General features: G+C 33.9%; 5 protein-coding genes and 1 non-coding gene across 9 annotated transcripts in view; 5 read left to right on the forward strand and 1 right to left on the reverse strand.

Annotated features, from left to right (window-relative positions):
* Positions 1-3092: 3092 nt before the first annotated feature.
* On the forward strand, positions 3093-3660 carry LOC119639289. Its single transcript, XM_038036586.1, has 2 exons — positions 3093-3328; positions 3408-3660. Exons 1-2 carry the CDS (start codon positions 3093-3095, stop codon positions 3589-3591), a joined length of 420 nt encoding a protein of 139 aa, XP_037892514.1. The 3' UTR covers positions 3592-3660.
* A 481-nt stretch (positions 3661-4141) lies between these two features.
* LOC119639290 lies at positions 4142-5617 on the forward strand. Its single transcript, XM_038036587.1, has 7 exons — positions 4142-4234; positions 4298-4387; positions 4453-4723; positions 4808-4930; positions 5009-5110; positions 5170-5358; positions 5422-5617. The coding sequence occupies exons 3-7, from the start codon at positions 4623-4625 to the stop codon at positions 5615-5617; spliced, it is 711 nt and encodes a 236-aa protein (XP_037892515.1). The 5' UTR covers positions 4142-4234; positions 4298-4387; positions 4453-4622.
* Positions 5618-8328: 2711 nt separating this feature from the next.
* Trnam-cau lies at positions 8329-8400 on the forward strand. The gene has a single exon. It is a non-coding gene; the product is annotated as a tRNA-Met (tRNA).
* Positions 8401-18434: 10034 nt separating this feature from the next.
* LOC119639160 (45 kDa calcium-binding protein) lies at positions 18435-47238 on the forward strand. 2 transcript variants are annotated; one of them, XM_038036407.1, is made up of 5 exons: positions 18435-19027; positions 34212-36212; positions 36583-36923; positions 46027-46711; positions 46806-47238. In XM_038036407.1, the coding sequence occupies exons 2-5, from the start codon at positions 36195-36197 to the stop codon at positions 46878-46880; spliced, it is 1119 nt and encodes a 372-aa protein (XP_037892335.1). In that variant the 5' UTR covers positions 18435-19027; positions 34212-36194; the 3' UTR covers positions 46881-47238. The 2 variants fall into 2 exon arrangements, with proteins under 2 accessions (XP_037892335.1, XP_037892334.1); XM_038036406.1 differs by lacking the exons at positions 18435-19027; positions 34212-36212 and having other exon boundaries at positions 36380-36923.
* Positions 47239-63926: 16688 nt separating this feature from the next.
* Positions 63927-66660, forward strand: LOC119639496 (cryptochrome-1). Its single transcript, XM_038036905.1, has 5 exons — positions 63927-64196; positions 64922-65256; positions 65319-65435; positions 65496-66298; positions 66373-66660. Exons 1-5 carry the CDS (start codon positions 64064-64066, stop codon positions 66593-66595), a joined length of 1611 nt encoding a protein of 536 aa, XP_037892833.1. The 5' UTR covers positions 63927-64063; the 3' UTR covers positions 66596-66660.
* Positions 66661-69958: 3298 nt separating this feature from the next.
* Positions 69959-72089, reverse strand: part of LOC119639107 (phosphatidylinositol transfer protein beta isoform) — a 33387-nt gene continuing 31256 nt past the window's right edge. For all 3 annotated transcript variants that reach the window (XM_038036317.1, XM_038036316.1, XM_038036315.1), the window contains exons 7-8: positions 71941-72089; positions 69959-70795 (exon numbers count right to left, since the gene is read on the reverse strand). The exon at positions 71941-72089 is cut by the window's right edge and continues 31 nt beyond it. In XM_038036317.1, coding sequence (XP_037892245.1) covers positions 70657-70795; positions 71941-72089 — 288 coding nt within the window. In that variant the 3' untranslated portion in view covers positions 69959-70656. The remainder of the gene's footprint in view (positions 70796-71940) is intronic.

Genomic DNA, 72089 nt, shown 5'->3' on the forward strand with positions numbered 1-72089 from the left:
TTGCTTTGTTTTATACAAAAGGAAGGTTTCCGCTTATTCTGCAAAAGTCGACAATTGCGATTGCGAAATATTAAGCGAGGAATCATGGGAAAAGTATTGTTTTCTTTTAAATTAATTTTAATTTTCTTTTGTTTTTTTGTTTTTTTTTTTTTTGTTTTCATTTATTATGCAAAGGAAGGAGTGCGCCTCTCCTTCGGCTGATGAAATATGCGATTACGAAGAATTGAATTATCTGTCGCAGCGAACAAACAGTGACGAGTATGAAATTTTTCGACGAAAACGAAAATTTTCTCTTTAATCATTTCTTCTCATTATAAAGAAAACCGGAATTGGAAAAATGTTTAGCAAAGAGAGTTGGTTCAAGAATGGAATGGGAATCTCGTCAAAACGATAACGATAATGATAACGATAGCGAGTAGGACATTGACATTGTAAAATGAGAAATTGTTCATGCATTGTTTTCTCACTTAACGTATAAAGGGAAGCTTGCGAGTATGCCCGAAAAGACGAGACGTACGATTGCGAAGTAGCGAAAGCTTGTGTGTCTCCCCCAAACGATGAAATATATGATTGCGAAATAGTGAATCGCAAATCGCAACATATTTATAACGAGTACGAAGTTGGTTAAGAGTTGAAGAAAATTTTTTTCCTAAATAATTTTTCCTTTTATTTTTCATTTTTCGTTTCTCGTGCAAAGGAATCTCTGCGTGGAACATTTAAAAGATGACGAATGTGATGGGGAAATATTGAATCGGGACTTGCAACAAGAATATAATGAGTAGGAATTTATTTAGTTAAATAAAAAAAAAGAGATATTTTCTTTACTAAAATCGATCCTTTTGTTGTTCATTCAATGTACGAAGAAGTCCCTGCGTATCTTCTATGGAATCTGCCGTACTTGATTGCGAAATATCGCATCGGGAATTACAACAAACACAATTACAAGATGACGAGTGATAATGACATTTTTTTTTTAAATATTATTTTCTCATTTTACTTTCCATTGATTAGGAAGCAAACCGCATATCCTGTGAAAATTCAAATATGTTCGAACGAAACAAAAATAGATGAGCGAGGAGTGGAATGGGAATTGCGGCAAGCATGTAAAGAGTAAGTATATATTAATAAATTGAAAAAGAGAAATTTTGTTTTTCTTTTCATTTCATCTACAAAGAGAGACTAGCGTTTGCTCTGTAACTACTAAGCCGTGCGAATATGAAGCAAAAGCTGATAAACGAGGATCACAATGGGAGTTGCGACAAGCGGATAATAACAACGAGTAGGGATACCGATGAAACACAGAAAAGACGTTTATTTATTTATCATATTTGTGTTTTATTACTTTAATTTATAAAGAGAGATTTGCGCTTGTCCGAAGAAAGAGCAACGCACGTTGAAATGGTGCGTTCCACTAACTGATAGCGAGTAAGACATCGATCGTACGTATAGAGAAATAATTTTATAATAATGTTACTTCTCTTTGCTAATCAAAGCGATATTTGTGCTTCCAATGAAGCATTTAATTTGTGCGAGCGACCTCAAGAGGAAGAAGATCAACGAGCATTGGAGTGGAAAACTTCACAATTTAATAGCGAGTAGAAAATTGTTTAAATGATAAGAAAAATTTTCTTTCAATAATTTTCTAATTCTTTCATTTTCCAATAAAGAGACGCTTGTACTTCTACCATAACATGCAATCTGAGTGATCGTGAAGGGAAGAAGAATCAACGAGCCTTTGATTGTGCGTCTTCCATAATACGTTATCCATATGACTATAAAGGAGAGAATGGAAAACGAGCTTTCGATAGCAAGTAGGGCTCGGCTTAACTGAAAACAAAAATCGTATTTTAATAGATTGTTTTTTCTATTATTGAGTCTGCAAAGAAAACCCTGTTGTATGAAATTTAAAACATGCGAATGCGAAACAAAGAAAGACCAACGTGCATTGAAATGGTGTGTTGCACTAACTAATAATGAGTAGGTCATCAAATTAATGAATGGAAAAATTTATTTTTATAATAATTTTTTTTGCATAGTGAAGAGGATCTCTGTGATCCATGTGAACGTGAAGAGGAAAACAGTAGCGTTTCGCAATCTATTGACGAGTAAGGCATCGTTTACATATATATAAAATAATATTCTTCCAATGAATTTCTTCTATACATCTTCACTGCAATCTATTAAGGATGACTTGTGGTTACCTTCAGAAAAGTAAGCCGCTTCAAAGCGAGGAAGAGAGAGATCAACGATCATTGAAATGGACTATACCTCAAATTGATAGCGAGTAGAATATCGATTAAATAATTGAGAAACTTTGACTTTAAATAATTTTCCATTATATCTTCGTTCAATCAAAGTGAACTTTGCGTACTTCCTGCAAAAACTGCTAATCCATGCGAATGTAAAGTGAAAGACGATCAACGAGAGCCGCAATGGAAACTTTCACAATCTGATAGCGAGTAACATATCATTTCAATAGGAAGTAAGAAAATTTTCTTTTAATTTTATTTTTTCCTTTATTCAGTCTCCAAAAGATGAGTTGTGCTGCTAACGCTTTCAAAGAAGCAAAGAAGGATCAACGATCATTAAAATGGTGCAACCCTTTAACAGATAACGAGTGCGACATCAATTAAATGATCACGAAAATTGCCTTTTAATAATTCTTCTTTTGCAAAGGAAGCCATCTTGCGTCTATTCCGTGAAAACTGAACCATGTGAAAACCGAGCAAAGAAAGATCAGCAAGGATCTGAATGGGAATTGCGGCCAAAGGATGATGATAACAAGTACGATTGTACATTGACTAAATGACTAGGAAAATTGGCTTTAAATTATTTCATTTTTTCCTCATTCAATGTACAAAGAAAGATTTGTTTTTTTTTTCTACCCTACCCCTCTTGTGATACAAGATTTTATGAAATATTGTAGGTAAAGACTTTAGATATATTTAACTTTTATGATAGCGATCGAGTCGGAATCGCTTTCTGAATTTCTCCGATTTGATCTGATCTGTTCGTCCGTCCGTCTGTCTTGTTTTCTCATGCTCAATCTATGAACCACAAATTTTTGAAAGATTTTGATGAAATTTCGCCTAATGACGTGCTTTGGCGTAAGATCGGACGCTTTCGAAAAAGGTCATTCGTCTGCGTATTTGAAACGAGCAAGAAAAGTAAGAACGCAAAAGACTTGTCCTAATCATTATTTTCCTTTCTTCTCATTCAATCTACAAAGGAGCGCTTCGGCGTTTTCCAAAAAACGTTATCCCTGTGAATATGTAACAAAGGAAGACGAAGGCAAATTGGAATGGGAACTTCCCTTGGCATGTTGCGAGTAGGGTGATATCGTTAAAAAAAGCCGAGTTTTTGTTTTTTTTAATCTCTTTATTTCTCTTCATTTATTCCATACAAAGAAAGTTCGTTAGTTATTGTACAAAGCGTGAAATCGAAGCAAGGAAAAATCAACGAACGTTGAAATCGGTCGGCTCACGAAATGAAACTGCTGCTTATTCTGCAAAACGTTACATGTGTGAGTACGAAACAAAAGAGAATCAACGATCAACGTTTGAGCGAGACAGCGGTCAAACTGATAAGTAGTAAGCGAGTTATTGAAAAAACTACTTTTAATATAATTATTCTTTTTATACCCTACACCACTTGTGGTATAAGATTATATAAAGTTCTTGTGAATGCATGCAACAGATATAAGGACTTGAGATATACCGACTGATTCAGAATCACTTTGTGAAACTTAACGATTTAAGTAGATCTGTCCTTCTGTCCGTCCGTCCGTTATTGTGCATATTTTTTTAAGAAAATTTTCCACTCTAACATGCCAAAAATGGTTGGGCGCCAATAAATTTTTCGAATACCTATTTCGAAAGGTCGGTAGAAAAATAGCTGGTATGAAAGTGGTGTTGGGACGTGGCCGACTATAGTGCTTTTGCTTATTTTTTCTTCCTTCAGTCTCTCAAAAACGCTTGCTTGCACGGTAAAGAGCAAACCAGGCGAATACGAATGGAAGAATGATCGATTGCCATGGGAACGGCGCGCTCCGTGTATTTTAAAACAGTAAGAAAAGTAAGAACGCAAGAGGCTTTCCTTCTCATCATTTTGATTTCTTCTCATTCGATCTATGAAGAAGCACTTCGGCTTTCTCTAAAAATTATTGTCCCTGTGATTACGTAACAAAGGAAGACGAAGCAACATTGGAATGGAAACTTCCCTCGGCATGTAGCGAGTAAGATGATGTCTTTTTAAAGAAAGGCGGATTTTTATTTTTTTTCATTTATTCCACACAAAGAAATTCCATTATTCATTCTACAAAGATTGAATTCGAAGCAAAGAAAAATCAACGAAAATTAGAATCGGACCGTCTGCGAGCTGATAATAAGTAGGTTTAGAAAAAAAAAAGGACATTTTTTTTACATTTTTTCTCTTGCTTTGTATTCTTTAAAGGAAAACTTGTCCTTATGTTACTTGTGCGTACGGAGAAGACAAGGATCAGCGAGCACTCGAGAGGGATATTCCACAAGCTGATGACGAGTAGGGAAATCGATTTGAGAACAAAAAGATTATTATTTTTCTTCTTCTTCTTCTTGGTCTAGATAACTTTAATTGTTTTCTTTATGCTTTCTAGAAAGAAAATTTGTCTTTATCCTTTAAAAGGTGACGCTTGTGAACACGAAAAAAAGAAAGATTTACCCAGCGCATTGGAATGGGAATTACGGTAAACAGATAAGGATAATGAATGGAATGGTCGAGTGGATTAGACATGAATATATTTTTTTTAAATTTTTTTCATCCTATAAAGAAAATCTAATAATGTCTGTTCTTCGAAAGCTAGGACGTCAAGAGAATGCGGAACAAAGCCTGATCATTTGGCAACAGAATGGGAATTACGAGAACAGCAGCAACTAGCAGTTAATGATAATGAGTAGGATTTATGGATTAAATGCAAGAAAGTAATTTTGTCTTCTAAGAATCTCATTCTCCTTTCATTCATTTTGCAAAGGCAATCTTGCGCAAATACTTTAGGAGCTAAATCGAGTGAATGCGAAGCAAAAGAAGAAGATCATTCGACTTCTCAATCCAATTTGCTAGATAAAGATAATAAGTATCGAAGTGTGAAATGTAACATTAATAACATTGCTAACTTATCCCTCTTATGTTTAGTCGTGATTTGTTCAATACATTGAAAAAAGAATATGAAGAACGTTTCACTTATTTAGAAGAGGAGTTACGAAATTATCGTGCCTCAGTCCTAACCGGTAATGATAAAATTAGCACAATGGATCAAAGAATGCAGACCATGATAAGCGAGAAACAAATATTGGAAGAAAAATTAAAGCAATCACATAACGGGTATGATTTTATTTAATAAAAACGAAAATGAAAAATTATTTCTCATCATTTCAATGAAATCAGTCATGAACAGCTGGATGTACTTAGGAAACATTATGAAGATCGAATCACACGTTTAGAGCAGGATTTACATAACTATCAACTATCAGCGAAAACTCATAATAGCCAAATCTCGGAATTGGAAAAACGTATGCAGTCTTTAGTGAAAGAGAAGCAACTTTTAGAAGAGGAAGTGAAACAAAAAGCATTTCAGCAGTAAAGCATCGATAAAAAGTGCAAAGGAAAGTTTTCATTTTAATAATTTTTGGAATTTTTGATTCATATTCAATTAGCATGGAGAAGACGATACTCGATGATAATAAACTCGCTCTGAGACCTGCCGATGATAGAGATCGAATTTTTGAATTGGAGAAAAGCATGCAGGCTTTATTGAAGGAAAAAGAGTTTTTAGAAGAAGAATTAAAACAGAAGGGATGCAAGTATGCTTTAAATTGTTTAAAATTGAAAGGATGACTAAGTTGACTAAGTTGACCTTCATTTAGTACGGCCGACAATGATCGGCTTAAAGATGAACTACACGATTGTAAACTTACAGTAAGAAGCGCCGATGACGAAATTACTAAATTGGAAGAAAGAATGCAGAATTTAAAGGAGGAAAAAGAACTTTTGGAACTGGCCTTTAAAAAAAAAGAAGACCAGTAAAAAACGAATGACATTGAAAATTGAGAAAAAGAAAAAAAAAAAAAAACTTTTAACTAACTACACTTTCAGATTGCGTGCCTTGCAAGAAAAAGAAAAAAGCAACGGTAACGAACATACGCAAAAGGACTTTGACGATTGCAATCGTAAAGCTGAAGCCGCCATTGCAAAAGCCGCCGCATTGGATGAACGGATAAAGACTTTGGGACATGAGAAGGAATTTCTGGAATCGAAATTGCGTGTAAACTTTCTAGAGTACGATTATTCTATATAATATCAAACACTATTTGCTTTAATCATTTTCACATAGTTTATGCGATTTCCTTAAGGAGATTGAATTAGTGGAGGGGGTGAGGTGTAAAGAATGCGGGCGAGTAAAGAATTTATATATTTGTTTGAGTTGCGGTCATTTTGGTTGCTGCCGCGACACCGGCGCCCACGCCTTAGCCCACTATCGAGCCACAAAACATAATCTGGCGAAAAAGATGGGCTCTGCCCTTGTTTACAATTATGAATGTCAAAAGTTCGTCAAGTTCCTTTGCAGTTGTACGAGAATGGAACATATACGTCCGTTGCATAACTGCTGAGTTTTCTAAAAACATGAGCCAGCATGCATGCACACACTTACAACTCTTATTTCGGATTAAATTTTTAGAAAACTCCATTTTGGGATAAGGAAGACAAATTCTTTAAAATTTCCGTTTCTTTTTTTTCATCAAACACGGACTTGGAATTAATTTTACTTAACAAGATGTGCTTACATGAATCATACGCAAATATGAAAAAAAAAGAATTGTTGAAAATATAAATAAATAAAATTAAAAAAAAAAAGTATACAAACAACAAATTCATTATGGTTAACGGGAATTTAACTATATTTTGGTTCATCTTTTCAAAACGAAGAAGAAAAAAAAGGAGTTCAAAACGAAATATTTCACAAATGGAATCTTGTTTTGACTGCGAGGTACTCTTGACACTGGAGCTGCTCATCGGTTTACCTCGCTGTGGCGTATCCTGTGAGCAGCCTACGTCGTTTAGGTGATTGATTGAAAATGAGGTAGCGGTATACTATATACCACCTTCCCCATCGATGCCATACGGCTCGAATTCGTCCTCCTCCTGGACTGTGACCGCGTGCGTTGATGAGGAGGAGGAGGGAGTCGTCGTCGGGCGTCATGCAGAGATAAAGTCCCTCAATTTTTCTAATATCTCTGCTATCTTTCATCTTCACTGACGACCTGGTTGGTTCTTTTCCTCTCTCCGATTATTAAAGCTTTCTCCAATGGATCTTGGCTTACCCTGGATGGGTTAAAAGTTTCGAATCGCGATTTGCCCTTGTGCGTGCGTTTTCATCATTGTCGACTCTGGGATATTCGTTGTGGATTCTTTTCTGAAGATGTCGGGGGCGAATTTGTTGTATGCTGCCATTAAGTCTTCTTCTACTATTAAAAATCGGCTGGAGAATTTTTTTATCACAGTGTTATTGATCGACTTCGAGGCCAAATATCGTCCGCGACTGCTAAAGAGTCCTCCATCAGTTAGCTTCCGAGCAATAGGAAGGAGAGGCAGCGAGGGTGTCAACTTATTGAATCCTGTTAGTAGAGGCTCGTCGCTGCAAACACAAGCACAACGTCATGCTCCTCGGTCTTCGTGCACTTAGTGAACCGGATAAATAAATTCTAAGTCTTAAAACACTAGCATCTTTTATTATTTAAATAAACTATAGCTCACTTGAGATTTGAACCCACGACCATTGAGAGTTGCTAGTCAACACTGTTGCCTACTCGGCCACTCAGGCGGATGTTGTTTAACACAAAACCTATGCTAATGAATAAATGCTCATGCGATTAAAATTCTTTATGTATAGAACTCTTCAATTAAAGAGAGAGAGAGAGAGAGAGAGAGAGAGAGAGAGATTTGAAAAACAGGAATGAAAGGATTAAAGGAATTCAAATTTTTTTTGCTCATTTGGGATTTATAAAGGTATTGGAGAAACTATTTCTTCCATTTTCTTCCTTAACATATATACTTTATGGCGTCTTTGATGCTTGCTTCTGGGCTTCGACAATAAGACATATACCTCTCATCCTTGGATGGTGGGTATAAAAAAAGCAAAAGCTGACAATAAACATCAAAATATGGTCGATTAAAATACAATCTTATGTTTTTATGGATTTTTTTTATTTCTTTTATTCTTCTTTAAATGTTAAGAGAATGTTATAGAAATTAACGACCACTTTAAGTATACTTTTAGGAAAGTAGGAATACAACAGCAGAGTGGCGCAGTGGAAGCGTGCTGGGCCCATAACCCAGAGGTCCGAGGATCGAAACCTTGTTCTGCTACACGCTCGGCGTCTTTTTTTTTATTATTTTTTATTTTTTTTATTTTATATAATGCTGTCAGCAAAGTTACGGGGTCTTAATTGTATTTCTTCGCTCGCCCATCAGACCGCCAGTCTTATGTACAGTTAGCACTGCCGAAATGCTAGAAGTACAGAGCGAAAGTTACCGTTTTGTCGTAAGCTTTTGCTTCACTTATTCAATTTAGTTAAATCAAACAAGTAGGAACATTATAGTCGGGCAAGGTCGACCATTAAATACTTATTATAGAACACAAAAATTATATCTTGTTTCTATATAAAGGCATATTCTTCATTTGCGTATTTATGGAAAAGCGGGCCCAAAACGCAAGCTAATGTAGTACAACTTTAATCCTTTAATCACACGTTCAGACCGACAGAGCGATGTATGGGCTTAGATCAGTTCAGCTTATGGTTCTGAATGGGTCGGGGTAATAAGAGATAGGTTTATCTTTATCTGTTCTGCGGGATACATGCGTCCCCACTAATTTAATATACAACAAATAGTTTAAAAATGGTCGTTGTCTGCCTCTAATAATTGACATATGAAAAAATGAAACTGAAATTAATTTGGATCTAAGCTTACCTTATGAATATTATTGAATTATACGCAATGTACTAATTCGTTTCTTGTATTAGCCGTACTTCTATCGGACGCTATATAAATATCATAGTACACATGCAATTTTATTCCGAGTTAAGATTGCTTCAAATGTATTCTGCTGAAGCATACGCTCCAAAGCAATTCTGTCTTTAATTCTGTCTCTCTCGTTGAATTGAAGTTATTCTGTATAGCCATGTATGTGATGCCAATACGCAGAAGGGCTTAAGAGATAGATCCATCTTTTATCATTCACCATTTTCTGAATCGATCTAAACCTGTCTGTCCAAATTTCTTTTCAAGCTATATGCCGCAATTTTTGAGATAATATGATGAAATATGGTACAGTAACATGTTTTGATCTGAGGGCGGACGCTATTAAAAACGGGTCAGATCGGTCCACCTTTTCGAAATGTCATTATATGGAAAAAAAATTGCAATCTTCAAAATTTCTCGGCAAAAGTGGCTAAGTAATAGTATTTCGGCATTATAAATTAGTATGAAAATTTTGGCCTGGTTGTGGCAATTTTGGAACCCTCTCTCATATAACTAAAACTGAAGTTCGTACGACAAAAAAGTATTATATAAAAATTTTTGGGATTTTTGCTTGTTGCTCGGAAATTATTAAAGTTAGAAACCTGAAATTTTTCACATTTACTTTACGAAGTACCCTACTCTTTACTTGTAAAAATGAAAAACATCCGTCGTCATGCCCCACAGAAAAAATAAAAAATTATTACCCCACACACACACCACTGTATTTTCACTTTTCACTCCTTAAGTGAAGATAGATTATCTGCTTAAAAATGGATTAATCTTAAAACAATATAGTAGGATACCGCGATTAATGTCTTCTTCTTCTTATTATTATTATTATTACAAATTTAGACAGAGAATAAAATTCCAAGACTAAAGTCTAAGGCTTTCGGCTTTTTAAAAAAACTCTATCCATACTTGAGATTTGAACCCACGACCATTGAGTTGCTAGTCGAGACTCTTCCCTACTCGGCCACTCAGGCGGATAATTTTTTTTTCTTAATAACACCAGCTATCCACCAGGATATCAAATAAGAGAATGCGAAAAAATTGTGGAGGGTATGCGAGATTCGGTCCCCGCCGAATATAACTCTCTTATTTGTCTCACCTTATTTTGAAATAATACGGTTTGTCAATATGAACGAATACAGTTTTTTATACGAATTTTTTGTACGAGCACGGATACCAAATAAATTGTACTTTATATAAGAGATGAAATTTTTTTTGCACGGTTTTCTAAAAAACGTAACTACCATGATACAAATATATATATTTAGATTTAAATGCCAACCTTATAATTGCTTAAGTAGGAACAAACAAATTAATTGACGGCTTGCTTAAGTTTTATTAATTTACGCAACACAGTCGGATTCGATTTGAGGCAAATTTTTGAGAAAATTTAGAAAATTCAGAAATTCTTTTATCACTTGTGGGAATATAATTGAATTACGTAATATTTGAGAATATGTTGGATGCTTACAGCTATCAGATCTGCATATCCTGAACATGTAGTCTAGCGGTCTGGTTTCATATTTATGCAATTAGTAGGGGCTTGACATTTTTCAAATCTTTGAAATTATTTTCACTTTGTTTTCATCTTTGTTTTTTTTTTTTTTTGTAAATAACCTAAGATATATTCCAAGCTGTTTATGCGTGCATGGCTGTGTGTTGAGTAAAATATATACACACATGCATATCCATATATATAAGCCTGGCGATAATAGGTTGTTAAGTGGAAACATGCAAACACTTATGTCTACATATAAATAAAATGGTGCTACTCCTTCGCGCGACGTGCGCGGGAAACTTTCTTTTAACATATTCTTAAGCTTATAAGTTTGTTAGTTTCGTTTTTCTCTTTTCAAAAGCACGTCAATGCTTATGTTCTCCGTGTACATACACACACTGATATATGCACATATAAATGCATGCATTAGTGCCTTGGGGTGTTTTTTTTTTTTTTTTTTTTTTTTTTTTTTTTTTTTTGCAGCAGATGTTAACCTATATTATGTGACAATATTTTAATCAATCATAGTTGAGTAGAAAAAACTTTAATATGACAGTTTTTACTACTGCTCTGTTCGTACATCTATCTATCTATCTATCACGTAAAGTGTATCTTTGGGCAAGGTGATGATGAGGTTGTCATAATGTACGAGAACTTTTCAAAAGCAACTTTACCTTAGACAAGAAAAGGAAAATGTAATACTCAACCTTCGAAACATATGTACACGCACTTATAGTCCTTGCCATATAAATGTATATGAAAGAAAGTGAACAAGTTTTAATCGATGTCTTGAAACCGGTTTAAATTATAAATCATTTTCCAGTTAAATTGCTAGAAAATTGTATTTGCTTTTTTTTTGTTTTTGTTTTTCTGGACTGAAAGACAAATACTTTAATTTCTTTATGAATGCAGGCCAGAATGAATAATTGCACTTGATGTCGTGCATATGAATGCATACAAAATGTACACAATGTGTTAAAAAATGCCTAAAGGTTTATCCAAAGCGTTCATGTATATATATGCACGTATGTATTTCCACATAAACAAGATAAAAATTGTTAAACATAAAAATAAAATCACACACAACATTCATACAATCACGTACGTACATTACGACCAATTGAAATTGAAAATTTTCCCTTTTTTTATTTTTTTTATTATTGTATTTACATATAAATAAATATTCAGGCCATAAGACGTGAAGGGAGAAAAGAGAAAATGGAGATAGAAAGAGATTAAGAGGGAGAAAGAGAGAGGGAGAGAGAGAGAGAAAGAGTAGAACAGTATTTATTACTATATAGTCGAGTTTATAAAAAGCCATTATACATATGTTTATTTGATTGTTGCTGCGACACGACACAATAACAAAACGTTGCAAAGTTAATTCATTCAAAAGAATACAAAACAGAAAACACAAAAAAAACAAACCAGCACGAGCTGTAAAGTACGCAACGCTGAAAAGTATGCATGCACTTGAATAGTGGTAAAATTCATAAAGAATAAGAATAAAAAAAAAAATAAGAGAGAGAGATAGAAAGAGAAAGAGAAACCGAATAAGTAAGAGAACGTTTGCAAATATATACACACAAGACACAAACGGGCCTTAATTCATATCAAGAGAAACAACAATAACAGTAACAACAGCAACAACAAGAAGAACTTTTTCAACACATCAACAAAAGCCAACACAAATAATGCATGATGCAGTTGAATGCGTAATTTTGTGTGAATATATAAGTGTGCGTTTGTGTTTGTTTGTGTGTGCACTCATCATTTGCACTTGAAGTACTTTTACATATACTTTGAATTGTTCTACCGACTGTTGAATTATTATATGCCTTCGTCTAGTTGTTGCTATGAAAATTGTTGCCGCACCACTGCCGCAGTTGCTCTTTTATACAATTTACGCAACATGGATGTCTTCTTTATATGCATGTAAATATATACATATATATTTGTATATGAACATGTATATTTGTATATTCATTTTTTTTTTCGCTTTTTTTTTTTTTTTTTTTATTTATTAAAGAGGGTATATGAATAAAGCAACAACGCAAACAATCACATCAATGACATAATAATAACTGAGGCGAAGAGAGAGAGAGAGAGAGAATGAGAGAGAGACCACGATAGCGAGAGGAAAAGAAAAAAGAAAAGAAAATGAAGTCCATATAGAATTAAAACAGAAAACAAAGATTTTGTACGATTACAAGCCTGCATGCCATAGGATGTATGTTCATATATTATATTTAGCTGCGAATGTTGATAAAATTGTTTGTTAGCATGTAGGTTTTAAAACGAATAAACATACACATACATACATACATACACACACACACATCCTGATACAAAAGACAAGCAAATGCAACACAAGAAATTTCAATGACTTTCAATGACACATGCATGCATACTCATAGACGCATACATAAGGCACACATACCTATGTTCTCACTAACTTTAGTTTTGTTTATTTGCGGTTGACTTTTGTTGTGTTTATTTAGGGCACTCATACTAAGCGTATGAGTATTATGTGAATTTCTTAGCAGATATAAAATCTAAAGGAATTGCAGATAAGGTTTTTGCATTTTTATAAAGGATTTTCTTTCATAAAAATTGAAAAAAAACAAAAGTGAAAATTGAATAAATAAATAAAAATTATTCCAAAAAAAAGAAAAAAAGAAAACCATTTTGGAATGCTTTCGTTTGTAAGCTTAATGATTTAAATGGCAATTTAGTTCCAAAATAACCTAAAATTGAAACTTAGCGTTTTGATCAGTGAAAGAAACTCCGAAAAAAATAATAAATATTTTATCCTATGGTCATAGACATAAATTTAGTTTCAAATTTGAAATTCGGAAATAAGTATTGTTTAAAAACACCATTCCAAACGTAAGGCAGCTTTTCTCGTTTCTGCTTCTGACAATTTTCAAGCTTTACTTTCCCAAAAGTCACAAACATTTCTTAGACCTCATCACGCAAACACTCAGATTGGACGTTGAAAAAAGGGAAGTAAGAACATTATATTCCTTTGGGATCGAAACTTTTCATATTTCCGTTATTCTAAAAAAGCCGAAAAATATTTTAATAGAGTAAATTTAATAGAGTAAAAGCGAATATTTATGTAGGGTGGATGTGCTCACAGCTTTTGTTGCACAGCGTGTAGGTCCTTTGAACCTTCATTTTAGATCATTTTTAAATTCTTTTGAATATTTGTTGGCGATATTTTTAGTTTCGCGAATGAGAGAATATTTCCCACAGTAACCACAGATGAGCAGACGGACATACGGACAGACGAACAGACTGATATGCTTAGGTGCATTCCGAATTTGAAAGTGGCCAAGAATTTATATAATTTAGATGCTATTTGAAGCATGCTTCTGCACGTTGCAAAGGTAATGGAATCAAAATTAACTTTCGATACACTATAACGTTGAGTAGGCGTTATGAATTTTTGCTACTTTTATACGTTCAATTTTTTGTAGATTTATCTGTTGTAGTTTATAAGTAATGAGTAGCTAGAAACCAATTTTATATTCCTTTTTAACAAGCAAAGATATTCTCAGTGAGTGTGTAGGCGTGTCCTTCATTTATTTAATCAAAAAATTTTAGTACGTAATGTATATACCCAGCACCTTCTGATTTAATATATATATTCGAGCGTTATAAACGAAATTATATGAAATTCCGAATACCGTTATCCTTCAATGACGTAATACAATGAAAGTCTGAAGGTTATATCTTCGATTTTCTATAAATAAATCCTAATTTTTAATTTTTGTTTTTTTTTTTAAGAATTTATAGTAAATTGTCCTACCAAAGCCGCTGTGTCCAATTGTCCTTAACCAATGCAGAGCAAAAATAGAATAAAGTTTCAATAAAATTTCATTCCTATTGATTGCATTCTTTTATATGCTACTTAAACATACATAATATTACATAGGGATTTCATCTTCTCTGCTTTATATGTTGCAGCTATATTTACGAATGAAATTTACCTTTGTGTACCTTGTTGGGATACATGAAATTGTGGTTGGCCGCACAAAAACATAAAATACAGTAGAGAAATTAAAAATTTAATCAAGTCAATTTCAACTGAAGGTTAATGCAATAGACTTGTGTGTATGTTGAACTTGTTTCAACATGTAATGCAAACAGATGTAAGTAAGTATACGAACAAAAACGTTGCCACACGTACATACGGCTCGACATATATATATATATATATGCAGTTCTCTGAATTTGTGTGCTCTTTTGGTGTGTGTGTGTGTGTGCGTGTGCTTTTGTAAAATATATAACATACACTTATTACTCAATAACAATTTAGGTTAATTGAATATCATTTGCCACATACCCTCCTTTCCATTCCACCAATCATTTATTCATTTATGAAATGTATATAAATTTTAATAAATTTCCTAAAAGCCGCAAAGAGGAAGAAAATGAAAAATTCAAATGCTTGCTAAAAACAATCTTGCAAATCAAAGAATACTTATATATTTTATTAAAAAAAAAAAAAATAAAAAACAAATTTTATGATTTTATTAAAAAAAGAAAAGAAGAAGAAAGAAAAGCAATTTTATATGAAAAAACAGAAAATTTCTTTGGTTTCTTATCGACAATTCCCCAAAATAAATTAATATTGATCCTACGGGAGACAGACAATTAAAAATGGTTTGTCTCTTCTCTATGTTTTTTTATAAATTTTAAATTTTCTATAAATTATTTTAAACCGCTTCCATTTTTTTTTTTTTATTTTAAAATAAAATGTGACATGAAAGTTTTTAATTTATGCAAATCAGCGCGTTCTCGTTTCTTTATACTTCAATTATAAAGTTTCTGCTTAATATTGTACCCAAGTAAGTTATTAACAGCATTAAAAATGCTCTTTACGTTATTCTACCATATTCTCTCTCTTTCCCGCTCATTTTGTTTTACTTAATAACAGTAACACCACTAGTTGCAACTAGTTGCATAACATAACATTATAATGAAAATTTCTATGAAATAACATTTCGTCATAATGATGTCGAGAGTGAATGGAGAGAGAAAGAACTAGAGAGAGAGAGAGAGAGTGAGCAAATGTGAAAATAGAGAGTATATATGTAAGTTAACCAAAAAATAGTAAGAAAATTATATTCGGCGGCGATCGAATCTTTTATACCCGTCGTGTACCGTCATGACGTCAGCGATATTTAGTTTAGAATCAACGAAGATAGCTTGGCGTATTCTGCTCTCCAAATCCTTTTATTTGATAGCCTGCTATTCAGATAATACAGATAGTAAAACTTCGCGGGGCGAATGCATTGAATAATCTTCAACGTTCTGTCTTGTTTATATTATGTTATGAGTGAAGTAGAGTTTTTAATAAAGCCGACAGCAGTAATATGAGTAATACGCAGAAAATATCGAAACAAGCGAACACAAGCGTTTATAACTATGCGTAGAAGTCGCCGATTTTGCCTGTTTTTGCGTACGCGCGGCAGACTCAACCATCTACCGAATGCACGTGCAAATTTTCGCCATTTTCATCGCCAATGCCGATGTCGCCAGGAATGTGGACACGCTGGCAATAGGGGGAGAATAATTTGAGCTTTGTTTTCATTAATTGATATATTAAAGTGAAAGTTGAACGTCAAGTTGTAATCAGTTGGTTTTTTAATAAGAAATACTCTATGGAGATTGTATTGAAACCACAAAAAGTTGTAATCAGTGTTCTCAGTTTACGTTGTGCTGGGGGCGTGTCATTTGGTCGATTTATTTCATTTTCATTACCAATCTGCATGCAAGAATTTTCGATGTTTGTGCCGAATGTGAAGTCGAGAAGGATATTTTTGCGGCCAAGCGAATGTTTACCACTGATATTACGCGTATGGACAGATGGACATGATTAAATAGATTCATAATATGATGCTGATCAAGAATATATATAAACTGGGATCTTTGAAGTTTGCTTTTGGACGTTTTGACAAAAAAAGAATTTATTCCTCATCCTTCAATGTAAGTAAATAAATACAATTATCTATTTTGAACCTTCAAATACTCTATGGATTTTCTAATTCGCTACGCAAAGCGATATCAAAATATTCCGCTTACTTTTATTTGTTACGAATTCTCCGTTAAATTTATTTTACCTGAGAGCAGCTGTCAGGCTAATAGTAAATTTTTAAATAAATGTCAGCATTATATGCTTTTATATGAAAGAAGACTGATTGTATATTTATTATACGTACTGAGGAATCTTAACTTTTAGGAAGTAATAAACGAAGCATTAAAATGTAATGCAAATGGTTAGCAGGAAGCATAGAGTACTCTGTAAATATTACATGCACACATATACACATACAAAATAATAACTATGCTTTGTTACTATAAGAGACTAAGGGGCAAAGGGAGAGAGAGAGAGAGAGAGAGAGAGTAAATTCTTTAAAACAGTAAGAAAGGTAGAGTGAGAGATAGAGCAAAGAGAGAAACTTATGTTAACAACGATTTGAAATGTTATAACAGAAGAAGAGGGAAACATTTTATCTATATATATGTGTAAGTGTATGTTTAATGCATGTGTTTGACACGTCATTGTCGTCATTATTAATATACAGCAAACCAGAAAGATTTTACTCTCACAAAAGTCAAAGAAGGCCTTCGTAGGAGTATACAATGTGAAGTTAAGCAAATTTTTACTGTTAAGTTAACAACTTGTTATTAACAGCAAGTTGGCAGCTTTTCCGTTTGGTGCGTCGTGTTTGTCGTTTGTTATGTTTACGAGTTAAAGACAATAGGTTCGAGCGTTCGAGGTTCGAGGTTCGTGTTCGTTCCGGGCATGGATAAGCAAGCAATGTGCTGCAAAGTAAATTTCACTCTCAGAAAAGTCAAAAAAAAAGGCAAACTCAAATAAATGGAAAGCTATTTTAAAAAACAAACACATGTTATCAATGAGAATGAAAGGGATAAAAATGAATATAAAAAATAAATAATAAATAATAAAATAAATAAGTACGTAAGTAAGTTAAGCTTGTATTATCGTTCAACTTTTCATGCATTTACTTTGCGATATTTTGAATATTATGAAAAATATCTATCAGAACACTCCTCTCTCACTAAACCCACTAAAACTGTAAAATCATTTCAAATTCTCGATAAGTCTCTCTGACAATTCTCGAATTTCATAATGCTTTATAACCCTTTAAGGCTGAAATCTTAACCAACCTATATCTAGCTCCTTAGTTTTGAAAAAATGTAATTACTATACATACGCTCGCTAATAGTATGATATAGAAATGAAATGATTTATTATGGAAAAATGTTTCTGTTTATTTCTCTTTTTTTTTTTGTATATGTTTTTGCATTTTAATCATTTAATCGTTTTATAATAAAAATTAATTTATTTTTTAATTCAATATATTTGGATAATTTTCCGTTCTCTAAACTAGAGTAAGAGTACAGCCTTGCATGTAACTTCATCCAGGCGGATAGACGGATAGAGGGACAAGTTTTCCTAGTTAGTGCCGCAAACGTTTTGTTAAAATGAATATACCAAATTATCCTTACCCTCTTTATCTCTAGCTAATCGAGCTAACATGTTCGTGTTGCAGTTGTTGTTGCTACAGTCCTACACTCTTTCAGCTGTCTCAGTCCACACAATTCCTATACATGTGCCCATTTTTCACATTTTCATTCATTTTCATTTACAACGCGCATAATAATGTTCGTGTTTTCCGCGTTTTCATGCGCTTAACAACTTCATGCTCATTCACGTTTAGCGTAAAATAACTTCAAATATATTGATAAAAATTCGAAAATATATCTATGTAAAAAAAATCGAAAAAGAAAACTGTAATGAAAAAAAAAAATATATAACGAGAATTAAATAAATAAAAAAAAAAAAAAAAAAAAAAAAAAAAATAGTTGGAATCATTCGAAAGGTTTGGTTATAACTCGCGCAGTAACGGTTATTTAAATTGTAATTTCTGATAGCGTATGCATGCCTGTATGCATGTATGCTTGTTTGCATGTGTTTGCGTGTGTGCTTTCATTTCGCCATATAAATGAATGTAAGAAAAGAAAAAACTACGTATTGCAAAACGCGTAAAGCACAAACAAACAAGCAAAACGCAGAGAAACCAATATTGTTTTTTCATTAATTGAAAGGAAAGGAAATTAATTCGCGAAAAGTAATGACAGAAATCAAGGGGTGTAAAAAAAGAAAAAATAAAGAAAAACAAAAAGGGAATATTTGAACAGCAAAAAAAAAACAAAAAAAAAACAAATGAGAAACTGAATGCTTTTAAATACGCGCTCGTTTGTAATTTGTAAGCTTGCAAATAAGTTTAAAGCCATAACAAAAATATAATATATATATGAAATATTTAAATTTGTAAGCGTTTGTTCTTGTTCGTATTGTTGCTGTCAGTTGTTAAGTGTGCCAGAGGACTCGTTTTATAGCGTTGCTTGTAACAAGTAACACCTCAGGTACTACACACAAAGGAAAAGTAATGCCCGTACATTTAATGTAACACCCACCCACCAATACACACACACACACACACTTAGATTCATTTACATACACACTTTCCTATATATATATATATATATATGTGATGTATACTCGAGCGTATAAGTTTTATTACAATTTTCCCTTTTTTTTGTTTTTTTTGTTTTTTTTTATTGCTACTAGGATTCCTAATGTTAAGGCAAGAGAAAGAAAAAAATCAGTTGCGTAAAGTCAGGAATAAACACGAAACAGCCAAAGATTTATGGTTTTACTGGTGAAATAATTTTAAAAAAAAAAGAGAAAAAAAAAACAACTTTTATTAAATGTTTGTATTTGACTGTGGGCGGCGATGAGGTCTGCCGTGGTGACTTTATATATTGCCATCGAACATAAATTACCGGGTTTGCATACTCCAACGTCAGAAGATTGTTAGTTAAGCAGAAGAACATGAGCAAAGTCATGCCGCAACGAAACCACTTAATATGGCCATTGCTAACGTTCTTCTTGTTGTTGTTGTTGTTATTGTTGCCGTTGCTATTGTTGTTTTTGCTCTTTTAGTATCAAGCTGTGGTCGGACTATGTAAATGCAATAGTTTGTTTCCTTGTTTCTTTGTTTGTTTGTTTGCTTTTTTTTTTTTTTTTTGACTAAGAGTAGCTTTATAACTACACTGCACTACACTACTAATAGTAGAGTATATTAAAACTTAACAATGCCTGGCAGACCGGCAAGCTGACTGAGTAACCGTTTACAACAGCTAACCACTAGTGTTGAGAGCATGCTCTTCAATGGACTATTTTGCATTCATTTATTTTGTTTTGGCCTTTTCGGGTTTTGCTTGTTCATTTGCTTGTTGTGTGCATAAAAAAGGTTTGTTTGTTTGTTTTGTTTTGTTTTGTTTTGTTTACCTCTAAACTGCTGAATAATGTAAAGATTTTCTCCCAAAAAGCAAATACACTGCAGACGCACTTCCAAAATTATTGTTTGCCTCTCTATGGGTGTATTGTTGTTTACGAGCGAGTATCATCTCGCTTTTACATATAAAGGTTATCGTTCTTCCTGCTTTATGCTATTCATTGTTATTGTTGTTTATAAGTCATAGATTTTGAAATCATCTTCAGGCTTATTATGTACACATTCTCTGGCATAAATAAACATACAGATACATACACATATAAACGCACGCACGCATTCATTGTTTAATGTGAGTATGACTGTGCGCTTTCACTTTCATTTCACATATTTATCCATATATGTCTAAGCGTATATATGCTTGGCGCCCATATATACATATATATATATATATATATATATATATAGATATGTAAGCTTAGAGGCACTTGCTATAAAACTGGTTTAACATATATATGTACGAGTTTGTATACAGCGTTTTTTTTTGTTTTGTTTTGTTGTTTTTTCTTTTTGTGTTCACATTGACGCTTAAGCAACACTATTTACCATTTGTATTGCTTTCATCATCATCATCATCATCATCATCATCATCATCATAATTATCATCATTATCATCATCGTCATCATAGTCAACGTTAACATCATGGCCAGCTGCATTACCACCACTACCAGTAGAACAATTAAACCACTTCAACCATAAATAGCTTTGTATAGAATCAGCAGCGTGGCTTGTCGTAAGGGAGATTTTCATTTCGTTTAAATTACGTTAAAGCATTAATAATAGTTTAATAGCATTTTTAGGCCATAGTATGTGTGTGTGTGTGTGTGCATAGCCCAGATCAGTCAATGGGGTCGTGCAATTTCGATTTGCCATTAATACGTAATACGCTTTACTGTCTTTCTCTATTAGCAACAATTTTTATTCGCATATATTATGAGTAATTAATTGCTCAGTCAAAGTATCTATCTCATCGCATTACGAAAATGCATTAAAAACCAATTTAAAATTACCTTTTGAATTTAATACACTTTTTGCAAAAGAGTAAGTTAAAGTGTTAAACTATGATTGGAAAGAAAATCAATAAAAATCCAATAATCTCAATGGCAGCTGGTGTACATGTTCGCATCTTAGATAGAGGATAGAAAAAATTGAAATCTCAACTACTACTACTACTACTACTACTACTACTACTTCAACGATACGATTGACAGGAGGAAACGATGAAAACTAGAAAATGTCGGCACACACGTTATAAACGATGCTTACAGCTTACAGCTAAGGAATAACTAATGACCAAGATTTATCTCAGCATCTTGTTGACAATGAAAAGAATGCATCGAAAGCGATAAACACATAAATAAAGGTTTCGAACATTCAATGCTTTTTTAAACGAACTACTTTACGCATTAAATCATCCTTCATCGCTTTGACCATTAGCTCCTAAGTTAAATCTTTACTTACTCACTCACTCACTCACTCACTCACTCACTCACTCACTCGCATGCTTACTTACAAAAAGGAAAATTTTCCATTGCTTTTAATAGTTCCTTGTGGACACGTTTACGAGCATTGCATTGCGTGTTTCTTTATCTGCCTATATCGACTAAGTACTTTTCTCTATTTTTCGAATGCGATAGTTCTGCAAGCCTAAGCCTAAGAAGGACGGACATATTGACTTGGAATTTAACCTCATCTGAAATATGTAGACTATAATGTGTATTTCTAAATATTACAAACAAAATGACGAAATGAATATAACTTGATTTCCCATCGTTGTAACGATATAACTAACACACAACAAGATTGCAACGTTATGTTGCAACAAAATGCCAGTTGAAATCACTGTTCTGGCTGTTGTTGATAATTACCATAATAACAGCAAATAGGGCGCACGCTGCTCTCGTACAAATGACAGTAACTACTTGAATGCTTCTATAGTTCTTTTCATCCAACCTAACCTAACCTAAGATGTCCCGTAAACAAAACCGTAGATAAGAAAAAGTTTAACTACTTAAACGCTGCTCTCGAACGAAATCAGAATTGAGGCAACATAACGAAATATGTAATTTGCAGACTTGGTAATCGTGTCCCGGCATGAGAAACCACGGAGTGCAATAAAAGAGATCCGAAAATTTCTTTTCTTTATAGTCACACTGCCGTAGAGCAACATGAGCAGATTTTTTAGGACTTAAGAAGAATTGAAAGTCTCTATGGTGAAAGGAAACGATGATAATTCAGAATGTCTTGAAATTCCAAATACAAGAGTGCCCCGCAAGAATCGCTTAAGAACAAATTAAACTAAGGGTCTCAAGAGGATTTCCCGCACACAGAGTTGCTACGCGGAGACTTGCTGGGAACGGTCCTTCGAGAAGTTTCGTAGGCCACTATATATTGAAGCGATAGATAGGCATTATCATGATCACAGGAGAAGAAAGGTCCCACCAGGTACCCCACCAGTTACTGATGGACTTTTCTTATTTGTCGCAGGACGATTGTAAGATGCTGCTAATCTTCATAGATTTTTTGTACTGTTAGTAGCCCGAGCTAGACAATTACCATAAAAAATATCTACAGTCATAGTTATGGTTCCATTCCAACGTAGACGGCAAAAGTTTCCCGATAAAGTCATTCTTCATCAAAATATTTTAGCAAAGTATTTTGAAATTAGTTCAGCGTTCAAATCTTTGGCCAAAATCAATCACATCGTTTAACATAATTCTTGTTGTTGTATTTTGTAGATTACAACATCGACTCTTTTGATCTACAAAGCCGAGATGGTCCAAATTTGGTGCAATTAATTTTTGTTTGTCAAGCTACTTTTATAAGATATGATATGAGATTTTTTGTCTTATGAACTTTAGTTTTCGTTACATGACAGGAGGGTTCAAGAATTGCCCCAACCAAAAGTCCAAAGTTTCTATATTTATTTAAAATGCCGAATACTACTACCGAGAAATACTACTTAGCCGAGAAATTTTGAACATAGCAATAATTTTCCTTGTAATGATTTTTCAGAATGGAGTGTTGTGTGGCGAGTGTTCGAGAAAGCGCGTTCGTCCTTGCGTCAAAATACGTCACTGTACCAAATTTCATTAAAATATCTCAAGAATTGCGACTTGTAGCTTGAACGCACATTTACGTAGAAAGACATCAATCAGGTGGACGGAGATAGGCTTAGACATCAGATGGACAGATAGACTCAGATCAACTCAGATTATGATTCTATAACAATCGATATAATAAAAGGTGAGTTTGTTTTACTGTGTGCTACATTCGTCCGCATAAACTTAATATACCCTGTACCAGAAGTCGTGTAGGGTATAAATAGTGAGCGCGTTTTAAAGGAAACTGAATTGCATAACAGAATCCTTTTGCATTTTCAATTTCATCATATATACATACATATATATATGTATGTATATGTATATATCAATTGAATGACAAATATTGGCAAGTGACTGCTTTAAAGAAAAATCTTAAAAACATATTATGCCAATAATAAAAAAAAAAAATCTCAGAGAAACATCTGACAAATCTTGACAAATGAAAGCTCTGCACAAAATATATAATCATTCAAACAGGCAAACGCACACGCACACCCTTACACTCATACCAATCTAGCTGCAGATATATATATATATATATACATACATATATATGCGTATATATATATGTGCGCGCATAACTTATGCAATCGATTTGGGAGCTAGCCAGGCAATCACACAAACACAAATAAAAACAAAAAAAACAAAAAAAAGAAAAAAAGAAAGCAAATAAAAAAAAAAAAAAAAAGACAATAATAGCAACTCAGAAATCTACACTTAAATCCTGTGTAAACAAGTCCCTTACAATCATCTGACGTCAAGCTGTCAATTCAAGGCGAATCTTTACAATTTTGTTTTTGTTGGTATTTTCGTTTCATATCAAACGAAATATCATTAGTTGCACTATTTTTTCTTTTTTTTTTTTGTTTTATTTCTGTTTTTATTATAAAGGCCCCGCAAATATCATCCATACCATCCATTGTATACTGCATTGCCACAAATTTTCACTGCGACACTTGTTTTTGTCTTCGACATGTGCGATGATGATGATGATGATGAACTTTTAAAGTTTCTCTATGTCCTTATATACACATATATATATATATATATATATTATATAGATTTGCAGCGTTTTACGTACTTTGTAATAATTTCATGGCATGAACTTTTACAGGTATTGTTGGTGTTGTTGTTGTTGTTGTTGCTGCTGCTATTGTTATTGTTAAAGTTTGTTTGATACTTTTGCTATTTTTTTTTTTTTTTTTTTTTGCTCTGATGTTATACATGCATTGTTGCTGTTGATTATTGTTGTTGATATTTGTATACTGTGAGGGCAAATTGCATTCACACATTGCTTGGTTTTTGTCTGAATGTGTTTATGACTAACTGGTTATGTGTAAGTGCTAGACTGTGGCTACAATAAAATTGTTCATGCACTCTATCCATATATATTCTTATGTATACATACATATATATATATATATATATATATATACATATACATATATATATTTGTATGGCTACCTTTTTTTCTTGTACATGTGTCCGTATACATATGTGCATGTGCATAGGGATGTGGACTTAGCTGGTTTTACATTCACGTATTGTCGAGCATGAGTACGTAACTTTTTCATGTTTGTTTATATACATACAAATGTATATGTATATATACATATATATATAGCATGTACATTTGTCTATTGGTGTTGTTATTATTATTATTGTTGTTGTTGTCGGTTTTTTTTTCCCCCCTTTTTTTCTTTTTGTAATAACATACAATAATAGTTACCGTTGTTTTATGAGCACCAGACACGTACATATAACAATTGCAAGTTAGCTTCATATAAAAGCATACATTTACTGCAGAAAAGCACACATTTACACGTACTATAGCAGCACACACTGTGAGTTATATAAATGTGTGCAAATTTTTGTGAATTTTATTCCTTTGTGTTTACCTCGAATAAACTTTTACAACAGTTCATTTAGGTATATCATCAATTCTATATAAGACTGAGATAAAATTAACATCTATCATTATTTAACGTAGCGTAACGTGACGGTTTTTCAACTTGAAATATCTATCTCTTAAGAATTTAGACCAAAATTGAACCGCTTCTTATAGAGTTAATCAATCAATTTCGAAATGTTTCCTATTCTCGAATGGGTTAAGTGTAAACATCATTAATGTTTAGGTTCTTTTTTTTCTTTGCCCTAAATAGTGCATTTTAACATAGAAGATTTACTACACACTCTGTTGTTTTCTGTGTTCAATTTTTTTTTTTTTTTTTTTTTTTGAAAGAAGATAACGTATTTGTACTTGACTCCATTGTATGCACTAAAGTATTTGCCCGATTGATTCTTTCCTGACACTGTTTTCTGACAGGTTAGAAAGTTTCTGAACGACTTATAAATGTTTTTGTTTCATTATCTCCTACGAATGGTATTTTGTAGCTTTTCAATATATATATATATATATATATATATAATCTAGTGTGTGCCTTTTTATACCAAGATCTATCGCACTCTCTCTCCCCACTTTCGTTCTTTAATGGAAGCATTGTTAGTGCGCTATCTACTAACTAATAGTCCTACGATCCTGAACTACTTTCTATACTTTTTACTTATATAATTATATTATATTAGATTCATCAATATCTCTATTCCTATTTTCATTTTTATTTATAATTCTATTTCCATCTCTTTATCTATTTTTTCCCTATTTCTGTTTCGATTCTTATTTTTGCATTGACGACCTAGCGTCTTTTGCCTAAGCTATCTCAGATTCACTTTCTTTATCTTTATCTTGCTCTTTACCTCTATCCTTATCTGTATGTATTTCAATTTGTACCTCTGTGTATTTCCCAATGTGTATCTAATCTCGTTCGCTTTATCGACATAGTAATAGCGCGCAACGGTCCTGCGTTGTGAAGTTCAAAGTTCAAATACATTCTAACAAGTGGTCGCTCATTTACTTATTCTCTTCAAGTTGTGAAATTCGTGAAGTTGTCTTCCGAAAAAACTATCTCACAGCCGATATCTTTAACTATATTTCTTTGCCTATTTGTATCCCTACTTTCGTCATTACCTCCATCGCTATCTCTATCTCAACTTCTATTTCTATTTCTAACTTTGTCTCTATCTCTATCTCTATCTTTATCTCTCTATCTTTATCTCTATTTCTATCTCTATCTCTATCTCTATCTCTATCTCTATCTCTATCTCTATTTCTATCTCTATCTCTATCTCTATCTGTATATCTATCCCTATTTATTCCCCCAGTTTTTTCTCTCTCTTTGTACCTCTTTATCACTATCGTCATCGCTATTTCTGTCTTTGTCTCTCTTTCTTTTTATATGATCCTTTATGAATGTGTTCGAACGTGTTCAGTATTTTCATAGATCTGCATTTAAGATAGTGGACGAAGTGATTGACTGGAATGATGCTTCAGAAATCGGTGGAATCATATCTAAGAGTAAAGCCGATGAGAACCTTTTCATCTTTCATTTATTTGAAATTTTATTTCAGTGAAGAACGAATCGATGCTATTCGCGCTGTCGAGGGAGCCGTTCAACGTTCATCAATCAATTGTATTTGCTGTTGCTGTTGTTGTTGCTTATCTTGTAAACACTAGGCAAAATGTTGAGCGAAACTTTTTAATTTCCTAATCGCAAATGTGCAATAAACGAGAGACACATCCCCATTGAATCTATTTATTGAATATACAAGATATGAAAAATTGAAGAAGAAAAGAAAATTGGTTTTCATTTAATCTTATAACGAATTGCTGATATGTATGAGTGGATTTTCATTTGTATTAGATATGAGTTCTTTAATATTCGATATAATGAAATGAGATACAGATATGAAATGAATACAATTACAGACATATCTATCTATATATATATATATATATATATATATTGTTCGTTAGTTTGTTTTGCAACTACAACTCATTCCGATATGTACACATTCATCCATATTTATTTGTATGTGTATTGATGCAGAGATTCATATATTTACGTATATATATATATATATATATATGCATATGTATGCATATGTATTGCATATTTGCACATATCGTGTATGAAGAGTGCGAATAAATATTTTGCAGCAAAATTTAGTTACATATGATTATTTTGTGGTTTACACAGTTGCAATTATGATTTCTTTTTTTCTTTTACGTATACAATTTCGTTGCGCATACACAGACCCATTCCGTATGTTTAAACTTAAAACGATTTGTAAAGTGTTAACAACAATAGCAACAACAACAATAGCAAACATCTTTCAAATACCTTCCCTACGGAGTTCAGTCAAGTGCAAGTTAACCCCCGAAACGACTACACGAAATTCAACTTGAAAATTTTTTATATATATATTTTGTTTTTTTGTTCTTTTGCGTTGTCGAAGTGAAATAAATTGACAAACAAGAAATAGAACTTTTTTATTACTTCGAATATAAAATTTATAAGAAACAAGTTCAAATATAGTCGCAATCAAAGTTACGTAAACAATGTTGAGAAGTTAGTTAAGGTAGAGAAAGTTTCTATAATTGGCTGACAACGAAACTTTTTGCACTTTTATCCAAACACGATGACGATGGATGAGGAAAACAAGTCTTGCACGGGCTGCTTCGCAAAATTTTTAAAAAAATAATTTTTTTTTTGTTTTTGTTTAAATGATCGCGTAGATCGCGTCAAAAATGATATAAATAAGTAATTGTGGGCGTGACAACATCTGAAATGATTGATTTTCTAAACATAATTGCACGGGCCCTCAACATTTTAAATGCCAAAATCCTTTATAGCTATAGTCCTATATAGATTAACTGATTTTCATTTTTTTTTTTTTTTTTTTTTGTTCGGCTCGCAGAGTTCCTTAAATAGATAATGCGTTGCGAGAATGGCTTCGTTGTTGCCATTTTTTTAATATTTTTTCAAAACAATCTGCTTCTAATAGTTAAGGATAGGTTTAATAAACTTCTTAAATGTTATTTGCAACTATTAACTATACGTCCATCTAAGAAAAAAAAAATCTCTTTAGTTTAGGGGGCTACAGTGACCTATTACCCCTTAGCGAAAAATTCTCTCTTCAATATTCTTTTTAGAATCCACTTATCTTAGTTTAGATCGAGCATATATATGATATTTGTTTATGCATAATAATCGATTTTGTAAGCGGGATAGATAAGCGCCGCGACTACGAAGTCAGCGTTCGCGGCTGCGAATCTCAGAACTGTTTTTACTCATACTCACTTGGACTTGTCTTGTGGGCTAAGCCGGTAAACGTCTAATGCTTATGCTTCACAATATCCTCCAGCAGTTGTATCTGTAGAGAAAAGAAGAAGAAGAAGAAGAAATTTTTATACGGCAAAAAAATCTGATAACAAATATTTGAGATAAAAATTTACCACATAACCCTATTGTCCTGCCATCTTGCTGACATCGAACAATTCCTACAAAATATGCACAAGCTTCGGTACGTATATCGGGGCGAAACAAGTAGAAACATTATAGTCAGCCACGAATCGTCCAACACTACTTTGCCCAGAGGAGGTACACATATGACGGATCTAAGGCTTTATATGAAAAGTAGTCCGATGCTAACCATATTTAGTAGCTTGCGTTCTTGGAATTCCATTGAGAAATATGTCAAAAATTGTGACCCATGGGTTGAACGAATACAAGGCGAATAAATGGACAGACAAACTTGGATCGACTTAGTGAATGATCCGGTATAAGAAACCCTTAAAGTTCTTTTGGCTGCTGTTATATCCTTTACCGCCAGTTATGTAAAATGGAGTGTATCAGGTTCTTATTTCAGCTTAGGCCCTAGCAGATGCAAGCAACATAACTAAGTTGTCATTTTTAAGAGACACAAGTATGCATGAGCTTTATGATGATTGCGCTTGAAGAGATGAGCTTGAAAAGAAAACCGATAAAGAGGCAAAAATCTAAAGACAAAGCTATAAACCAATGCTCGAAGTTCGAAAGCAAAGTCAATAAAGCCTAAAATGAAAACAAAAAAGGAAAAAACAAAAAGAACAAGAATACCACTTCTCAATGGTGGGGAAGGTAACGAAGGGGAATAGGCATGCGGGGCTTACTTACCACTTATCAAATGTCCGTTGTTGACCTACATTTTTTTTCATGTTTTTCATGTTCTTTCTTTTTCTTTCCCCAAAATTTGACCATCAAATAAGAAACTTTTCTCAATTTCTTTTTCGAAATTCTATGCAAAACTATTTAAAAACAATTGTAACTACTTTTATAAATTTCTTTCGTTCACTTTCTATACGCTTAACAAGTAAGTACGAAAACTAAAGTGAAGCTATAAAGCCACAATCATTATAACGCGAATCTCTAATGCTGTACTATGCTCAACTATGGCAATTAGATAAATAGGTTGTAATAAGGAAATGTTGGCGCGTCAGTAGATCGTACGAAGCTTACTTGTGTTATATGCTAGAGATTTATCCGAGGAGCTGTAGTTTCTCATTGCCAAAATTCACTGACCCCAAGATTTCTATTTTTTTATAGCATACGCCGCTTATGAGAAAGAGGGATCAGATGCGTCATCTAGGGGGGACTTGAGATGGGCCCACCTTTTCTTATAACGTTCGCTTTCGAATTATTCACGGATTTGATCTAAGCTTGTTTGTCCGTCTGCCTACCTATATCTACAGTCCGTTATTTTTGAAATATATCGCTGAAAATTAGTTGCTTAGGTGTTTTGATCGAAGGACCGCATTCCTCTTCGAACATTTTCCACACTTTTTGTAAAAACTTGTTACATGCACGATTGTTAAGTTGTCTAGGATAAGTAATGATGTGGGTGGGCGAGAGTTTGTGGTTCACTGTAACGTTTTCATTTAGTTAGTTATCTCTACGCTTGCGAGCTTAAAAATTCTAAAAAAAAAAAAAAAACGCATACAGACGTACGGAGATCAATGAATTTTCTCGCAATCAAGAACCGAGAATTTAAGAATATGTGTTTGCCTTATGTAAGTTTTGCAATGTTACAAATTAAAGTATAATATCAAGTATACGTCCCGTTTGACCCGTATCTTCGCACTTATGTAATGGAAAAACTTTTAAAGTGAATGTAAATAAAATAATTTTCGATATTGATTCAAAAATTTTAAATTGCACACACACAAGTATGAACACAAGCAGTCATTTGAGAAAAAGAAAAAGAAACAAAGAAAGAGAAATTAAGAAATTCACATACAATTACAAACAAACAAAGTTATTGTTGATCAATTTTCATTATTGTTTTTGTCAATTTGTTCTATTTGTGTGTTTATGTATACTTGAAATCTTTCATTTTCCTCTTCTACAATGTGCCCCCCCTCACTCTCCACTGCCGTGCTACGCAATTCTATATATATATGTGTTCGGATATGATTTGCAATACAAGTTTTGGCTAAGAATTTTATTGTTATAGTTGTTGTTGTTGTTGTTGCTATCGTTGGTTTAGAGTTCAGTTAAATGATACCACAAAAAGTTAATCATGAGTTATGAACCGTAGATAAAATGGTCATATCTCGTTATCGTTTACAAATGAAAACTATACCAGAATTTAAATTTCATTAGAAAACCAATTATCTCGTAAGTAGTCGTATTAATAATCATTTCATTTACCAAAAAGGTAAAAACATTATCGACATCACGTCAATGATATAATTAGAAAAGTTTCGCAACACATTTCAGCAACAACGCGAAAAGGCTTTTAGGCAAATCAATCGCTTATGATTAAATATGATTTTGTTATTAAAGTAAAATATTATCTCACTTAATGCTTGCAGTCAGTCAATTAAGTGGATTTCGCGATAAATCTCCTCATAAAACATATGTTGGGACTTGGGTAGGATTTGTTTTTGATATGCACATTGAGCTGAATCTTATTTTAATGCTAGATGTTATTAGAAGAAGATCCAAAGCAGAGCATAGTCCGTGTTGTGTGGTCTCCTTCCCCCAGGTACTATGTCGCAAATCTTGCTCTTTGCCCTTAGGAATGTTAGGAATGCTGTTGTTAGCCTTGCCGTGGATTTATTCTTGACATTTACTGCTCGGTTATGTTAATAAATGATATCAACACACCTTGACTCGTCAACATTACTTGGCGGAATGAACTGCAATGTTCCTTAGCGTTTCTCTAGGAACTTCATTTTCATAAAATCCAGCCAATGTAGATATACTTGAGGACTTTCCAAATCGTATGGGTAAAGGATCGCATTTGAGAATTCGACGGTTGCGGGTTCAAATCTCAAGTGCGCTAGAGTTTGCAGTTCAGGCGAACAATCTAAGCGATCTAAGTTATCTGGCAGCCATATCCATATATGTACATAATAAGCAAAGTAAAAAAAAAAAAAAAAAATTATTTATTGTATACCTTGTAATATTAGGTGGACATGGTCGATTTTCGGTCGTCCATTTTTGTAGAATAAGTTTGTGGAAATTTCTATCGCGTATCTGTTGCTTTGTCGAGTGAAACATTGTCCTTGAGAGTAATCTTCGATTTTGGTCCTAGAATCCTTTCTTTATTTTCATATTTACTTGTTGCCGTTTTGACTGTGCCTGCTTACAAAGATTTGAACTGAACTTCTTTACTACTATTGGCTGCCAAGCTTTTGCATGGATTCACTCCCAACTAGGAACCGTTCAGGCTATTAATGTGCCTCTCTAACCGATGTGTGTATGCTTTTCTTCTCTCCCTTGTTTATTTATACATGACTTTTATTCTTTTTACTTTATTTTTCTTTCCTTCTTTTTTTTTTTTTAATACTTTATAACAGTCATTAATAATACTTAGGCTAACATCTATTCTGGCTCTTAATCTATTTTAGCTGAATTTCGTATCTAAATAAACAAATAAATAATTCAAATCAGTTACTTACTCGTACTTCGTACCTCGTACGAGCATAAGAAATTTTTTATTGCTCCTAGAGCAAAAACCGTAGCAAAAAAGCTTTAATTATAATTACCTTTACCGTCTCCCATTGTTAAATGCATTGACTTAAACTGTCGAGGGATATTAATTTTATCTTGAAAAGTGAAAATGGCATTCAACTCTTTGCGGTCAAAGTCGCCACAGTGACGACCATTGCCAAATCGTCGTAGAAATCATTGTCGGCACTCTGGCGGCACGATGTCATGAAGAAGAAGTGACGTTACTGTAACAAACTAAAAGTTAGTGGCTTTCGGACTACATATATTTTTTTATGGAAGCAAAGGAAGGTAGGAAGGAAGGATAGTATAACATTCGAGGAATTTATCAAACACGGAAATATATATATATATATATACGAATAATATAGGAATGGTACTTGGATGATAATGTGATCTTACAGTTTGAGGCGACGACGCTTTTTTAGAACTTGATTCGTCAACTTCTACGTAACGACTGACTCTTGGCTACAACGTTACTTCGTTCATTTTACTCTTCGCGATCGGCTCTATGTTGTAGCCTACTTTCCCTTCACATACACTCAAACTTAAACCTATCTTTGTGCGATGGATAGCGACCGCATAAAAGAAAACGCATAAAAAAAACCGCACAATACTTCACGAGTAGCTATAAAAAAAGTTTCCGCAACACAATTACAAAGAGTTTTTTTTTATGCGGTGAATAAGGACCGCATAAAAAAGTCTCTCGTAGAAAATAACTGAAAACCTTACCAAGGAATAATTAGGAATTGCTTTTTTAAGACACGAGACTTGGCAGCACATGTGAACACTTCTAAATATTTTGTTTACATATATACTTATCTTACAGATATACCACTTTTCAAAACGTCTAACCATGATGCTTCGTAGTCTGACAATAGGCGAACTTTCTTGTGGTAAACAGGTTCAAAATTGCTTTCGTCACTTGAAAAAACCTATCTCACGTACTCGTTTAGACTTGACTCTTTTTATTTTCATTTTTATCACGTAGTCGGTGATCAGTTTTAGCGAAGACTGTTATGTCTCGGTAGCCAGATATACAAGTTTGAAGTCCCTATTGGAATTTTATAAGTTCTTTCAGTATTAGCATCGGTTGCAAAAAAATTCTATTCAAATTGATGGCACAGTTGGAGTCCGGCATAGATTTTCTCTTCTGTCATATATTTGGGTTCTTCTTGGTCATCAGGAATCAGGCTTTATCCTAAATCATTTCGACAGGATCATTTTTTACCGTAAGCATTAGACCCGTTTCCGTCAATTATGTTCAAATTTGATCGAAACTTTTATATACCGTATAAAAAAAATCGCACAAAAACAGATTTGAGTGTATATAAATTTTTTTTCTAAATGTTATTTTTGATGGATTGAGGCCATTATGTATCCAGCGTATTTAGAGCCTTGTGTCTTATTGCAAACTTTGGTTGAATTCCGTTGATTTTAAGATAAATTTAAGAAAATTTGCTTTGTTAATTAAGAAGAAGAAGTTTGTATAGCGCGCATCCCCTCCCAAAATCGTTCTTCTGCTCACCTATTCGTCTGCCTGTTTATTGCAGAAATAATTTTGATTTAATTTTATAAAACTGATATGAAGAAAGTTTTGGTTGACTTACAAGCGTGCTACTAAAACTAATCAAAAGTGGGTAATGGTAAGAGCTTTAAGTGAACCTTAAAATTTCAATGCAATGACTGATAAGTAAGAAAAAGTTTAGCTTGACATGTGTCAAGTATCCAGCTTTCAACCTTCAAAATTAATTTAATGGATTCTTATTGAAATTTATTCCAAGTGGGATATAACATAATACAGGAGGTCAGAAAACTTTTTTTTTTTTTTTTTTTTTTTTCTTTAAATTCGTCTTCGAAAGCATTTTCAAGGCTATGTTATTGCCTTTTTAATCTTTTCACTTTTTTTTTTGTTTTTTATAAATTTCCGCTTAACGCCTAAGCTTATCCTTGCGTGTGAAAAGGTTAAGATTAATCTGTCTGTGTTGTTGTGTTGCTGTGTTGCTACGCTTTTTGCGTGAACATCTGCGATCAGATCGAGCTTTAAATAAGTCGTTTTAATGCGTTCAGTAGTGCTTGCATCATTACCTTCTTATAGTCACGTGTCAGAGCATTTCACGTTACATGCATGCAAAGAGTTGCCCTATTTCTTGTTTCTCTTTTTAAAAAGATTTTTAAAGTTAAGCTTTTCAAAAATTTAATGATTTAATGATTTAATGATTTGCATATAAACTTGTTTTATACCATTTGCAGTTCGTCTATACCGGCAAGCCCAACAGCAGCAGCATAAATGACATTTAAAAACCAGATATTTTCCATTTGTTTTATATCAAAATAAAACAACATCAACAACAACAATAATACCCCTAAAAAAAAAAGACGAAAAAGAAAAAACGCTGAAAACAAATTAGCTAAGCTTGGCAAAAAAGGTAAAGAGAGCATGAGAAGTACAAGATTGTATATGCACACACAATCGTACATATAAACATATATGCAAGCAAAACTTACGTTCCGAACGAGTGAGAAAAAAGAGGTCAAAGCAAATGTTAACGCGTTTGTTATAATGTAACGTCAACATCGTACAAAACAGCAACAAAAAACACATAATAAATCGTCGACAACAGGCAAAACGGGGAAGAAGTGACATCGTTGCCGATGTCAAGATAAGAGGAAAAATAGAAAGAAAAAAAAAAACGCCGCCACTCGCGTAACAACTAAATTTAAGGCAATCTCTGTTTTTGGAATGTAAACAACAAACAGAATTAAGTTCATGATAAAGTTGATGACGATCGAAACGACACAGTAGCGAGAGAAGGCAACGACAACGCCTGAACGACTTAACGACAAAGACAAAGGCACACACACACACACTCGGTGCCGTCAACATTTCGAGGGAATAATATCAACATTAGCTGGAAGTTACACTAAACGACGACAACGATGCATAAGTTAGGCTGGCTAAGTCTAAGAAGAAGTTGATACCAAACTGGTTTAACAATAATAATAGCAACAACAACAACAACAACAACAACAATAATAATAATAATAATAATAATAATAAGAAGAAGAAGAATAAGAAATATAGTAATAACAATAATAGTAAGTAGAGACAGCTGCAGCAGTTATAACTTGTTTAACAACAACTGTGTCAAATGTGAGCATACAACGGTTAACAACAAAGGCAACAACGAAAGCAACGAAAATAAAACCTTTTCATATAATAGAGGCAATAATAAGCTCTTGTATCGCGTACAACAACAACAACAACAACAACTGAAGTCAGAGTAGAAAAATTGGCTGCTGGTTGTTTATTTCATTTTTTTTTTCCTCTCTATTTATTTAATTTTTTTATTTTTTTTGTTATTTTTTATTATCCAACAACACAAAAGCCCCATGAATTTTCTTACGCTTACTGGCTTTTGCTAAAGCTTTTTTTTTTTTCTGCTTTTTGCTTTTTTTTTTACCATTCACTAAGTCAACGTTACATGAATAGTGAATGGAGATGCGATTTACGGGCATAGAATGCTCAGTTCCGTTTCTTTAACGTACGAGCGAGCATACATACACTCATAAACACCTGCATATCCCGTTTTTTTGTAAACAGCAAAAAAATATAATAAAACGTGTAACGCGCGACGGACGAGCGCACGGGCAGGAAACGAAAGTTGTGTAAAAGTCCCAATGGACGGAGAACAATGTGTGCATAAAAGCATGAAAATGAATTACGACAATAATTAACGAGAATACAACGGCATACAAAATATATATACACACACACACACACACGTGCACGTACGAAAGTAACAAGGATCTCTTCTTTGGCTTCTTTTCTTCATCATCATTTTCTTCGTGTTTTACGTTTCGACTCTGCAAGCTGCTCTACGAACATTAACAAGATAATCAACACCCGCGCAAACAGGGTAATCTGATGCGTAACGAGTAAAACGGAAAAGGAAACAGGAACGAAATCAGTAGCTACTAACAGCCAATTAGCAGCAACAAGAGCAGCAACCGAGAAATTATCAAAACATTATTTACACACGACACACATATCAGTGTATCCTCATCATCATCAACATAACTTGCAAAGTTGAAGCCTGGCGCACTCGTCCTACACCGAGTGCCATTATCATCCAAGTTAATGTAAATTATTGGCAAAAAACAACAAAAAAAAAAACAGACAAAAAGGAAAACATAAAACTGAATTTTTTCTATTGTAACGTAAGCTGTGTGTTTATGGTCTGCAGGAGGCTGGTAAGTGTGTAAGCGTGTAAGCGTGTAAGCGCGTGATTTCCTTTGCCATCTGTTGGTATTCACAACGACAACCCTATAGAGAAGAATTGCCATATATACACATACATACATATATATATATATATATATATATATACATATACATATACATATATATATATATATAGATATCTTTTATCTCATAATGAACATTCTAAATAAAGTGAGCAAAAAATTACGTTGGCTACGTTGGTCTACCATATTTGCCATTTTATTTTATATGTTCTTCATTGGACTCATATTGCACAATACTACATACAAGCTACAGAATTCCCTAAAAAGCCAACCAAGCCATCAGCATCATCAACATAAACAACCATTATTTCAACAGTTGCGGAGCACACATGGCAAATGGCGGGGGAGAGACGAACACCGGAACCAGCCGAATGGAAATAATGTGTTGCCATTAAATTACAAAACAAAAGCATCATTATCACGGACAGTGCAAGCGGCAGCAGCACCCTCGGCATCATTATCATCATCATCGTCATCGTCATCGTCATCATCATTAATGTACTTACCAGTCGACAACGGTGATGGCAGCAGTTCCTCTTCGGTTCGTATCGATGTGACAACACTGAAACGCCACAAAAGCTATGCTTCACCGGAAACTGTTATATTGGTGGCAAGTTCCGTTAATGAAAAGCAAATTTTGGAAAAAGCATTTAGACGGTAAGTCAACACACCAACACAAAAAACAGCTAACATAGATTTCAAAAAAAAAAAAAAAAAAAAAAAAAAAAAAAACTCGAAAAACAAATAAGAATACAGCACACACCTTGAAGCGCACCTTAGACACCCACCTCGGGTTCACTATGTGAAGCTATCGCTCTCAGAAAAAATATTGAGATCAGTGTAGATCTAGTTTTACCGCGGGCAACTTAAGATGGTTAGCACCTTGAGGAATATTTGTCATAGGAAATCTTCTTTTTTTTCGATATATCCTTAGGTTTTCAGGAGTAAGCGAACGTATAAGAAAACTATTTAATAGACTTGAAATGTCTTGAGAGTATTAATAAAAGGCGAACACACGCAAGCAAGTTAGTTAGTTTGAGATTGCGTTCATACGTTTTATGGGATTTTTATTACGCCTTTCTGCGACTTACCAACCGTATAACGTATGAAGCACGACTCTGACCTTGCCTTGGTGAGTATAAAAATAACACATAAAAATTCGCACAATAGGGACCATCAAAATACATATGGGTTATCTACACTACACTACAGGGTAATAGCAAAGTCTTCATACACACTAAAGGTACTGTGTATAGGCAGGTGGTCGCTTGTAACATGTGCCAATGAGAAGTGCGTCTTCAATAAATGCTCGGGAAATTTGTCTGCCCTCTACCCGAAAATGGTCAATAAACGATAAATACAGATCCGTATCCAAAACTAGGCATAAACGCACCGCGTTTCGACCCTTTACGAAACATCCAATCCGAAAGGCTAACAAGAAGCCCACTTTCACGCAGACCAGTTGACAATCTGCAGCAAAGATGTGTGAGAACCTATCATCACAGTCGCAAGTCCAAAATCTTACGCGACTTAATTGGAAGAAGGCTGCAACTCAAAGTCTAACCAAAGGGTTTCCTCGCTGATAACGTCGGTGTTTGTAGCTTTCGGATCGGTCACGTATCTAGGCAGTTTGAAATATTTTATACTGACTGCAGTCGCAGTAAAAGCATATAGTTTTACTGCAAGCAATGCTTGATCTATCGAAAAGCGGTAGAGGTATTCAATATGAAAGACGCCATGTAATATACCTGGGACTGGTGGATGAAATGCGATTTGGTCATGACAATGAGACTCGGACCATCTGTGCAATAAGTGAACAGGTGGCTTTGGCAAATTGAAATATCGCAAATCGGAAAATAGAAATGTTTAGTCCCGATAAAAAGTCTGCCTTGAGGTAGCAAATATCATAACGCAGTGCAATGTCTATTACTCGTTGTTGTCTCCTCATTGTGCTAGCCAGAGTCACAGTCTCGCAAATTCTCTTCCTCCTTACCTTACCTTACGTACACGTTCCTTGCACACGGTACAGGCTTGAGCTAAACACAACGCAGTTACAATTTGAAAAAACATGCGAGGACTTTTGCAAGTCTCTGTACGCACTACTAAAATTTTCATCACCATTTTATGTTTAGGTAAAATTGTCATTTTGTTCTTTTTTTCTGGTTTTTTTTTTTTTTTTGGAAGGTGTGTGTGTTTACATAAATTCTGATATCTGTATATATTGTATATGCAGAGTTGACGTTCAGTTTATGCAAAATTTTCTCACTTTTGGTCATACATTTAAGCTCGCGTGTATGTATGTAAGTAAGTGTTCATATATGTGTGTGTTTGTAAAATTTTATATACATTTATTCAAATTAATATTAAAATGCGCGCCATTAAACTCGCAAAGCAAAGTTTTCTGGTCGACTGTTGGTTGTGTTGTTATCATTTTAACCTAAAATAATTGATTTTTTATTTTATTTTTTTTTTTTGTATTTTTTAAATGAAATGTTTACACACATTCTGATCTATTTATTGTAAACATTGCTGCAAAGTATTAAAATTTTTAAAATATTCGCAAGCACAGTGTTCAAGTGGTTTGAATTTTCACAAGCTACTATAGGCGAGTTTAACCTTCTGCCTCAATTTATCAATGTAAAAAAGACGGACCAACTAAGGCTTAGTCAAAAAAATGCCATAAAAACTTTATCTAAGATCTCTTTGAAGGCTCAGGCTATCAAGGGTTTTTCAGTTGCGTGTAAGTGTTAATGCCAAGTAAAAAATTATTTCAACTTAGAGCTGAAAGCTTGGGAACGGTTTCAACCGGACGCGGTCTACCTGCGCCTTTAATTATTTAATGTCCCTGCGTTTATGATAATCATCCCGTTAGGCAATACCTCAGCTCAGTCAGGATCCGGTCGTGTCGCAATCAGAGGTCGGTATCCTCACCACCTTCGTTCTCGTGGTTCGGCCTATATAATGGACAGATATAAGGAACAGATATAAAAGCAGAAATGGCAGGCATCCAATCACACAACTACGGGCTAGAATAGGTTTACATTTGGCTGATTACGGCCAAGAGCGTGCAACCGATTTTCAAGGTCAAAAGGATGTTTCTTTGAAGATTTTGATATCTTTTCTTATATAAAGCATGCGAGCGACGAGTACGTGTGAAATGGATAGGAGGAGACTTCTCACCGCAACAAAATTGTTAGCACCATTTTTAACAGACACACACGCACATACACACACACACACGCTTTGAGATTTAAAAGTTTAAAGTCCACTTGAAAAAGAACGCGATTCTAGAGACTTTCAAAACCGGGATTATAAGGAAAAAAAGGGCCACACCCAGCCATTTACATTTTAGGGAATTTTCAGTAGAATTCAAAAATTGCATACGTTTTCTCGCAATGAAAAATTGAACTAATTTGAAGAATGTGGCGAAAGGTATTTTATGGGAAATCTTGTGCTTTGCCAAAACGTGATTTCGCTGCCGAATAGGAAATCGATCTTTCGAGGCTATTTACAGAAGTACTTTATCTATATTCATCACTAAAAGACGGAGATAAGCTCATCTTGTTAAAACGTTTGCAACACGTCATCGATTGAAGCGAAAGCCTTCAGTACGACATGAACTAAGAATAGCACTGTTTTCGAAAGCAAAACAATTGAGCTTACACACAACCGTTACACACAACGTACAAGAAATCAAAAAAATAAAAATTTCCAACTATATATATATAGAGCATAGATGACTCTTCCGTACTTTCACAACTCTGGAAAAAATCGGCTATGCCTGTCAAACCTTATAGATTCGGTTCGGTGACGACACAATATTCATCCATTCATCTTGGCCATCGGCTTCAAACTGTGTTCATCTGAAGGAATAATGACTTGTGATAACAACGGCCAGCATAACCGTTTCGCTAAAACTTCGTGAGATTAGGATTTTAGGCATTTTGCGCCCGCTCTTACCATCGTAACGTCAGTTCTTGTTGGTTACGCTCCCTCTTCGATAGTATTATCCGTAGGTTTTTGCTTACAACTCTTCACGGAACTCTGTCTTCATTATTTCGACTGACCTTCACGTACTACAAATTTCTCGTGCATCTCTTCTTAAACACATAAATAGCATAGCCTTGCATTATTTCCTAAAAATTAAACTTGATCTAAAAAATGATTATATAAAAGTTTAAAATAATGTCTGCTTTAATTACGCAAAGCTTTTGCCCAAAAAAAATGCTCTTCACAGTAAAAGAGTTACTTTGCGCAATTTCACAAAAAATTGCTCTTGACTCATGATGCATGATGACAAATTAGTTCGTTAGTCGATAATTCGAAACACATAAACACTTACCCAAAGCAAAGCTGCTGTAAGCTGTCAAAGTCAATGGTAAAATCAAGATGTTTATAGTGTTTGGATGAAATAGTTGAGTGTAGCTTCTCCAACTTAAAGATCTTATTACTAAGGTTGAGATGGAAATGAATCGATCACTTCTTGCAACGGCAGAAATGTCAGAATATGCCCAGTGTGATGATTAGGTGAACTGAGTTCGCTCAGTTCCATCTTCAACATATGCGTCATGGGTGTCGCACTGAATTGGTATTTACTTTAGCCAGCTTCACAAAAAACAAGTGTAAATACTGTGTTAGGCAACCCACCGCAAACACTTCGCTTAATGCAGTTCTTCACACAACGATTTCTCAACATATGGAGCTTCATATGGAGAGTAGTCGAAGAAGTGGCCCGATCCGAAATATTTGCAAAAACATTCAATAACATTCAATAATTACGGTTTATGCGTTGAACACGAGAAAACAAGAAAAACGGACGGACGGACAGACAAGTTTAGATCGTTTCGATATAACAGAAAGTGGATCGATCTCAAGTCCTTCAGTATATTGCTTACATTCGGACAAAGCTAACATTCCTTTGCCTCAGAAATGATGTAGGGTATTGAAAGTCTGCAAGAAGAGAAAAATGTTACTTATAGTTTTCAATCTTGTGCAATTATGCAAAGTAGCGATTGAAGAAATGTGCAATAGAGATTTTTTATAAGAACATAAACGGATCATAGAAAGTTATTCTAAAGTAAAGATCGAATTTTTTTGCAACTTTCCAATTGTAATACTTGGTAGAGTGGACTTGCATGGCTACTCAAGATGCATAAGACGCTTAATATTTGAACTGATATTTTTTTTTATTATTTTTCTCTCTATTGCTTCGAAAGCATTTTAAAATTGAAACCAATTTTCTCAACTGCTTGTTCTTCTCCTTCTTCTGCAAAAAAAAAAAAAAAAAAAAAAAAAAAAAAAAATTTTTACTAAAGAATATTAAAGGAACGCTGATAAATGCGTTTAACTACTTACTATATGCAAAGAGAGAAAATAATTATAATGTTATTATAAAATTTAAGCTTACATATAGGCACTTGCACTTACATAATAATATGGGAGGCAAGAACATACAAACAAAATTTATGAACATTTAATAATAAAAGCCAATTAAATAATTTAATCTGTGGCATTGAGAAAGATTCCTATCATTGAAATGGTTATTATTTAAGCATCAATAAATTCTCTCATTAAGCATACGTATGAGAGGATAATAGCAAGTACAACAAACTCAGGTATAATAAACGTGTTACACATATGTGCTATACAATCGCTATACAATACAAAATGCTTGCCAACGATGCATGCTTGCATGTGAAGGCATAAAGCTATAAAGCAATATGTTCAACATATATATATATATATAAAAGTTGATCATAAAAAAGCTTATTTACTTAATGCATTGTTCACATATATACATATACATATACATACATACACATATATACATATACATAAATTTTTGTTTGCAAATGTAATTGTGCGCGTGTGTATGCATATATATATGTATGTGTGTGTGTGTGTGTGTGTGTATGTATCTGTGTGTAGATAAGTTAACAAATTAAGTAACTATCTTGGCCAGTGTCAGCGAAACTTTTAACCTTTTATATATATATATATATATATATATATATGCACACAAACACGTCTATGCACATATGTATATATGTGTATCTGCATGACATACACATATATAATTTAAAAAGTTTTAAAGATTGAAATTGTAGCACAAAATTACTTAAATGTTATTTTAATTGCTTCTGGTGGTGGAGGCAACGACGTAACATCTGATATACAGGAATAAACTTGTTTGCATTTTGGATTATTATCCGCAAACATTAAAATTTAGTACATAAACGAGAGCATGCATGCTCGTTCGCTTCTTTTTTTTTGTTGTTTTGTTTTTTTGCAGAAGCATTCTCGCTTGCACGCATAGACAAAATCTTAAATAGAAAGCAATTTAATTTTAAATGTTTCATGCAGTGATTAAACGAAACGAAATTTAAGCATGGAAAAATTCGAGGCATACACCCAGACTTATACATATACATATGCCCATATGAAAGCACAAGTGTGTGTTTATATCTAAATAACGCCCCAATAATTGTGCAATTAAAAGCATAATAACAGCAAGCGGAATAATTTATCGTTAATGTGTAACGAGAGCACTCAACGCGCTACGAAAGGTATAGAGGCACATAACGCACGAGTTGCATATCCGCACAAAAACACACACATGCTTACAGATATATCCTACCCCTTCCCCCCTCAGGTTAGCTAAGGGACATATGTAACATACATTTTATGTATGTTTGTGTTAACGTTGGCCTGCACCTATAACCAAAAGTGGGTGCGGATATGTTTATGTGTGTGCTTATGCAAGTATTTTGGTTTTTCTTTTTTTTCTTTTTTTTTTTTTTTGTTGATAAGGAGACAACTCATACAACACATACACTTGCACATTTGGTAACCACATACAATAACATTTGGTTTTCCATGTACTGTAGTACTACTACTGTACCGTCTGTCTGTCTCTCTGTCTGTCTGTCTGTCACTGCTTGTATCTAAAAATGCCTGCAGTTGCCTGCAAATGTGTTGTTCGTATACGCGTTTGTGTTAAAGTACAATACGTTAGCGAGAATTGTGCTGTAAAATTAATGTCATTTAAACACACCCCTGGCAGACAACCTAAGTATAAAATAGCTGGTTATGCAATAAAGACTCGCAATTGTAAGAATTTTTAATGTAAGATGCGTGTACTTTTGTTTGTGTGCTTGTGTGTGTGTGTGTGTGTGTGTGTGCGTCTAAGTGTTGGGGGACATGGTTACTTTCCTTTTTGTTTTTTCCTCCTCCTTTTGTCTCGCTTTTACACAGTCACACATATTACATTACGAATCTATGAGTTGCCGCAAGAATGAAAGGATAAAAATATAAATGGCAAAAATATGCAAAAATTCCTTTAAAGAAATTATACGACAATTGTTTTTGCCAAGATAAGTTATTTGCTAAGAAGAATATTCTTTAAAAATTTATCGTTAACTATGCTTGATATAAAAATTTTAGATATCTTTACAAGTGACATAAACTGGTCTACAGATTAAGTCCTAATATTATTTGAATCATCATTCCGGATCATGTCTATTCTGTCCCCTTTAATCTAATCCCCCTCAGATATAATACACTTGTAAAGGGATTTTTTTGCAAAGCTCTTCCAAAGATGCGGTCTGCATATCCTTAATCGTACGTCCTTTTATGGATCTTTTCAGTTTTGGGAACAGGAATAAGTCGCAGAGCAGACCAAGTCTGGTCAATGCGATGGCTTCGGCACGATGACGGCGTTGCTTTTGGCAAAAAATTAGCAGTGTCGTGATGCAACATTCATGACCGTTTTTTTTCTTTCTAATGCTTCACGCAAACGACGCTTAACTTCAAGGCAATGTTCCTTATTGACTGTGCGACCTTCTCGCAAGGACTCACGATGCACCACGTCATCGTAATTGAAGAAAACAGTGAGCGAAACTTTCATATTTGACCGAACTTGGCCTGTTTTTCTCGGTTATGGCTCGATTTTCTTGCCATGCAGCCATGTTTCTGCCACTAGTTACGACTTTTGCGAGCGAATCTGGAAAAATACAATTTAGCTAACAGAGGAAGCCGAGAGGCCCTGGTGGGTCCTGAACCGTTCTGTGAAGTACTAAGAAGCCTCACTAACAGGCTGGCATCACAATGGGCGCAGAATAAAGCGGACGCAATGTGCAGGACAACCGCAAGCAAAAATTCATTCATAAAATCTTCCGGCAGGGCAAACAAACTATTGAAGCTAAGAAGATGCGGCCTACATTTAGCCACTGGCTTCATAACCGGCCATAGGGGCATAACTCCCTCAGGTATCATCGGGAAAACATGGCCATATTTGATATCGATTCATGGAGACTATGCCAAGGGACGAGTGAAATGTCACAACAAATTTTATGTGAATGTGAAGTCAAGTGTTTGGCGAGCATTTTACCACGCCGGACACGGTGTGGGGCTCCGATCCAAAAATCCTAGAAGTGGAGAGCTAAGTGCATGGGCGAGTACAGTAGATCTTCTAGGCCGCGGTACATCTTGCCCAAATAATTAATAACAATAATAACACAGCAAAGCGGTCTAGTATACTAGGATTTTCCATGTTTGCAGGGTGGCTACCGCCCTTATATCTAGGAGTTTGGCATAACCGAAACCTGCCTTTCAACCACATGATTACCTCTCTGATCATCATGGTAATACTTTAAGCAGTCCTATATAAACTTTGTAATCAGTTATTTGTATTTGTATTTGTATTTTTTTTTTTTTTCTTTTCGATTTGCACAAATGAGTGTAAACAAAGGCAAAAAGCAAAAACGGGTGAATGACGGAAAAATTGACGAAAGCCTGCATTAAAAAAGCAATGAAATGTTTATGTAAATAAATTTATTTGACTGAAAGGTTAATAAACAAGTAATTAAAAATGTAATCAACAAGAAAAGCAAATAAAGATGAGAAAAGCAGCCAGTGAGTTGCACAACTTTTGTTTTTTTTTAAAGTTCGCTTAAACAAAACACTTAGTATTTTATGTTTTGCTATAAACTATGCTTGCAATAATAAATTTGCAAATATTTCTCTTGCATACGAACGGATATGAATGTGAGGGGCGAAGAAGGAAGGTTTCTTACATGTTAGTCCTTTCCATATGAAGCAATTAAAAGTCTTATCAATTTAATCTATTCCTGAACATTAAGCGAATCATTCTCAATGATATCGATCCAACTGTGGGTCGGTCGTTCCATTGGAGCATAGTCGGAGCAATAACATGCCAGCTTACATATGATATTTATTTATTTATTTATTTATTTATTTTAATTCTACTTATACATGAAACTCGACTAAACAAATAACAGTCGAGTTCAATTGGCACTTAAAGCAAAACTTGTATTAAATTAATAATAATACTTAGTATAAGTACAATAAAACAAATAAGACGGAAAAAAAGAAAAGAGAAAAAAGGAAAAAAAAAACATGTACATAACCAGCATAGAGCCACACTTACAACCGGTACAGGACTAAATTGCAAATGAACTTCTAAGCCATCGCAAACATGCATAACCCTGGCAACCGATAATACTTAACAACAATTCATTTTCCAATCGTAACTACTTTTAAGGATAAAAACTAGTTTGAGTAAGACGTAGGTAAATCGCGCGTATGCTATACTATATGCTATAACATAAAACGTGTAACGGATAACATTTGATATTTGAACTTTGTTTGGAAATTGAAAAAGTTTTCCTAACTCGTTAAGCGATAAGGCTGGCTTTAATTGGCAATAAAATTATCCGTTTATTTCTTCCTTTCTATTTAGGGCCGATAAAAATCGTGACAATCTATTAAACATTCAGGAGTTGGCTCAATATATAAATAAAAATATTGTTGATCACATTGACGAAGCTATACGATTGAATCCCCGTGAATTTCGACGGGTCGATATCACGCCCGCTGATGGTCTTATCACATGGGATGAATATCATCGTTTCTTTTTGAAGGAGCACGGCATGACCGAGGCCGATATCGATGAACATAATGAAATTAAACATACCGGCCTGAATCGGAAAGCTCGCGAAGATATGATGCGCGATAAGGCGAGATGGTCGGAGGCGGCTCGCACAGATTTATTTACTTTAACCATCGATGAGTATTTGTCGTTCAGGCATCCAGAATCGAGTATATCGAATTTATTGGAACTGGTTGATGATCTGTTAAGGCAATTCGATCAAGATGGTGATGAACAATTGACAATAGAAGAATTTTCGGAAGTAAGCGGCGACGACGATGATGATCTAATACGTAAATCATTGATATCGAAGACGGTGGTCGAACGTCGCGAAGAATTCAAGCGTATAATCGATAAGAATCACGACGGGAAGGCTGACCGGGGTGAACTGCTAAATTATGTGAATCCCAAGACTCCGAGATATGCTCTACAAGAGGCGGCGACTCTATTTAGTTTATGCGATGAAAATCATGATAACAAATTATCATTGGATGAGGTAAGTGAACAGAGAAAAAAAAAAAAATGTCTTCTATAAAATATTAATTCATTTTTTATTTTTGTTTTTGTTCGTCTACTTTCATCATTTCTAGATGGCGGCAAATGCTGAAATCTTTTTAACCTCAAAAATGATCGACACAGCTCATAGCTTTCATACAGAATTTTAATTAAGCGATTAACTCAAGTTTGTAGATTTAATAAGAAAAAGGAAAAGAATTCAAAAAAAAAAAAAAAAAAAAAAAAAAACAAACACACAAATTCACTCTTAACTTTTGCTGTGACACTTTAACATATCGCTCTTGTTCACATTTGCTCTCTACCTTTTTGTAAATATGAAAAACTTGATATATAAAATCCAATTTATTAAATTGTCTGTATGTTTGTACGTATGTACATATATTTGTAGCGAATCTCATTTACTTATTTGTGCCCCCATTGTCATATAAAATATCTTTCATTCCAGGTTATCTTGTACTTGTACATTTTGAATGTTCACATTCAGTCACATTATTGCTATCGTCTCTCTCTCTCTCTCTCTCTCTCTCTAAGGACTTTATAAGTGATATTACATAAGAATATGTTAAAAGCTTTCCATTTTGATTAAAGATACGAGTTTACTGAAATTCTTATTTTTTTTTATTTTTTCTCCTCTTTCTTTAGCTGCAGCATACGCACTTGGCAGACTGTGTGTGTGTGTGTGTTTGCCCCATATATTTTTGTATTTGTTTAATTGAAGTTAATTAAATAATAATCATAATAATAATAATAATAATAATAAGAGTTATGTAAGCAATTACTTAAACATAATGCATAGATTATATATACGACATATACACATTCTTTCATATACGTATATATATATATATATATATATATAGATGAAATTTTATTAAATAAAGCAAATATAAAAAGATTTTGTAGAAAATTTGAAATATTACGAGTCTTTGCGTCTTATTGGGCAATATATCAAACTTACAATATCATTGACAATTAAACAATTAAGTAAGATTTTAAATAGTTTACATCGAGACGGCTATTGAATTTTATTAGTGTTTTCAGTTTTTAAATAAATCTTTAAGAAATTTTACAGAGAATATGCTTGATATGATGCACAGCTCCAACGAGGATCAACTTTTTTGCTTCCCAATCCCATATTAGATCTTCTCTGCATGCTCTGCATATAGCTAAGGCGGGCAAAAAGCGCATTTTACGTAACAATATTTTGATCCTTCATTTAATTCTTTTAAACCCAACTGCATATCTAAGATGACTGAAAATTTAGCAAGATTTGAATTTGCCACCGCTGAGATGGGGTAATATGCCTAAAAATGGGACATTCCATGAGATGATATTGATGTGAACGATATTATGTGATTTCAACAAAATATTTCCTCGTCGTCCACTCTCCCGCTTCAACGATCAGAATTGACCCTGGATTTCTTTTTTTGTCGAGTTATTTGAAGTCGAAGCTCTATGCCAACAAGCTCACAACCATCGGTGCTCCATCGGTCCATCCAATGCAAGTGCAAAATGATCATAGAAAATTTCAATATAATAGTGCTTGCTTATGAGTCAACAAGGAGGACATCGATCCGATGTGTTGTTCCACACCTAATCCTATTCTATGCATATTATGATGCAATAAAAAAATTACAGCTCTATCTAATTCACATCTTGCGCAGAATTTTATGTATTAGGCGTTTGCAAAAATGTTGATCATTTTTTCAGTTGAAAAGGGGATTTATTGAGAAAAATTGGTAGAATGTATATAAAGCAAAATATTTTTCATCATTTTCTACAACGTTGCCCTACAATTCGATATTGTGTCGAAAGAATTTATATTGATTTGACAGCGACCCATCCCTTGATCCATTGTCGGACTTCTTTAACTTTCCGGATCCACATGCCCGCTGCCAAGCCATATCTGCTGAGTACGCAACGGTATATCGTGGACAACTCTTGCAACCAAAAAAAATAAGTTGAAGTACCTTCACCATAACCCTCTGAAGGTGTTTGGTGGTCTTGGGCAGCAGATTTTTTCAAATAAACAACAAAAGTAATGAATTTGGAAGAAGAAGAACTTTGAGCTCGCTACAGTTGGCGTCTGCATGCATTGAATAACGAATTGAATATCAATAATACTAAACTGTCTTTTTAGGTAGAGGAAGATCGAAATCCTCGAATTTAATCGTTATGTAGACTGGTATTTCCCATTTCTTTACCATTTTTCCTACAAAAGTCTCTGAGCAAAATTTTTGCAAACACCTAATATTACCAAGTAAGAACATTGCCCTACACCGCTTCATCTAGTACAGTCGCTACATTATTTCGGCAATAATCCATAAAAAGCTCGCACTTTAAAGAATGACCAAAACATTATATGACGTGATCCGAATTTAGCGAATTTACTTAATTTACATCCTAAAAATTTTATTAGTTTTCAGTTTCCGTCCTAGAAAGTTAGATCTTAGACCTTTTTTCCATAAAGGGAAACGTTTTTCTTAACGACTTTCACATTTGTTACCTTTGCGAACCAAATTCGCTATGGGTAAATTTAATGAGACTTTTTTGGCATACAAGGGTCTACATTTCGTGAGAGTCCAAAAAATAGACCTATGTAGTCCGAATTCGGTACGATTGATTTCTTTGTGAATTTACTATTGCGAAGTAATTTTCACCATGAAATATTGAAAACTAGATGTGTTTACCATATAGGAAGGTTTATATGAGGGCGTGTTCAAGTATTTGCCCAAGTCGAGAAAAACCTTTTAGATTTGACGAAAAATTTGGAATATTTTTTCTATAAAATGACTTCTCAAAATATTCCTTCGTAGGGGGGGAGTCGTGAAAGAAATGAACAAATGAAATGAATGAAAGAAATGAATCCGAACCATTTTTAACAGGATTCCTTCTTGAGGCAAAAGAAGTCATAAAAATTGCGACATGTAGGACGAGCAAGCTTTGAATCATTTTCTGAACCGTTCGGTGTAATAAAAGGTACATTTGTCTTAAGTCCTTCTGGATGTTACATTTGTCCGCACAAGCTTAATATGACACAAGTGGTGTAAAGTATAGTAAAATAATTTCTCTTAACATTTAATTAGCATCAATCTTGTGTCAAATCCAGTCATGGTATTTCGGCATATCGTTTGAAAGTTGATACCATCTATACGTATCTGTCTATCTATAAATCATATGGATTCATAAACAGTGACGTGCCAAGCTACAAATTTATTCAATGATATATTATGTAATGTAGAATAAATAATTTATTGGAAAAGAAAGCAAGTAAGGATATTATAGTCGGGCGGCTATCCAAAATCCCCCCAAAAAAAAATAGACCTACGTAATCCAAATTATTTTTTGCTGAAACTCTCCTATTAATTATTAAGATATCATGAGATATCTTATATGGAATGGGGGAAGAAATAGATCAATTAATGTGCTTCAAATTAGTTCCCCTTAATTTTTTTATTTAATTACTATCGTAAACAAACTTTTATTCAAAAAATAGAGCTATGTGGTCCAAATTCATTTCACTTTTATGAGTCAATTTTCACCGTAAAATATTCTTTCTTATATAAAACTTTGGCACTGAACATACGCAATCAATTTATTCACGAACAATTTCAAGTTTTCAAAGTAAAACAAATAGAGATAATATGCTGACTTAGGCTGACCTATATTACAATGATATATGATTTATTGTAACAATTCTGTTCTGAAAATATATCATCAATGCAAAGAAAGTCAAGTATAGGGTAGTAGCTCAAACAGCACCTAACTTAGATAGAAATTCTTTTTAAATCGTACACCGCTTGTGTTAAAGGGTATATTAAGTTAGTGCGGTTGTATGTAACAAGCAGAAGAGCTTAAAATAGACCCATCTTTTATTATACCGATCGATTCAGAATCATGATCTGAATTGATCTAAACATGTCTGTCCGTCTATCGTCTATTCATCTAAACTTGCTATACATTGACGTGTTTTAACCCGAGGACAAACGCTATTCAAAATGGTTGGAATCGGGCCACTTGTTCGGACATTCTCCGTACAACGCTCTATTCTGAAAAACCCTTTAGGGGAAAAAATTGCAAGGTTGATAATTTCTCGGCAAAAGTGGCTAAATAGTAGTAGTAGTTTCGGCGATCTAAATTGATATGGTAACTTTAGATCGGCTGGGGCAATTTGTGAACCCCCTCTCGTATAACGAAAAATGTATACGGTGAAAGTATTGAAACTTATATCGTAACAGCAATTTAACATAAAAAAATTAACTACAACAAATTTGGACCAGCTGGGCCTATTTTTTTGATCCTACCATAAGAATTTCACTGAAATCGATCCTTTGTAGAGTAGAAAAGAGCGAACCTTTAATACGTTATGATGAAAACTTCCTCACTACACAACTTCCTCAATTGTTGAACCTCCTTGAGCTGCTAACTTAAGGCAATAATTAGTTTATAAAGAGGTCTAATTTTTAATATACAGTCCCATCGAAGCATATTCCTATGATAACAGGATATATAATTTTGGCAGTAATAAGAACTGTATTAAACAATGTGTCGTAAGGTATGCAATAGTCGGTCTAAAATGCCTATAATATTTTGACTTGTTTTTTGCTATCAAATTACCATAGAATTTTAGATATTGGAGAGAATGTCTAGTTAAGGTTTTGTTGTTAGAAATGAAAAAAATTTGTTCTTCTATTTACAAAATAAAAATGGAAAGTTATATGGTTTATGTTGTTGTACATTATGAGTAACAAGTAATAAAATACGGAAAGCAAAGACATTCACAGCAAAGCCATTCACAGTTTTTGTTGCATAGGCATAGGTGAGTGTTGTAGGCGTATCCTTTCACCGATTTGGATCATCTTCAAATTCTTTTGCAAACTCGTACGTGATATGCGGAAGGAGAGATTGACAGACGAAGACACGGACTTACTTAGATGCTTTCCGTATACGTATTATAAAGGTATTGTAATTATTGTTATATAGGCACTACTGCCGATAGCGTATACGTTCGAGTATTCGTAGATTTATCTGCTACAGTTTATGAGCAATGAGAAAGAAAAAACAATTTTTGAAAAAGTAAGAATCCTCTCACATTACGTAGTGCTGTACCTGTGTCCTTCGAACTATTTAGCCCCTTTTTTTGTCAAATTTTAATCAGATGGCTTCATTTTTACGACCCGAAGAATATTTGCATCAGACATTATAGAGACGAGCGGACAGCCAAGCGGGCAGATGGACAGTTGAGCAGACGGACCTGCTTCGTACATACTTTGTGGGGTCTCTGAAGCTTCCTTCTGGGAATTGCAAACGTTTTGGCAAAATGAACACGCCCCCCATCCTTCGACAGTGTGTACATATCACTTCCCACAAAACGATTACATTCACGCGGTGGAGGTGATAAAATGTGTAATATATATATATATATATCAATCCATCTAATGACCAAACTTATTAAGGTCCAAACTTCGCATTTACATTAAACCTTTCTTACTCAAGTCGCTAAATTTTCCATTATTGATTTGACAAAAGAAGAAGAAGAAGAAGAAGTTGAATCTTATAATCTTTTATTAAACTCGCTTTCCTGACTTGCAAACTTCCGGTCGACATTTCGCACACTTTCAAAAGCCGCTTCTTACTGAAATTCCGCACTTGACCTTATCTGTTGTACAATAACAATACAATGCGAAAAATGGCCGTTAAAAGTATCGAAATATCTTTTTCCTAACAGTCGTTTTATTCTGTACAATCTGGCTACAAAGTAAATGCCAGACTAATGAGGTTTTTCCTAGCAGTGCAATCGATGTGAGTATCAAACAGAAGGACTTGAAGACAAGAACGGTAGGTAAGTCTTTAATTGTAAACTACAACGGGCTGAGGAGTAAATACTTTTCCAGCAATCGAATCGATACGGGTGCAGGGGAATAGATGGCAAAGATTGCATTGAAATTAGAGACTAAAGAGTATAAAATCAACTACATATATATAAAGTGAGTCGAAACATTGGAGTGGACGACGTCGCATCACTAAATGCTCTTTCTATCACTTCACTTAACATAGTTATTCATGTAATGCTTCTTCAAAACAAAGTGTTGTACGGGAAGTAGTCAAAAAAATGGTCAGATTCGGACAATTTTCCATAGTCTTCGTAGTTAGGCCAAAATTTTATGAAAATATCTCAAACACTGCGATTTGTAGGTTGAGCAGAATAATCGAGGATGGAAAGAAGGACAGACAAGCTTAGATCAGTACAATAAACAGGGGATCTATTTCGAGTCCTCGTCGATATTTGTAGCACAAATGGTGTAGGGTATAAAAGTTGTTCTTAAAACAAGCTTTTATTTTAGTGAACTAAAAGATGAGCAATAACTTTCATCCCCGTCACTTCTATGCGACTATAGATAAAAGCTCGGGGCATTTTTGTGAAAGCCAAGCACTTACGCTTTAAAAATTTAAACGCCTCCGCGTAAATTTTATTCCGTCATTTTGATCCCAATCACTGGGATAACATTTATTATCCATCCTTTACTTCATCTAAATAAAGACTTATTTTAAATATAATTTGTTGTACGTTGTATAGTTTACGACACCACCGCCTTATTATATACTTACTTCACTTGTAAAAATATATTAAGTTTGTGCGGATGCGTACAATACCCAGAAGGACTTGATATCGACCCATCCTGTATTATGTCGACCGATTTAAGAACACTTTCTGAATCGATCTAAGCTTATCTGTCTGTCTACCAATCTGTACGTCTGATCAATGTTCATGTATTCTTGTGTTCAACCTACAGATTGTAATTTTTAAAACACATTGATTAAATTTGACACAAGGACGCAAGGACACGAGGCTGTTAAGAATAGTTCGTATCGTAGCACTTTTTCGATCACTGCATATATATATATAACATTACTTAACGTCTGTCGCTATCTGAATAACTGTGTTAAGTGAAGCGGTGTAGGGTATTGAATACTGGGCCGTGGAGTACGACAATTTTTCAACTTCGGAAAACACATTATCGTGAGAAGAACTTATCGTAAAAGTTATCGTAACAAAAACAAGTGAGAACATTACAGTTCGGCAAGGGCGAGCATTAAACACCCTACACCACATTGTCTACCACAATTCTCATTTTTGTATGAAATTAATATTATGGGTCAATTTTCGTCACCAGACATTAAAACGTGCATCTTACGTGTGTCCTTACAAAGGATCAATTTTCGTGAAAATCCTTATTAAAGTAGGACAACAATTTGTTATGCCAAAATACTCCCACTTAGCCACTTCTGCCTGGAAATTTGGGAAATTGCAATTTTTTGCCATACATAGGAACTTTTCAAAATGAGGCGTTACATATATGGGGGGTGATCGGAAAATTGTGGACCGATCCTAACTCGTCACTGCACCATCCATGCCATCAAAATATCTCCGAAATTGCGACCTATAGCGTGAACACAAATTTACAATAGCAGACATCACAAGGGCAGACGGACAGATTATAATTCTGACTCGACTGGCATCTGCCCCTTGGCAGATTTAAAAAACAAAATCGTAAAATCTAAAGTTTAGAAGATATTATTGAAATGTTAGGCATTAAGGGCAGCGCTCGTTAGGTCCTTGATCAAATTCATGCTTGAATTTTCTGTTAATGGAGAACTAATCGTTTTGACTGCAATGATGTCTCGTAGGAAATCTCCGCTGATAATTAGATGAACAAGAAAAAAAACAAAAAAAAAACACTTTCGATAAAAAGTTCAAGAATCTAACCTAAAATGAAAGTATTACGAATAACTTTAGTATATATCAACCTAGCAACTGTTGAAAGCATTTATGCATAAAATTTGAATATGATTTACGTTTGGACATGCATTCCAACCGCACGTGGATATATAAATAAGAATGCTTTTTAAGAATGCTGCCATTGCCATTTGTTTACGTTAATAGACGAGTTACTACGTGTGCCCCCATTTTGTTTGCATTAGAAACCATAACCATTTCTCACAAATGTAACGTATAAATGAAGCACGGAGCATATAAGCAATCACACTCCCACACACATTGCAAACTGTAATAAAATTATTGTCAAAAGCATTGAATTCCCTATGAACGAACATTTACTTACTCAAGCAACTGCACGAGAAGCACATACGACTGACTCATGTTACATATGCATGCATGCGATTCGTAAGAGCTGCCTATTGCAACTTGTTCGTATGAATTTATTTATTTATAAAAAATACACGCTCGACGAATACTTTCTCGGAAAGTCTCTATGTGTACCTGAATTTTTGGTACGTATTCCTTTGAATATATTAAATGCGAACGTCATGCACTCGCCCGCCTGCTACGTAACAGATGAATTGTATTTTTCCAATCATATCCACGCAAAGTGCGCACATAATGTACACACATATATACATACGCACACACATACATACATACATATATACATACATACACACACATACACATAAAGGCAAAGCACGCAAACTTACAGTTATGGTAAGACAACGAAATATATTGTTTATCCTTTTCAGAGTTTGTCTCTGTTTCCGCCGTTATTGACGTAAATATTAAATTGGCTTTTATATAAATGTTTGAATATATATATATATATATATATATATATATATATAACGATATATACGGATATTTGTGTAGGCGTATAAACAGAAAGCAGAGTTTCTTAAACTTGGTTTTTTTTTTTCTTTTTGTTTTAAATATGAATCAATCAATCACTCAAGTGATGCGACCTATATGTGTAACATGTTGAAGGTCAGAAGGACTAATGTTATATCTTTACCTTCGTACCTTTAAAACGCAATTGCTTTTATGTAGAGTGAAATTATAGGCCATCTTGGAAGTTCGTTTGTCAGTCCGTCAGTCCAAATGAAAATACCTAAATTTAAATTTAGTGAAAAAAGCGCCACGAATAATTTCCTTGAACGTAGAGCATTGGTCAGAGTCGTCTGAAAGCAAGATTCACGGTTTGAAGCGTTGTCTTCCTTAATGAACTTAAATAGGTTTTGAAGTCAGGTAATTGAAGTAGCCTTGACTCTATAAGCGTCCACATCTTTGGGAACTGCTGTCACAAAGTGAAAGCAATATTTCATTTCATTGCTACGCTCATATGTGATGGTGTGTGGTCATATACGTAAGCACTTATGTACGGGTGTAGGGGTGTTTATGCTCCAATACACTTTGAATTGTTTCCTTTTTAGAAAAGCAGCACTCACTTCGTACTTCTACATATATATTATTACACATGCGAACATTGAAACATTAACTTAAGCAATAAAATGAAAAAAGTATGCATACGTTTGTGCGGATATACTAAAATGCCAAACACGTTTTAAACGAATCGCGAGCACACTTTTGGAATACCTTTTAAACCGTTATTCATTTCATTTAAATGAAAGGAGACCGCCTTACGCCCTTGCAGTGAGCACACATGAAATAAAAAAATGAAAGCAAAGCAAACTTATATAAGCGTTCCAAACGTTAATTGATTTGATTTGATTTGTAGACTCTGGACTTTCTTTTACATTATTTGTCACGGTAATCTGAATACATATAACAATAGGTAGGTAGGTGGGTGGCTAATAAAGCTTATTGCAAATATGATTTGAAACTTAATATACCGACAAAAATCATAATCAAAACATGCAATGCCACTGCAAACGAAGCACGTGCTCCTATTATGTGTGGGAGAATAAGCAGAAATTTTACATTCATAAAGAATCTCTTATATGTATAACAAGAAGAAAAATTTAGAAAAAAACTTATGTAAGTAAGAAAGTTAGATTCGGCAAGCGCCGAATCTCGCATACTCACCCACTATCCTTTTCGCATGCTACACTCCAAGTTCTTTTATTTAATACCCATATTGCTGGTATTATTAAGAAAAAAAATTTATCGCGGAGTCTATCATACTCATTTTAAAATTAACCCATTCCCAGGCAGACAAGATATATCTTCATTCGAGGAATGTACAAAATAGTTTCTCTCTTGTTGTTTGCGTTATGATAAACAAGAATAAAACGTCAAAAAAGTGAAAAAAAATTAAAATTTAATCACTTGTAATTTTGTGTGGGCGTGACCAAATTTCCCCATTTTTAATACGTAAAGAGTAGAGTGTATCGTAAAGCAATTGTGGAAATTGCTAGCCTTTCTAACTTTCATAATTCGGGAGGTGCTTTCAGTATGTGCGGGCTTCTGCTCTGAGCAATTCGGCCCATTTTCAGTACCAACCTGCGGATGGAAACTTTCAATGTTTCTACCAAACTTGAAGACGATTTTTGCAACCAGGACAGTGCCCAGAACAAACGCAACACAGACGGACAGACGGACAGACATGGTTTTCACGCTGATCAAGACTGTATGCACTTTAAATGGTCGCCGAACGCTTTGCTGATAATTGGATTTTGGTTTGCGTTATCAAAATGATGATAATTCACCTCAGCCTTTGTCATATACAACGAGCATTGCATCCCATTGATTTGATCTTATTATTATTATTTATTTGTCACCCCGTTGGTCGTGTGCGGTTTATTAACAACCGCAGCCATAAATATAGGAGAACAAAATCAAACCAAACAAAGAAAAAGTCTGAAGCCAAGTGCTCTCCTATAAGCGCGGGCATGGTAGCGATTGTGAAGAACCTGTAGACTGAAAGGGAAGGAAGTTGTTTTGCTAACTGCTCTTTCTTCCATCTTGTAGGCAGAACGTTAACTGCGTACGGAAATGACAGCTGCTTTATGAGGCTATCCAGCAGAGGAATTATATTCCGGGTACCCTCATAGAAATGCAAGCCTGGCACAGGAAGGCAATAAAGTGTCGATTAAAATCAGTCTTAACGAAAAGAAATAATCTCTGCTGAATGTTATACAGACTGTTACAGGCTCCAGTTCAATGTAACTATTATATCCTTGCTTCAATTAACATGGACCTGTCTGAAGTGATTCCCATACCAACTTACATGTTGTACAATATAATAACACACTCGCCATCATTGTCAGGTAAAACTGTGATCATCGTCAGAACTACTCTCTTAATATATAGTGTACTCTAACACTTCTCGAAAACACTTTGAATTTTTATTAATTTTTCAAGCATAGTATCCTCTACACGCGGCAGCTGAGTATTTCTTCAAGGAAATTTTAAGTTTCACTCCCTTTCTGCCCCGAAAAAAGATCGGCATATTTTTCAGTTTTTGTTTTTTTTGTAAAGTGACCAAGCACTTGAACAATGTTTTCGAGTACGGGTAACACCATGAGAGAGAGAAGTGGGCAAGTGTTACGACTTTATCGGCTGGTCACTGACTATAGTTAGGGTCGCAAGTATGCTCTACCGCACCGAGATTTAAAGATGGATTTATTGATCGCGATTCTGCACGACTACCCAGATGAAGTTGTCGACGTGCACACACAATCACAAGTGATTTCTTATGGATCTTCCAAAACCTAAAAATCGCTTAAACGTCCGTATCACACTTATTGATGGAAGTTTTTTGAATAATCGTCGGTCAGATTTCTATATGAAATTTTCTATTCTTCCCTGGAGACGACCTCACCATTTAAAATATGTAACGCGATGATGGTCAGAAAGAAGGAGAGAGAGAGAGAGAGAGAGAGAGAGAGAGAGACAGACAGATAAGAAATGACCGAACATTCTTTCTTCGCGTACGCACGATCGATTGCCCGACCCAACAGTATTTAAAAAGTATGGTCGAGCCCACTGGATATGCGGGTTCCCTTAACTACTTTCTACCACTATACAAGAACTTGCGGAACCACGATACTATGACTATCGATCTATTACGCTTCTTTTCCCTTCGTCTCTTGGATTAGGTGCTTTAGGTACCGTTCTCTAATGATGACTATGTTTGCTACATTCCACTGCCCACACACCGCGAAAGGGATACAATACAAGGATAAATCATTGTTGTTTATCACTGATGGTAAGGTTTGCATCAGAATTTCTTACGCTTCGTATATATATATTTATTAGTTTGCATTCATTTTTCATTGCCAATCACGAGTTGTTTGGCATTAGTTTTTCTCTTTCCACAACAATCGATCTATTCAAACTTCGACGAAACTGTTTTGTGTGCAATTGTTGCGGCATAACTTGTTGCAATGTTAAGTGAAGCTTCAAGATGATACTTTCACCTATGGAAGAGGAAAAGTTTAGGCAAGGGTAAGGCTATCGCTTAGAAAACCCGATAAGCAGTTGTTTCTATTCCTATTGGAGGCTTTAGTTCAACGAAGAGGATTCCCTTCCGATTGATTGATTGATTATTCTGTTAATAACCTAGTAGTTGTAACTTTAAACTAATGCCTCCCAGTTCGTTTAATACGCGTACAATTAATGAAAAATCTTTCGTGTTAAGAAGAAATAATTCAAGATTTATATATATATATATATATATATATATATATATATGCATATGTTTATTTGTACACATAACTGATTTTACACACATAACAACGGGCAATTTCCTTATGTTAGAGCTACATTCGTCTGTCTCCGTCTCAGAAATCTCAGATATGTATGTCAGTTAATCACTTTATTGTTTGCATTTCAGTTATTTGTGGATTTTAAAGCTTTCTTTACTTTAAAATGATTTCCTAAGAATTTGTATAAAATCTTTAATTTATTTATTTTTTTTTTTTTTATTTTTTGATTTTTTTCATGTGCACACATTTTTAAGGCAACAAAGTTGAAAGTTTAAACTATTTATTGCACCTGCTTGATAACTATCTTTTAAAAAGTAAATTTACTTAATTTAAAAGAATAAAGGAAATAAGTTTATCCCATAAGCAAGAGGTATTTCATATTTTTATTTTGCTCTTCAAAAGCAACGCATTAACCCCATACCCCAGCATGTTTGATGGATTTACATAACTCTACGTAAAATGTAAAATAATAATAATAAAAAAAACAAAAAAAAGCAAAGTTAAAAAAATATTTAAGATGAAAACAATGAATGTTGGGGTGGCAAAGCTGAAAGCTTTAAAGCAAATAAAAAAGCAGATGCACCCAAGTTGAAGGCGAATATTAGGAACCTTTACAAGATGCGCATACCAATGAAATAAGACGGTTTGTTCAACTCCGCAATATACATCTACATCAAATATCGCTAATGATATCATTTACTGGATAATACCAATTAACTGAAAGCCATGTTAAAAAGTATTAACCGATCTTGCCTCAAACTTACAATCCTGGATATGAAAATTTGTTGGTTTACTTCTTAACATAAAAAATTTATCTATAAAATTGAAAGCGATTTAGAGTCGAGAAGACTAAGCTTGGATTCACTTTGGAAAATAATTTAACTTCGGAGATACCTGTCACACGGAAGCCATTGCAAAACATCCAATATATAAAACATTATCTGGACCATTACTGATCACCTCATCTTATCACTCTTATCAAACTATTAAAGTGTACTAAATCTCTTCCTCCATTCATTACTTATGCAAAAAAAAATGTTGCCACAAATATATATATTTACATATATATTTTAGATTCAATTTAGTTTACACATATCTGTCCATCCTTTCCATTTGCTATTAGAGTTTAACCATGCCCATGGCCGCACGTTTCAAAATTTCAAAATATTCGTCCATTCTTCCATTCGTTATCAAAGTTTAAACATTTACGTCCATCCTTCCATCGCTGACTAGAGTTTAACCATTCCCGTGCATGTCTTTAGAATTTAAACATATCTGTCCGTCCTCGCATTTGTTATTACAGTTTAGAGTGCCCTTGCATTAGTCCGCACGTCTTAAAATTTCAACACATCTATCCTTTCGTCGTTCCGTTACAAAAGTTTAGCCATCCGTCCATTCGTTTGTCTGTCCGACTTTGAACTTGAAGCATATCAGTGCATCCGTCTTTCGAATGCTAAAGTTTAGCTATATTCACCCTATCATTTTATGATTGTTAGTAATTAATGATATACGTCCATCCGCCCATTCGGTTTTTATAATGTCTGTCCGTTCGTCCTAGTTCATCAATTCCTAGAATGAGATTAAAATAAAAGGAAATTTCATGCATATATTCTTAAGTGATGAGTAAAAATTAGATCTGAAATTCGATAAGATGGGTCATGCAATCAGTGAAACAAATCAAAATAAACAAGCAACAGATCTTGATTTAAAGAAAGTCATTCGCCTGAGTGGCCGAGTAGGCAAGAGTCTCGACTAGCAACTCAATGGTCGTGGGTTCAAATCTCAAGTGCGGTAGAGTTTTTAATAAATCCGAAAACGTTAGATGCGCTAATGCTTTTAAGACTTTAATCTTAGAATTTATTCCTTGGGTAAATTTATAATAATAAAAACAATAATAGAAATGGTCAAAAATATTTCCTAGAATCGTCGATCGTTACGAAATAGTATGCAAACTGCTACATAGAGATTCGCAATGATGGCCGTCGAAGGTTACTTTCTAAGCCATAGTAAATTTCTTATTCATTTTTCGCCGAATTGTTGCAAGGAAATTCTATTGTTACTCATATCCTATCCTATCCGACATCTGTTATCCATAAAATTTTATCGTTTAACAGGCATTTAAAGGCCAGCGATAAAGATTACCTTTTATCAATTATCACTTATTAAATATTACCGTCGTTAATACTATTGCATTATCTTTCAGCGTTAACGGCCATTCAAAGGCTAACGATAAAGATTGCTTTCCATCACTTACCTCTTATTAGATTACCCGTTAGTTGTCATTTTCAATTAAGTGTTACTGCCGTTAATAATAATGACTTCAATGCCTTTCATGTACTTAACGTCGTCGTCATTATCCCTAATTTAGATATAAATCCATATAATAAGCAAGATTATTACGCATGAACATGTTGTTAGCTCGCTTGATTCTGGTAAGCCGCACTTCCACGTTAAGACAACTACCCAACCGGAATTTCTAACTAAAACGGTTGACTTGTGTCTTGAGCTCCGGATTAATTGTAGATTTTTTGGTCTCATTCGACGGCAGCTTTCGTGGTAGGCCTCTGCGCTTCCAGTTCAATCTGCTGCGCAGAAACTAGGTGCTAAAGTGAAATCTAGCTTTCTGCAGTGAAAAACTCTTTTTAAAAACCCCAACGACTGCGATAAATCAAACTTGAAGCAAGTAACGAAAAATGGAATCAAAAAAACAAAAATAGACTCAAGTAGAAAAACTGGAAACAAAAACTGAGATGTTGCGCTTTAAATGTGGATAAAATCCATGTCGTATACGATCTCCAATGGCCAATAAAAAATACTTTACGGTGTAAGGAGTAAGCTTAATACCTTCGAGTGCTATAGATCGAGGAGTACCGTTTCCATACACTAGTGAGCATGATTTATGAAGGCAATTGTTGCTTAGAGGTCTTGAGACAAGCAATCGCGTTTCTCCCGCACTTCTAAACACTTCTAAGCACTTGGAAAATATAGGCGAATTCAACATAGAAACCACACCATTCCTTACCCATATATATTTCATTTGCTTTTGTTATATTTTCGGTGACTATTAGATGTTTTCTAGAAATACTTGATCATTTTTTTTTAGGCTCTTAAAGTATCTTTGAATTCGTTGTCTAGATGGATTAGTTAAAAATTGAAATGGCGAAAAACGCTTCTTATTATAAATATAATTAAATAAATAAAATATAGTAAAAAATACATAGAGAAAAAAAAGAAAGTGTAGTAGTAATTGCAAGGTTCGCTTACATTATTGTAGGTTCAGGCATTAACGGAAAACGGGGTTGGTTAACTATTAGATCCAAACTTTTATCAGGCCCTTTAAACTCTTCCAGACTAGCATCTTGAAAATCTTTTATCATCCGTGGAGCTAAATCGTACGGTATTAGAACCTGTGTCCAATATCAAATAACACTGTAGGGTGCATACCCTACATACTGATGAACCAGTAACAGACTCAGTCACAAGTGAAGTGACATCCATGTCGTACTCTATCTCTTAATGGTTAACATAAGATATTTTGCGGCATAAGGATCTAATGTAATCTCAATGCCATCAAGTGATATAGATTCCGGGGTATTGTGTTGATAGTCTAACGGGCATGACTTATGCAATGAATAGCTGTTTAGTGACATTGACGCAGGAGATGGCGTTAAATCGTGTTGTCCGGCTTGCTATGATTGTTTTCGCCAGCCATGCATTAAGCGTTGAGACGTTGCGAATGAGTTTCTTTTCTAATTCTCCTACGACTCGGAAAATATTCTTTACGAATTGACTATAAGACTTCATCGGCTATTACCGGCTCGGTGTTATTCGTTCATTTATTCATCTATATTTAAATTTTCCCCGTGATTTAAGGCATTCAGCAAGTCGATGCCTAAGCATTGTAAGTTCACCTTATGAGCGTAACTGGAGAAATGTGCAAAATGTAAACGAGAAAACGATTGACATAAAGAATTTCCAGTGATATGCGGAATTTAACATAATTGGATTAATCGTAATAAAAATCTTGCGATTGATAAGAATTTTTACTAAAAGAAAAATATGTTCCTCCTGCATACCTATGCATTTTTGATGTAAGATGATTGAGATGATTTTGCTATGAAGCTTGCAGAGATAGAAAATCCTAAAAGAGGAACAGGGAAACATGTCCCGATTGCCATCAGAGGATAGAATGACAGATAGATACGATTTGCTTATACAAGGCAGATTGTTTACTACCAAGTGCGATCAATTTATTCGCCTAACAATTAAATATTTTCTATGACGTAGAGGCTTGCCTGTGTCTCGATAAGCTATTTAAAAATTTTTGCAATTTTTTAACGCTTAAAAGCTTTACTTTTTGTTGTTTTTGCTTTTTCAATTTCTTTTTTATTTTTTTTTTTTTTTTTTTTTGCGTGCAAAGCTCCCAAATGTTCTATCATTGAAACCAAAACAGCATAAAGTAGAATTTCATGGTCCCCTGTGCTCTCGTTCTCTCTCGTATATTCGGCTTTTCTTGTTTTCATTTCCCTCACCTCATACTATGCCGCAAATTCATAGAAATTTTTACTCTACAATTGAAACTTTCTGCAATCTAAGCATTATAAATACTAAGGGTAGGTGGGTTAAATGGATGAATAGCATATTTCCCCTGTTGTTGTCCATGTGAATGTGTGTGTGTAAATAGAAAAAAAAAAAAAAAGAAGAAAACTTACATAAGTGAGTAAAGTTTAAATTCATCTTAAAAAAAAGCGTAAAGCGCTCGCAAGCAATAGTTTCCAACAAGTTGTTGGCGAATGAAGACGTATTGCTTCGAGAGTCGGAAACGAGTTCTTGCAATGCTTTGGCAATAAATAACTTTTCCATTTCATTTAAAATGTCCGCAAACGTACTTTGGTTTCGCCACGGCTTAAGATTGCACGACAATCCTGCTTTATTGGAGGCCTTAGCCGATCGTGAAAAAGGCATTGCTTTGGTACCCATATTCATATTTGATGGCGAAAGTGCCGGTAAGTTAAACTTGGACTTAAATATTAAATCATTCATTTGCGTCGTAGTTAAGATTTACGTTTTTAAGCTTTGTATACAAAGTTTCAAAGTAAACTTTTACAGTGGTTCGAAAAAGTTTACATCAATTAGTTTTCAAAAATTGGAAAAAATATATATACGTAACGTAAACGTATAGGCCACGACGAGTTTAATTAGGTTCAGAAGACATTTTTAAAAAGCCTTCTAGCAAGGGCGGCCTAGTTTTTTTTAAGCATTGATTGAAGTGAACTTTTCCTGTTACTTTACTTTTGCTGGAAAATGAATCCGTATCGCCATGAAATCAAAATCTTTCGCTTTCCTATCGTTTTGAAAGTGTTACGAATATAGGCTCGTTCTTGTCTGAACTATCGCATGCAATAAGTGATCTTTTGCCATTTCGTATGGTCTTCTATTCCCTGGAGAGCAAAGTTATCCGACTTTTTTTTGCTATTTTCTGCTAAGTCAAGCGGTCAAGCTACAATTGATCTTGAGCAAGACACGCGTACAATTTCAAAATCTATACTAATCTAGATGTAAACGCAACGTGACCACTGCCACAAGAACAGTACACCTTCGTTCAAGCCGCTGAAGCTATCATGAGATCGATTCGTCATCCAACCTAGTCAAACGCGCTTAAAAGGCCAGCTTCAACAGCCATCCAATAAGAATTATAGTTAAATTTGCTTTGCTCCATTTCTTCTTCTAGGTACGAAATGTACGGGCTACAATCGTTTACGATTTTTATTGGATTCGCTGCGGGATCTAGACGATCAATTTCGATCCCAGAGGGGGCGTTTATACACCTTCCAAGGCAACCCCACCACAATATTTAAAGAATTGCATGAGTGTTTTGGCATAAATAAGTTGTGCGTCGAGCAAGATTGCGAACCAATATGGAATCGACGTGACAATGATGTGAAGGAGTTGTGCAACGAATTGGGAATAAAATGGGTGGAGAAAATTTCCCATACTCTATGGAATCCCCGACAAGTCATCCAAACGAATGGCGGCATTCCACCTTTAACCTATCAAATGTTTTTAGTAATTTTGCAATAAAAAGAAATCAATTTTACGTAATTGAAAAATGTATTCAATAATTTCAGCATACGGTTCAGGTGATAGGTCTGCCACCACGACCAGCTGAAAATCCTAATTGGACAGGAGTTAATATATTAAATATAAACGAAACAATTCTAGAGAAATTACCTGGATTTACAGAAGTACTTTCGCGTAAGGAATTCCTTTGAATTTGATTTGATTCGTATTAATTTCCTTTCAAGATCCCGCAACCGGAACAATTTAATGTCTTCGCCGAGGACTTGAATCGTTTAGCATTGGTAAAATGGAAGGGCGGCGAAACTGAAGCCTTGATTTTATTAGAAGAACGCCTTAAAGTTGAAGGCGAAGCATTTAAACGCGGCTATTATCTGCCAAATCAAGCGAATCCTAATATCTTGGAAACACCGAAATCGATGAGCCCTCATTTACGTTTTGGCTGCTTATCGGTACGTAAATTCTACTGGGCGGTACACGATCTGTTTGAAGATGTTCAACAACATGTCAAAATGTTTGGCTATCAAATAATGAGTGGAGCGCATATCACGGGACAATTAATCTGGCGCGAATACTTTTACACCATGTCGGTTAATAATCCATACTACGATCGCATGGAAGAAAATGAGATTTGCTTAAATATACCTTGGGCCCCAGTCAACGATGAACAGCTAGAAAGTTGGAAATTGGGAAAAACTGGTTTTCCTTTAGTCGATGCTGCGATGCGTCAGCTATTAGCGGAAGGTTGGATACATCATACCTTACGCAATACGGTAGCGACATTTTTGACACGCGGTGGTCTTTGGTTTAATTGGGAACATGGTTTACAACATTTTCTTAAATATCTTCTCGATGCTGATTGGTCAGTATGCGCTGGCAATTGGATGTGGGTAAGTTCTTCGGCTTTTGAACGCTTATTGGATTCATCGTTAGTTACTTGCCCATTGGCTATGGCTAAACGTTTAGATCCTTTCGGTCAATATATTAAACAATATGTACCGGAATTAGCCCACGTACCCAAAGAGTATATGTGAGTTGTATATTTGTAAATAATTTCAAAAAAAAAATTATAAAAATTTATTTTTTTTTTTTTTTTTTTGGCAGACACGAACCCTGGCGTATGCCTTTATCGGAACAAAAAAGATCGGAATGCATTATCGGTGAACATTATCCGGAACGTATTATAGATTTTGTTAAAGCTGCCGAATCAAATATGACAGCAATGCGTAATTTACGCCAAGATCTTATAGAAGGCGGTGCCCCACCACCACCACACTGTCGACCGTCCGACGAAGCGGAAGTTCGACAATTTTTTTGGTTGGTTTAAAGCCGTCTAACAACACGAAGTAAAAATGAGAAAAAGGAAAATTTATAATACCTCCACACAAATTATATTCAAGAAAAAATTCGTACCTCCTAGGTAAATAAATATTGATTATTGTGACAAGTTCTCTTGGTGTTGGTTGATTGGGTGTTAGACCCGGATTTAATTTAAAATAAACAAAAGATTTGTAAGCGTTCTAAGCGTGCAATCGCTCATCTCTGAAGAAATCAAAAGTGATCCCAGTTGATTTAATTTTGCTGCTAACCTATTTGTCCATTGGAAGATTTCTTAAAAAAAAAGAAAGAGCTTTACAGCAACGTTTACCTCCCAGCAATCCGCATGCGATGAATCCCAAACCGCGAAATGAATACATTACCGATAAATGTGAAATGCCGCGTGTATGTACCCTCGTCCACTTCACGCTCGCTTTAAAATTATCTAAAGGGTTTGATGATTAACTAACACACTCACCAAGGTTATCTAAAAGATTTGATCGATATCTAATAAGTTTGCTCTATGGTTATCCAATACGTTTAATTGTTAACCCGCTCGCTCAAAGCCTGATTATAGAAGGCACGCGAGTTACAAGTTTCTAGGCTAACGCTATTCTATCGGGCGTGATCTCTGTATGAAATACAATGCAATGCTATGGAAAAATAATTATTAATTGTAGTTAGGGGATTCATGTGTACTTCACGTTGAAGTACTCTGGAACCAACGGGACATTTGCGCATGCGCAGTTTACAGCGTTGATAAATGAAATAAAAGACTCGCTTTAATTGTTGCGGTAAGAGTACTCTGGAATACCTTTAAGAACACTGCGATGGCTAAGGAGTCAAGGTATTGACTGAAGTTTTCAGTGCAAGTTTCCTCTTTCCTTCCTATATTCATAACCACCATCGCAGACACATGTATTACGAGCCATCCCCACAAAGTGGCTAGTGAACTCCTGCATTACTTGCAAGCTTTCATTGTACACCCAAACCTTTTTGCACACTGTGTTTTTTACTCGATTCTTAAATAAAACATTGAAGTACACTTTTGCGAATTTCTCGTTCTAGCGCGAATCGAACAAAAAAAAAGTTTCTCTGTAATTCTAATTTTGGCTCACGCCTTACTAGACAGCACTAGAGATATCTAGCACTAGAGATATCTGACTTATTTATTGATGATAGATAGCATGTCATGGTTCAATTTTTAATAAAAATATTCCCAAGTTCAATTTCAATTTTCTCATCACTGTACAGTAAATTTAATTTTTTTTTTTTTTTTTTTCTCTATAAATATATAAAATGGATTTCGTTATTGCTATCTTTGCACTTTTTTTCATTTTACACGATTTTTTAAAGATACGTCCAAATTTACCATATGTCGCATTTTTTTTACAATTTGCCCCTACATATGCCCGCCTTGCGAATAGAAGAGTTGGGTGTATATTCAATATATAGGCGATAGACAAAAAAAAAGTAAATGCCTCAACAAATATTTGAACGATTATAATGCTACAATAATACTATCCACCTATGACCTTCCACGACTAGAATATTAAAAATTTTAGAATCCATTAAAATTGACTTCAATTTACTCATTGATTGAGGTTTTTTTTTGCTTTCTTTTTCAATTTTATTTATCTATATCGGGAATTTATTTTCTCTTTCCAGAATTTTCTTCTTTTTTTTTTTCAATTTTAAATTAAATTTTTGTTGTAATTAAAATGACATTCATACATAATTTCATTATTATTATTATTATTATTATTATTATTATTATTATGTTTCATCTATGCTATATTAATATATATATTAAGTGCGGAGAGGTGTTTCTGTCACTGTCTGCAGGTTTTGTCTGTCTATGCTAACTGTTTGTGTTGCGTTTTATTTTATTGTTGTTGGTTATTCACTGATTTATTATAACTTTATTGGAAAAATGGGAAAACTCTTTAAAAAGAAATAAACTTTACACCTGATATTTAATTTGTTTTAAATAACGTCATTGTTTTTTTTTCCATCATTACATTAGATTTTTGCTTTAAATTGAATGAAATTTTTTTATGTATTGTTATTGATTAATTTTTGTTTTTAGTAGAAGAATAATAATATTTCAACGTATTATTAACTTTTAGCTTTAAAATGAAATAATTTTTTTTTGATATTAAATTATTTTATTTGTTTTTTTTTTTTTTTTTTATATATATATACCATTATGGATTTTGCTTCTCTTCTTTTTTTTTTTTTAATTTTTTTTTAAATAAAAGAATAATATTTGAACTTATTTCTCTCTTATTAGGTTTTGTAAAATAAAAATATTCAAATATTCATATCGGTTCAATTTCTTTTCTTTTTTTTTTTTTTTCTTTTTTTTTTTGTTACTAACTTTCTAAACATTGACGTTTTTATCTTTTCTTTCCGTTTTTAATATAGTTAGTATTAGTGGTGATAAGAAAGGCTTTTACTGAGCACTTAGGTTAATGTGTGAGTGAGTGTCTTTAAATGAGGTCAGTTTCTGTTTATAATTTTATTTATTTATTCATTTAGTTATTTATTAATTTACTTATTTATTTTCTTATTGCTGTAATGCAAATTTTTAGCTGAAAATTAATTAAATGAATTTAAAATTGGATATTTTCTATAAAACACAATAAGAAACAAATGTATATATATATATATATATGTATATATATAAATATATCCATGTATTTATAGATATTTTTCAAATAATAAATTTTATCAAACTTTGATGTGACTAATTATGCTTCTATGGACATATGTTTTGTAAGTTTTTTTTTTCTTCTTTGTGTTATAAGAATTTTCTTTTTAAATATTTCATTTTTTTTTTTTTTTGCAATCAGCATCGAACTCACTTAAAAAACAAAATGCTGAAATTAAACTTAAAAACTGTTTCATTATAAAAAGTAAAAAAAATAAACAAATAAATAAATAAATAAAGGGAAAAAAAAATTATAATCAGTTTGTGGTGAAGCAGAGGACAATTACGATATGTTGTGATAGTAATCGGTCGATTAAAACATCTTTTGCACTGACGTTTCAAATGGCGCCGGAAACTAGTTTTTTAAGTTCTAGCTTCGCAATACTGCTTGCTGATAAGTGGATGGGATCAGTTTTATGCCCATTCTTAGAATGAGATTTAACTAAATATTTGCTTTCCAATTCTATTTGTAACCAACTATGAAACTGCAATCTTTGCAGTAACAGACAGGACAGCAGGCAGACAGGAACAGGAATATATGTCAATATTGAGGTCTCTGAAGCATATTTCTGTGGATTGGAAAAGGAAATGCAAATCTAATATTACCACACGCTTTGGTGGTGTGTGTAAAAATTATTTGTATTGTTGATGAATGACAAGCGAACTAATTGTCTCTAGGTAATGATGTCTCAGTAGTGTCGGTCCTTCGTATAAGTAAGTAAAATGTTAAAACTTACTAAAAACTTACTAAACGCCTTTGCTTACACGTGCACAATAGTATTTAATTTTATTATAAACTTTTGTTTATTTATTTATTCTTTTTTTTTTTCATTCATTTTTATTTAAAAATTTCTTTTAAATTATTTACGTCTTAAAAAACTATTGCTTTCGGACAATTGGTGTTTCCTTTTACAATTTCTTATTTTAATGCAGTAAATTATATTTAACATAATTATAGAAGTAATTAAATAGTTTGCTTGCAAGATAAAGAGAAAAATAAAAAACATAAAAAACATAAAAAAGAAAAGAAGAGAAAAATTTATATAAAGGAACAAAATTCATTAGAAGACATTATTATATATATAAATTGTTTTTCAAAATGAGAGAGCCAGGCATTTAGCTTAGAAAAGGAGGGATTCTTGTATTCTTTTTTTAATTCTTTCTCTTTTGTTTTCTTTTATAATTTTTTTTTTTTTACTTTTTTACTTTACGATTGTTTGATTTGTTTAAATGTTATTCTATTCGGCTGTTTTCTGTTTGTTGTTGTTGTTGTTGTTGTTGCTGTTTTTAATCTTAAAAACTCTTGTTTTAATAATATGAACGAAAGCCTTATCGATTTTAATTTATAGGAGATAATCCTAATCCGAATCGGCTCTAGTACCACGCACTTCGCCTTCATTGCGTTGTTTATCCAATTCCTCTTTTACTTTTTCTTCAATCGCACGTATATCGTCCATTGTTAGGCCATGCCAACGGTCCATCCAACAGAATACTTGACTGTAATTATAAAAGTGAAAAAAAAGATTACATTTTTGCCGTGCACCATTCACCAAAAGCCTTCTTCTACCGACATATAGCTTTTAACATAAACTTGAGCGAAACGTCGACAAGCCCACTATTAATAAAAAAAATTGACGATTTTTATCTATTTAATGGAAGAAATGAAAATTTTAGTTCGATACTCGTAGCGTCAAAGCGTCTCCTTCTTCTCTTCTTTCTACCAAGCTACCAAACTAATCTAATGGAATGATTCATATCACATGTTCCAAGATTAGGTTAACTCTTGAAACCCTAGTCCGAACTGTAAGGATCGGAAATAGTTTTTAGTTCGGAATTATCTCGCACCTATGCAGCGATATGTAGGTGAGGGTGACAAAGATGCCATAAAGGGCCTCACTTAACCAGTTAACTGCTTTTGGCGAATGTATACGTCATGATTTGTCCATCCGTCTTTGTGGGATTTACTTATAAAATGCTGTCCATATTAATATATTTTAGAAAATATAAGGTCGAGTCATAAATAACTTCCGTTTTCTTATTAGACATTTGTTTTGTTTTCATTGAATAACAAAATTATACTAATTTAACAGTTGATTGTGTGGTATTCAAACTTTTTGCTATTCCTCTTATTAATTAGCGTGGATTTTGATTCAATATTGTCTTTAAAAGGTTGTCATCAAAGGTGGAAGGACGTCCTGTGTTTGTCGTATCTTCAGAACGGAATTTGTGAAAATAAAAACTCGTTTGTTCTAAATACGAGCAAGACATTCTACCTAGCTGCTTTGGAAGACACGTTTGACTCGGTCTAACAGTTTTGTCAAGTCGTTTCAACCTAACCTAATTTCATCCCACATATAATCTGTGTTTGACAAGTTTACGAGTGTATCGCTCGACCTCTTTCGATACAGTTAACTGGCTTTGTCAGTGCCATAGCTACAATCAAGTATGCTCTAACGTAGCGGTATTTAAACCCGCGGACACAGATTTGGTATTTAATGACGATTTTTATCTACTCGGCTATTCAGATGAAGTTGTCAACGTGCCCCTTAACTGCGTATGGCTTATAGGCGCAACTATAAAAACGATCTTCGATAGTAAATCCAAAAGTGTATCAGTTACTTAAACCTCACCATTATACTTACCGATGGAAGTTTGTGAATAATCGTCGTTCAGATTTCTGTATGAAATTTTCTATTCTTCCCTGAAGACCAAACCATTTAAATTCACACGTAACCAATTTATAACAAGTCATTACGGGTTTAACTTTTAATTTCCAATCGGATTCAACCAA

This window comes from Glossina fuscipes, unplaced genomic scaffold (genome assembly GCF_014805625.2).
Source record: "Glossina fuscipes isolate IAEA_lab_2018 unplaced genomic scaffold, Yale_Gfus_2 112, whole genome shotgun sequence".
NCBI lineage: Eukaryota > Metazoa > Arthropoda > Insecta > Diptera > Glossinidae > Glossina > Glossina fuscipes.

Excerpts from the sequence above, each read along its gene's own strand:
- LOC119639496 (XM_038036905.1), top strand. The coding sequence starts at position 64,064 with ATGTCCGCAAACGTACTTTGGTTTCGCCACGGCTTAAGATTGCACGAC. Across the intron at positions 64,197-64,921 it reads ATTTGATGGCGAAAGTGCCG|GTACGAAATGTACGGGCTAC; the intron begins GTAAGTTAAACT and ends TTCTTCTTCTAG. Across the intron at positions 65,436-65,495 it reads AATTACCTGGATTTACAGAA|ATCCCGCAACCGGAACAATT; the intron begins GTACTTTCGCGT and ends TTTCCTTTCAAG.
- LOC119639160 (XM_038036406.1), top strand. The coding sequence starts at position 36,397 with ATGAACATTCTAAATAAAGTGAGCAAAAAATTACGTTGGCTACGTTGG. Across the intron at positions 36,924-46,026 it reads TTGGAAAAAGCATTTAGACG|GGCCGATAAAAATCGTGACA; the intron begins GTAAGTCAACAC and ends CTTTCTATTTAG. Across the intron at positions 46,712-46,805 it reads ACAAATTATCATTGGATGAG|ATGGCGGCAAATGCTGAAAT; the intron begins GTAAGTGAACAG and ends CATCATTTCTAG.
- LOC119639289 (XM_038036586.1), top strand. The coding sequence starts at position 3,093 with ATGACGTGCTTTGGCGTAAGATCGGACGCTTTCGAAAAAGGTCATTCG. Across the intron at positions 3,329-3,407 it reads CTTCCCTTGGCATGTTGCGA|AAAGTTCGTTAGTTATTGTA; the intron begins GTAGGGTGATAT and ends TTCCATACAAAG.
- LOC119639290 (XM_038036587.1), top strand. The coding sequence starts at position 4,623 with ATGCTTTCTAGAAAGAAAATTTGTCTTTATCCTTTAAAAGGTGACGCT. Across the intron at positions 4,724-4,807 it reads GCATTGGAATGGGAATTACG|AAAATCTAATAATGTCTGTT; the intron begins GTAAACAGATAA and ends CATCCTATAAAG. Across the intron at positions 5,359-5,421 it reads TTAAAGCAATCACATAACGG|TCATGAACAGCTGGATGTAC; the intron begins GTATGATTTTAT and ends CAATGAAATCAG.